Source organism: Adiantum capillus-veneris, chromosome 12 (genome assembly GCF_014529385.1).
Source record: "Adiantum capillus-veneris isolate H3 chromosome 12, ASM1452938v2, whole genome shotgun sequence".
Lineage (NCBI taxonomy): Eukaryota > Viridiplantae > Streptophyta > Polypodiopsida > Polypodiales > Pteridaceae > Adiantum > Adiantum capillus-veneris.
This window is the reverse complement of record NC_140942.1, coordinates 64,119,723-64,191,811: the sequence shown is the minus strand read 5'-3', so window position 1 is coordinate 64,191,811 and position 72,089 is coordinate 64,119,723. Positions and strand designations below refer to the sequence as shown.

Genomic DNA, 72,089 nt, shown 5'->3' with positions numbered 1-72,089 from the left:
TGATCACCTGGCTGCCGATGTTAAATTTCCTTAAAGGAGAACTCCTTTAAGTTAAGGGAAAAAGACATGTATATAGATGCTAAGGAAATGGGTAACACTATCCCCATTGTACATACACCAACTTTCAACAAGCCAATAAAGAGCTCTATTTCCGTGTACATGATTTTTGTTAAAGATTCTCAAAATGAACCTAATGCTTTAGCAAAAGAAAATAAAAGTAACCAAAAGGAATTAGAGTTATCCAATTTTCTCAAGGGGTCTCAAGATGTTTTTATTGACGACATCCCTTGTGAGCTACCTCCTAAGCGAGGTAATGATGACCATGCAATCGAACTTCTTCCAGGAAGTTCACCGCCTAACAAACCTCCTTATAGAGTTTCTCAAGCTCAACAAGAGGAGATTATGCGGCAAGTGCATGAGTTAGTTGAGAAGGGTATGGTTAGGCCAAGCTCATCTCCATTTTGCACTACATAGGATCACTATCAAGAATAGGTTTCCCGTTCCACGGGTAGAAGACCTATTTGATAAGCTACAAGGATCGACCTACTTCAGTAGGATTGATCTAAAAAGTGGCTATCATCAAATAAGGATAGTTGATCAAGATATTGTAAAGACCGCATTTCGCACCACATTTGGTCTTTACGAATACATTGTCATGCCTTTTGGCTTGACCAATGCACCAGCCACATTCAACTGCTTGATGGAGAAGTTGTTCAGGCCTCATTGAACCTTCACTGGAGTGTTCTTTGATGATATTATCATCTACTCTAATTCATTTGAGGAACACAAGCAACACCTCCAGGTAATATTTCAAGTTTTGAGAGAGAATAAACTTTATGTTAATCGAAAGAAAAGTGAATTTTTCTTGCAAGAGATTCAGTATTTAGGTCATATTATCTCTCAAGATGGCATCCAAATGGATCCATCAAAGTTAGAGGTAATAAAAGGATGGCCTAAACCAAGGAATCTTCATGAAGTAAGAAGCTTTATAGGTATGTGTGCATACTATAGACTCTTCATAGAAAAGTTCTCACAAATTGCGGGACCATTACATGACCTAACAAAGAAAAACGTTAGGTATACATGGTCTGAAAAGGAGAACAATGCTTTCGAAAAGCTTAAAGAAAATCTTATCTCTCAACCTGTGCTTACACTACCAGATCTCTCAAAACCATTTGAGGTCCAATGTGATGCTTGTGGTGATTGCCTTGGAGCTGTTTTGCTCCAAGAAGGGCATTCCATAGGCTATGAGAGTCGAAGGCTCGACCCTATTGAGCAAGCTCTAGGCATATACAAAAAGGAACTCCTTGCAGTTCTACATGCCTTAGACTCATGGAAGCACTATTTATTGGGGACTCCTTTCATTCTGCAAACGGATCACCAAAGTCTTAAGTACTTCATGACGCAGACCAAGCTCTTCGACAAACAAATGAGGTGGGCAAATTTCCTTTCGCAATTTTATTTTCATATTGCTCACATTGCTGGCAAGCATAATCAAGTAGCTGATGCACTCTCAAGACGGCCGAGAGTGAATGCGGTTTCCATAGCAACTCACAATGATCTATCTTTAATGATAGATGAGTACGCTATTGATCCTGATTTTAAAGATGTGATTTCAGCCCTTGCATTAGGGAAGAAAGAAGAACCATTTACCTTACAAGATGGTTATCTTCTCTATGGCAATAGACTATGCGTTACTAACTCACTACGTGAGAAAGTAATGTATGAATCTCATGCTCCACCTTATGCGGGGCATAGAGGGATTCAGTCTACCTTAAAGGGAATTGAAACATATTTCTATTGGCCTACCATGAAAGTGAACATACAAGAGTATGTTTCTAAATGTGTGGTATGCCAAAAGACAAAATTTGTTAGAGGCAAGCAACTTGGATTGCTTCAACCCTTGCCAATCCCTAATTCACCATGGGAGAGCATATCCATGGATTTTATCTTTGGATTGCCTAAGTCTATCCATGGGAAAACAGGAATATGGACAACAGTAGACAGGTTCAGTAAACAAGCTCATTTTATACCTGTCAAAAAGACTATCAAAGCCCATCAAATGGCAACCCTCTTCATTTCACAAATTTTCAAGTACCATGGCTTGCCAATGTCCATAGTGTCGGATAGAGATCCTAGAATGACAAGTAACTTCTGGAAGGGTCTCTTTGAGAATTTAGGGGCAAGGCTAAACTTCTCTTCGGCCGATCATCCACAAACGGATGGCCAAAGTGAAATAGCTAACCTAACCATTCTCGATCTACTAAAAGCCTATGTAACGGAAGTAGATCAAAGATCCCAATGGGAGAAGTACTTACCCTTAGCGGAGTATGCTTACAATAACACTGTACATACTTCCACGGGAAAAGCACCTTTCGAGGTAATTGAGGGAAGATCAAAAAGTCCCTTGCTACTTAAGGTACATGGGAAGATCTTTGTTGCAGATGAGTATAGCCGAGACCTACAAGAATCTTTTCAAAAGATTAAGGATGCTATCTCTATCTCACAGCAAAGGCAGAAGGTTGCTGCTCATGACAAGCACAGAAGAGCCCAAGCCTTTAAAGAAAACGATTGGGTCTTGTTAAAGTTTCCCAAGGCTCGATTAAGGCACACGACGGGCAAGAATCCTACGGGCCACCAAAAGTACTATGCTAAATTAGCAAAAAGGTACTATGGTCCCTTCCAGATTCTTAGGCCAATCAATGAGATGGCCTATCAACTCAAGTTGCCCAATCATTGGCTCATACACAATGCTTTCCATGTGAGCCTATTAAAGCCTTACAAAGGAGAGCCACCTCAAGAACTAACTATTGAAGACCCGCCGGAGATTGAGGACCAAGAGGAGGTGCTGTAGCCCGTGTCCATTCTCCGACATGAAGACAAGGTACTAAGAGCCGGTAAGACTATCCGGCGATATCTTATTAAGTTTAAGAATTATCCTTTTGAAGATGCTAGATGGATGCAAGGCATACAATTAAAGGATAACCTAAACCTTGTCAATGCTTACAATGCTTCCCAACAGTAAGCAAATGTACAAAATGCTAAAAATGAACAAAGTTTTTTTGTCTTATAAGACTCTCTTTTTCTTTATTGTGCACAAAAATGAAGTAGTATGCATGCTTAGATCAAGTTTGTGGAGACGACGTCTCCCAAACACCAAGTAGAGCTTGTCACTCTACTATGGAAGACTGATAGGACTAATGTGCAGACATGCTTGCGGCAGCCTCAGGGTCTCAAGCGCCAAATGGACTAGTCATCCATTGTGGAATGATGTCGTAGGGTAACATAGGGATCCTCTACCCGCTAAGAAAAGGACTCATGAATATGCTTTATCTTCTCTACACCATAGTCAAGGACGACTATGATTTCAAGAGAGAGGTAATGTCATAATAATCAATATCTAATTCTCCTAAATGATTTTCTCATAGTAAACTGATCATTTAATGTGGGGAAGTGCCAGGGGAGAAAAAGCTAGAATATTGGTTCAGCTAGCAGACCGGCCACAGTAGGGATCCAAAGGAGGGAAAATAGGGATCCAAAGGGGGGGCCATCTGCAAAAGATCCATGTGCAACAACGGGCTAAAAATACCCTAAGGTTCAGCTCATTAAGACTTCCAAAATGCTAAGGTTCCAAAATTCAAAGGTTGTGTCCAAAGGGTTAAAGCTTAGGGGGAATTGGATGCTTTGTGTGCTCTCCAAAGTCAATGCATATCCATACATGGGAGGGGGCGAGCCCTTCTTCTAGGGGATGAGAGAGAAAGTCACACACACACACAGGCTCCCTTTACACAAAGGGAATGAGGGACACATGTCAGCTCCCTAGGCCAGATGCCCACAAGGTGTGCCCAGTTTCTATTGGATGACCCTTGAAGTGGACCAATGAGAATTAAGCTAGAGTAAATCTAGTTTAATTAATTTAAAAGCATTTAATAAAAGAAACCAATGAGAATTAAGTCTCCTAGAAGACTATTGGGCAGTCTCCCAAGGGGTCCAATGAGCATTCAGGAGCCCAATGGCTTGCCTGATTCCTATTGGCCAGGAGGCAAAGGGGTCCAATGAGAGTTTAGTTTAATTATTTAATTACCTAAAGCTCTCACAAAAGGGGAAAGGGGGACACATGTCAGAAGGCTATCACTTATGCTGCTTAATAGTCATTGGCTTGACTTGGGGAGAGCCAATGAGGGCTCAGCAAGAGCAAATGGCAAGAGGGCTCGCCCAAGAGAGAGAGGGGGCTGATTTTTGCAAGGCATTTTCACACACACACTCACACAATCTCATGTGTGAAGAAAGAGAAGACTATCTCTTCCCAAGCTTTAATGGAGAGCTCATCACCTACTCCAAGCTTGTGAGATAGAAGCCTACATCAACACTCTCTTGGCATGTGGATGCAAATCCAACCAAGAGCCAAGCTTCAATGCATGCTCATCTCCTCTACCAAGCTAATTACTAAGCTAAGCTATGCTAATATGAGTGATTATGTGAGGAGATGTACATCTTTCTCGTAAGATACTCCTTCTTCCTCTCAATCTACTCTCATACCCTGCTAGCTCTCACCATCTTCGAAGGTGTGTGAGGTCTTGGGTCTGAGAACAGGGATAATTAAAGTTGTGCATGAAGCTTTAATCTCTCTCTCTCTCTCTCTCTCTCTCTCTCTCTCTCTCTCTCTCTCTCTCTCTCTCTCTCTCTCTCTCTCTCTCTCTCTCTCTCTCTTTGTTCACACTGTAAACTACCTCACATTCTCTAGTCATGTCCGATCCCCGCACACCTTGGTCTAGAGGTGCACGAAGATCAGAACCACTGGGTTATATTCTCGTCTTTATTAGTCAATGCCTATATTTGTGGGTACGAGAAATCTACACACGCACGTCTACATGACAGTGCATGTAGTGGACAAAACCCCTTTGCCTCTTCTCTAGCTGTAGCAATTCACAGCATCTTAACATCTCTTCACAACAGATCCTTGTTTGAGGGATTACTTAGCACATTACATGTTGGCCTCCAATCTGAGTATCATGCTGTTGAAAGCTTTCCAACTTAAGGTCGCATCCGTAGAGAGGAAGAGACAGATCACCGTTTGGCTATCGTAATCTCGAAGGTAGACTTTAATATAAAAACTAAATCCAAAATCTAATCTTAAATCTAACCTAATTGAATATATGGTGATTCTGAGCTAATTGAACATGGTTAGTGGGAGAGTTAATAGGTGTCAGATTCTAATGGGAATATACACATTATTGTGTATATGGTGATTCTGAGCTAATTGAACATGGTTAGTGGGAGAGTTAATAGGTGTCAGATTCTAATGGAAATATACACATTATTGTGTACCTAGTGTTTGCTCTTTGGGCAAAGCCTTCATTGACATGCCCTAAAATCTAACCTAATCTAATCTGAAATCTAACATAAATCTAAATCTAATCTAATCTTAAACTCAACATAAACCTAGATCTAATTTAATCTTAAATCTAACATAAAGAAAAATGTAATCTAACTTAAATCCAAATCTAATCTAATCTTAAATCTAACTTAGCTAATCTTAAATCTTGTCTTAATCTTAAATCTAACATAAATCTAAATCTAATCTAATCTAATCTTAAACTCAACATAAACCTAAATCTAATCTAATCTTAAATCCTAAACCTAAATGTAATCTAACATAAATCTAACCTAGCTAATCTTAAACCTTGCCCTAATTTTAAAGCTAACGTAAATTTAAATCTAACATAATCTTAAACTTAACATAAACCTAAATCTAACCTAAACCTAAATGTAATCTAACCTAATCTTAAATCTAATTTAAATATTAACCTAATTTTAAATTTAGCATAAATTTTAAATATAAATTAAATGTAATCTAACTTAATCTTAAATCTTAATCTAACTTAATCTTAAATCTTAATCTAACATAATCTTAAATGCAATTTTAAATCTAACCTAACTCTAAATCTTAATATAACATTTCATTTCATATTTCTCTACTTTTTTTATGTCTCTCTCTCTCTCTCTCTCTCTCTCTCTCTCTCTCTCTCTCTCTCTGTTTTCTCCCCTTACCTCTCTCTTTTCGTCCTCTCTCTCTCTCTCTCTCTCTCTCTCTCTCTCTCAAAGACACAATGTGTGTGTGTGTGTGAGGGAGAGAGAGAGAGAGAGAGAGACAGAGGGGAAGGGAAGAGAGAGGAGAGGGAAGGAGCATACCTGGCTCTCCTTCCTCTCCTCGTGTGTGTGTGTGTGTGTGTGTGTGTGTGTGTGTGTGTGTGTGTGTGTGTGTGTGTGTGTGTGTGTGTGTGTGTGTGTGGAAGGAAGAGAGAGAGAGAGGGAGGGAGAGCGCGGGTTTACCTGTTTCGCTAGAGCGCCGAAACTCAAATCTGAGATCTGAGTTTTGGCGCTCTCGGTTTATTTTTTACCCCTGTCGGCGTTGCTATTAGTGATGCCCATGGAGACGCCGTGGATTTTCACTTTTGAGCGTCGCACTGCGAGCGTTGCTAATGTGAAGTACCTCTTGTAGTGGTCCTCAACTATTGTCAAGTTCTCTAATACTCTCTCTCTTGCAAAAGTATTGTTCATGCTTAGTTAATTAAGTACTATGTTTATGTTGCTACCATCAATTAAGTTCACCCTCTATGTTCTCAAAGTAATCTCACAAAAATGCTCACTCTAATTCTCTTAATTCCGCTTTTCTCAAAGTTCATAGGCCATTTCCATTACAGGTTGTATAAGCTCACTTTATATGACAAGTGTGGGCAGAATTTTGCAAATGCAGTTGTGGATTCTAAGGCTATTTTAGATGCAAAACTTTGGGATGCATGTTTTGGGCATCTGAATTTTGCTAATTTGTTGCGTTTGCAGAATCTGATATGATTGATTCTTTGCCGCCTCTTAAAGCACCTATCAAACATGTTTGTAAGGACTATATTTGGGTAAGATGTAGTGTTCAAAGTTTCCAAAGGATGGTTCAATTAGGTCCACATGCAGGTTGCAACTTGTGCATAGTGATTTTTGTGGGACAATGCAAACTCCGTCCTTGGGCAATTACCTTTACTTTGTGACTTTCATTGATGATAACTCCAGGCATGCATGGGTTTATCCGCTTAAAGCAAAGTCCAAAGTATTTATGTGCTCCAAACAATTTTTACCTATGATTGAAAATGTCTCAAAATGTGCTATGGGCACCCTCCGTTCCTATCTCCTTGTACCTAGTTGAGGTCGAGGTCGAGGTCGAGGTCGAGGTTGAGAGAGAGAGAGAGAGAGAGAGAGAGAGAGAGAGAGAGAGAGACGAGATCCTTCTTTGCCTTGGATCCTAAGCTGAGAGAGAGGCTTCACCTTTCAATTCCTCTTCCGAGCTTCGACTCCCCGAGCTCCCTTTCCTCCTCTTCTTCTCCTTCCCTCCGCACCTTATCCCCCCCTCGTTTTTTTTTTTGAAAAGCTCCTCCCCCTAAGAAATGACGGTGTTGTCGTTGCTATGTGGGAAGCAAAGAGATGACATGGCAAGCCAACTGTACAACCACCACCAAACTGCCTAGAAACGGCAGCGGCATGGGCTCCCCAGCCCGTTGGTCATTCATGCTCGATGACGTCCGAGCTTTGTATAGCCCAACGCGAGCTCCTTCTCTTCCCCTCTCTTCGCCGTTCACTGCCTACACCATAGCCTCCCCCTTTTCCTTTCCCTTGGGCCTTCACACTTCAATCTTGTCTTAATAAAGTGGACGGCCAGCCCTCCTTTAACTTAAGTTCGGGCGGCCTTAGTGATCCCACTTGGTTCATATGTCACCCAAGACTTTGACTAGCTAGCACATCATCATACTCGGTCTTTATGTGTTGACATGCCTTGCTTAATGGGCAGCCGCTATAGTTTTTGGGCGGAAAGCTCCACTTAGGAGGCCATTTGATGTTTATGGAGCGGCCATCAGATGCCATCATAATTGGCATATATATGACCAAGGCATTGCCTTGAGTTTTTAGCAACCCATGACTCACAATACCATCATGAATTTCATTGCCCATCTAATGTCTTGGATGGTGCCACTTTCCTTCAAGATACAATCATATGTGCTTGCATTTGGAGAGTTTGCATCTGTTGAAAATAGCCAGCTTCTTGGCCCTACCTCTGCTGAGTATATCCCGCGATCATTGCATTCCAAGAGACGACATTTCGGACACGAAGCTCTTCAAGCATTTATTGCCCTCTAATAGGCATTGCCGAGAATAACTTTTAGGATACATCCTGGCCAAGCATTGTCAAATTACCATTTTTCACATACATACCGTCCATCGTAGTGTTGAGCACAACTCTGGAAGAATACCCCGTTATCAATGCACTACAGGAGATGACATTTTGGGAAAAATGCTACTTTACTACTTATTGCCCTATTACATGCACCGCATTCCATAACCTGGTCGAAAGCCAAAAAATTCCAGTTGACACACTCTCTAAGGCGACCAGACTGGTACGGAACTGGCCCTTGGGGAGACCTAAACAGCCAATATCTTGGCAACCACAGCTCTGATTGCCAATCCAAAAACACTGACATGCTCCACAAGATGAGCACTTTAGGCCCATGCATTCACTTCATCCCTGATCCATCATCTGCAGTTGCCCAATCCGGTACAGATCTGCAATCAAACCCAACTTCCAACTGGCATAACTTCCTCACCGTAGCTCCAATTGACGAGCGTAAAGACAGACCCATAGAGCACTTTGAGTACTACAATTCTAGTCCTTAAACTTCCATTTATAATCACCTCAGACATACCCACTTTTAGCATCAAAACATAGATTATGGCCCTTTAAGCCACATGTGGTATACATTTAGCATCAAACCTTGCATGTTATCAAGCCCTGGCCACTGCTCAATATACATATAGGCTTCAAAGAAGCTCAACTTGCATCCCCTCACTCTTTTTCCCCTCATGAAAGCGGAGCGGCACGACAACGTGACATGTGTCCTTGTTGCTTCTTTAGACTAGGCTTGCCTTGTATGAGGGTGTGCGTGTTCTCTCTCATGCCCCTACAATTAGTGCTTGCCCCCCCCCCCATGAGTAGGGATCTTGGTTGACTTTTGGAACACCTTCAGCCCCTCGAGCACCTTCGTCATGGAGCACCTTAAGCACCTTAGTCATAAAGCACCTTAGTCATAAAGCACCTCAAGCACCTTAGCGAGCAAGCACGACAAGAACCTCAAGCTTGGGCCGGGTTCCCACCTCAAGCACAACCCTAGATTGCCTAAGGTCTAAGGACTTTTAACACTAACCTTTGGAGGTCTTTAATAAAGCTAACCCTAAGATCTTTAAGCTCCATTCTAGTATTGCTCTTTGACAAACCATCTCTCATTTGGACCCTTTGACTTTGGCCCCGTATTGAGATAGATCCATAAGCACGTGTCTATATTCTAACCCTTGTTCCAGTTTATTCTCCCACATTAAATGATCAGTTTAATATGAGAAAAACATTTGGGTTGGTTAGATATTAGATTTTATGACATTACCTCTCTCTTGAAATCATAGTCGATCTCAACTATGAGGTAGAAGAGATAAAGCCTTAGTCATTAGTCAATGTTTCTTAGCGGGTAGAGGATCCCTTTTTACCCTACGACATCATTCCAAGATAGATGACTAATCCATTTGGAGCTTGGGAGACTTAGTTGCCACAAGCATGTCTGCTCTTTAGTCCATATCGTAATTCCCAAGTAGAGCAACAATTTCTACTTGGTGTTTAAGAAACGTCGTCAACACAAACATGATTCTAAGCATGCATACTACTTAAATTTGTGCACAAGATAAAGAGAATTAGTCTTATAAGACAAAAAAATTTGATCATTTAAAAGAAACATTTACATTTGCTTACTCTAATGTGGCATTGTAAGCATTGACAAGGTTCATACTATCCTTAAGCTGTATTCCTTGCATCCATCTTGCATCTTCAAAAAAATAATTTTTGAACTTAATAAGATACCGTCGGATAATCTTACCATGTCGTAGTACCTTGTCCTCATGCCGAAGGATAGCTTCGGGTTGTAGCACCTCTTCTTGATCTTCGATCTCTGGTGGGTCTTCAATAATTGGTTCTCGTGGTGGCTCTCCTTTGTAGGGCTTACGTAGGCTCACATGAAAAGCATTGTGTATGAGCCAATGGTTGGGCAACTTGAGTTGATAAGCCATGTCATTGATTGGCTTCAAGATTTGAAAAGAACCATAGTATCTTTTTGCTAGTTTAGCATAATACTTTTGGTGGCCCATAGGATTTTTGCCCGTCGTTTGCCTTAATCGAGCCTTGGGAAACTTGAGTAAGACCCAATCATTTTCTTTGAATGTTAAGGCCCTTTTGTGCTTATCAGCAGCAGCAGCCTTTTGCCTTTGTTGAGAGATGGATATAGCCTCCTTAATCTTTTGGAAAGATTCTTGTAGGTCATGGCTATACTCATCATCAGCGAAGATCTTCCCATGTACTTTAAGTAGCAAGGTCCTTTTAGGTCTTCCGAGCCTTTCATGTAGTAGTATGGACAATATTATTGTACACATACTCTACAAGGGGTAAGTACTTCTCCCATTGTGAGCGTTGATCTACTTTTGTAACATAAGTCTTTACTGGATCGAGAATCGTAAGATTGGCTATCTCACTTTGGCCATCCATTTGTGGTCCTAGTTGGAAATCCGATTGATTGATCCTACGATGCCTCCTTTTGTTACTAGTCTCTAGTTGCTCCTTGCCTTCATACACCTTCTCTTTGCGTGAGCTCTAGTTTTTCGTTCCATCTCTGTTTTCCTTTCACCTCTCACCCTCTTCTTAGCCAAAACATCCATATCCTGCTTGTCCACACCAATGATATTGACCCAAGTGACTTCATCATTATGCGGCGCCGCCCGGCGATAAAGGATTCTCAATTGGCTGCTCTCTCTGACCATTGAAATGTCATTATCCTCTACCTCTTCCAAACAATGGGTATATACCTCCTCTTTTTCTAGGTGGATGGGGGCAATCTGGATCATAAGGACTCTCTTCTCCACAGTTGTAACACCTGCCAGGTAGCTACCAAGCTCTACCTCTTCCTCCTCTTGGTTGTCCCCTGTCCATCACACTTGACCGCAACTCCTAGATTTGCTCAGACGATTCCTAGGCTGTACATACCCAATGTTGTGGAACAATTTCCACACCTTGATTCACCTTATTCTTGTCTTGGATGACATCACAAGGACTCTACAATTGAGTAGGAACCATCATCTTGTGCCCATCACACCCTGTTCAGACTTCTTTTTAATCTTCCTACTCTCTAACTGTGCAATTTCCACTACCCCATTGTAGTTTTCAGGGCTTTCAAAGTCCACATTTTCTTGCACCTTGGGATGTAAGAACCCATGAATTTATCCAGCTTGAAGTACTCACCATTAGACAAATGCATGGCTGCTGCCAACTTTGCCCAACATGCTTCAAAATGATCAAGGAACAGATTAAAATCCTCACTTTCTCTTGCTTAAGAGCTTTCAGATTTTCACCCATCTCGACTGGAGACGCCTCCTTGCAGGAATCATGCAAAAACTACGCTCGTGGAGCCGACCATGCCAGCTTCGGCTCGCTTTCCAAAGTTTCAAATCACACCTTATCTTTACCGCGCATCACCAATGGAAAAGTTTGCATCTTGCTATCCTTGTTATTTGGTTAGAGAGGGAGATAGATGGAGAAATAGAATAACAAACGAATGTAAAAAGTAACACCTCACACAATACGCTCACAAGTATGTTGCTGATTTGTTGAAGAAGCAAACGATTTGTAGCCTTTGGTACCTTCTTAGGGCAATCAAAATCCTTAAATAATGAATGGCAGATACGTACATTAGATGATCATAGGCTTGTCAAAAACTGTGTGTGCTTGCAAATTTAGCTAGAGCTTCCCCAAGGCATACATAGAAGTTGGTCCTTTCTATTCTCACTCTTTCCCACTAACATCACTTCACTCACTAACTCATGGTTTCTTTACAAGGGAGAAGAGGGTGTTCTTTTGTGGTGTGATCAGCTCCTTGGCCATAGCTCCAAATATTATGAAAAAAATTGAGCATATTATTCAACTCATGAGCTACCACTTTTGTGAAGGACACTTTTTCAAATTTGAATGGGAAGTGGATACCAAAAATTCCACAAAAACATGTTTTCTCTTTGCAAAAGTGACCTTCAGCGGGTCCCTTTGCATTGAACTTTCTTATGGCTCCAAGAATACACACATCATGGTGTATGTAAGCATGACCTTGAACCTTGAATTTCCTTATGGCTCCAAGAATACACACATCATGGTGCATGTAAGCAGGATCATGACCTTTGAAAAGAGTGTTTAAGAGTTTGTATGCATCCCAATAGAAAATCAATATTAATTTAAAATAGAAAATAAAATATAATAAAAATAAAAAATAGAATAAATATAATATAATCATGATAGCTATAGGATCTAGATATGAGATAAAAGTAGATAAATAAAACTCACAACGGTTAAGGCTTTTTATCCTCGTAAATCTCAAAAGTAAACTTTAGAAAGTTACTATGAAGGTTATTTAGGTAAATAACACACATATACCTATCTATATATATTATTAGAAATGTTGTAATGTATCTAAAAACGGACTCATAGCATTTGTTCCCATGATGCTTGTGCCACTACACGACTAGGCTGTCCGCGGTTGCCTCTGAACGCCTATGCAGTTCCTCAGAGCTGCTAGCACGCGCATCCGCGAGAGAGGTGAGGGAGAAGCCATTAAAGCTTCACTCTCACTCCCACTTGTTGCTTATGGAGTGTCTTTGATTCTTTATATATGTGTGAACTTCCTACCCCACACACCTCATGTGGGTTTGATCGAGTGCCATATGGCATCACCACAATGAAGCGCCCCCTTGTGGGTTTGGAAACCCTCTTAACCAAGCCTCCAAAAAAGCCTCTTTTCATTGACTTCAGGGCATTCCCATTATTGCTCACTGATCCAATGCCCATGCTGCAAAGTGCTACCAAAAGCTGGCAACCCACACCTTGAATCCACCAATTTTCTTTTCCATGGCCTCAAATGACATGCCCAAATTTGTCAAAAAATCATTTGCTTCTATCTCCCAGCAACTGCTCCCAATTTCAAATGGGTGTATCTTAGTGCCCACGATCCCGATTGACAAGCCGTCACTTTTGAATAATCCCACATGCCACATACCACCTCCAAGAATCTTGGCAAGCTCAAAAAGACTGTTAGCTGCGTGCCAATTAAGGCGATTAAGACACATTAGAATTGGCCCCCATCATAACTTCATTGACTCATAACTTGGCTGTCTGTATTTTGATTGGCGATCCAAAAAGACTGGCATGCAGCATAATTCAAGCACTTCAATTCCATCCACTTACATAAACTTTGACCATCCATTTGCACTTGCGCAATCCAATAAGGATCTAAAAAGCACTGCACATTCAAACTACAATATCTTGCACTCCATAGCTCCATTTGAAGAGTGGTATGGACCAGCTTGGAGAACACCTCGAGGACTGCACCTTGCTACACAATTCTAGCACTTGGGATATCTTGAGAAACCATCCCGCTTAGCTCCATATAGATCCCACTTGGCCTAAAAATCCACCATAAACACACACTTCCAAATCCCCTTGACTGCTCATAACGCTTACACATGCTTTAGCACTCTAGCTTGCACCTATCCGCATACATACTCATGCATGCCCACTCCTAGCTTTGATCGTCTTTGGCTGCACCAATGTGCTCATTCTACTTAGTCTTGTTTTAATTTTTGTTCTCTATATTGAGTTCTTAAAAATTATTTATGTAAGTGTATGAGACAACCGATATATTTGGAAAATATAATTTGCAATTTTATAGAATTCTTTTTAATGATTCATTCAAGAGGGGCTTTTGAAAAATTGGGTTTATTTTAACACTATTTTTCTTAAAATCTACATGGATTTTTTCCTTTTCCTTTTCTTCTCAATAGGCCTTTTTTATTTTCAAAGTGACACAATTGTAAGCGGAGACACACTTTTACCGAACACTCAAGACAACATTTATTTATTAATTTATGATTGAATCTCTCTTCTTAGCTTAAGATGTGAAGAAGATTAATTTGGCCTGATCATGATAGTTTACCATCGTGCAGGTCCTGGATAAAGGCAAGCCCCGTGGCCCTGCTGCAAATCGAACAAAGAGAGAGAGGGAGTTTCTCCTTGTAGGGATTGCTACCGAGATCGAGCAAGAGAGAGAGGGCACTGGCCCTGTAGAAAATCAAAGAGAGTAATTCTCTGTTGGCTCTGCTATGAAGCAAAACGAAGAGAGAGAGTGAGGCTTGTCCCTAAGGGCGTTGCCCTGTCAAGAATCAATAACAAGAGAGGCAAAAAGCTTGGCTCTCCTGTGAATCGAAACGAGAGAGAGACTCCTTTTGCGTCGTCATGTTGCTCACAGATAATAAGTGCTTACCTAAGTTAATAATCGCTTGTGCTTACCTAAGTTAATAATCGCTTGCGCTTACCTAAGTTAATAATCGTTGGTGCTTACCTAAGTTAATAATCGCTTGTGTTTACTTTTTGACTTTCTACTTGAGCACTTGTGCTTTTTAGTGTTAGTCCTTATTACACCCACTGAAGGTGTGGTTATAAAGGGCTTTAAAGCCTTGTTGCTCCTACGGGCTTGAGGTTAACCAAGTCAATGAGGGTAATGGAACCCGATATCATCAAATTTTCAAAGATGCTAGCGGAGGGTAAAATACCGGAAATGGAGCTAGCCGTGCCGATGGATGAAGGTGACGGCTTGGTCTGGAGACAGTTGGATGATGCAACAATGTCGATCCCTAATTCTCCAAAAGCTTCAACCACGAAAAAAGACAAAACTGTCTCGATTGAAAAAGTACCCTTTGAGGAAATAAGGGAGAAAATGGCCTCAGCGCAAGGGTTCAAATTTGAGGTAAATACCCACAAAGACGGGGTCCCTCAGGGTCTATCTGTACGAACGTTAATAAGGCGTCAAGGCATCTGCATCTCGTTTGCTAGCATTATCAAAGGGCCTAACTCTAAGGATTATGGAAAAGGCTCATCAGAAGGGATCTCGAGTGAAGGAGATATTGAAAAACTGCAGAATACAAGAGCTAGACTTCAGCAAGAGCTCATGGAAGTCAACAAAAGGATTGAGTCCAGCCCTAACAACAATAAAAGAACTTACTCCCATGCAGATCACAATGGGCTGGTTGAAGACGGGTTGGCAGATTGGGCCTATTCTGCTTTAAGAAAGTCTTTGCCACAGTAGGTGGAGGTTGCCGAGGCTATTATTGTAGCAATTCCACCAACACTTATAAAAAAACAGTTAGCCAGGCAAGCTCAGCTAACGCTTGTATTTGGGTTCAATGGAAGAATCCTGAACAGGTTTGAGATGATTCAATGGCTTCAGGGCCCTCAAATTCTTGGTCATGGAGGAGTAGTTGAAAGTACTTTTTACCTAGCTAAAGGGTTTTGTTCAGTGATATTCAAAGAGGCCTCAGATATGGAAAATATCCTTGACAAAGGGCCTCTAGTATTTAATAGGACTACGGTTTGTGTGGTGCCTTGGGAGCCAATGTTCGACTGGGTGGGTGTGGGATAATCTCAGGATGCTCGCTAGTCAACTGGGCACTCCCTTATTTATACCTAGCAAAAGAGGGTTTGACAAAACCTCAAATAAGGTTTGTATAGGCTAGGATGTGTCTAAAATGCCACCTAAGAGCATGGTTATCAATGTCGGAGCTGGGCTTGTTACTATTCTGCTCAACTTTGAAACATACTTTGGAGCATGCTTTGAATGCAACAGCTTTGGACACTTCACCAAGAATTGCCCCTTGAAGTCTAATGGTACTGCAACTCTAGCAGCACAGGCCAGCAGCAAAATGGAAACCCAAATGGAAGGGCTGGAGAAGCAAGAGGTAGTAACGAAGGGGCAAATGCAGGGAAGGATAAAGAAGGTATGATGGATTTAAAAATGTAGGAAAATATTGTGGAGGAATCGATTCCCATACAACAAATCTTCGAAGGTGCATGCAATAATAATAAGATCATTACTCCCGCTGCTACCCCGAAATTTATGACAGTGACAACGATGACGGCTGTTGAAGTCCCTGGTCTAAAAAGAGCCAAAAGGGTGAAGGCAATGGCAAGATACTCCAAAGTACTTCAAGCCGTGAGAACACTTGAGGTGAAAGGAGGGGGGTTCACTATCCCACTGCACAATCCATTTGCAGCACTGCAAGAAAAGAAATCCCTAGACTTCAAACCCCCGGATTCTCGTAAGACCAAGGAGAGGGAGGGGGGAATGATTCGGATGCTAAAGAATTTGTTCCTTTTTCCCAATGAACCCCTCATTAATGATGGAGTCTCTCACTATCCAATCTTGGAACGTAAAGGGGTTGAAAACCCGTAAGAAGAGTACCCTATTCTGGGAGGAAATAAAAAAGGAGAAGGAAGTCAACTGTTGGGCCATCCAAGAACACCACTTAGATGCACATAGCAAGAGAAAGTAGGCGCTAGCAAAGAAACTAGTATTCTATGCAGAAGGAAGTAACGATTTCAATGGCGTCCTCAGCATTGTAGACAGAGAATTGGAGCCAAAGTTGGTTCTAAGCCACCCATCCGACAGAATCCTGGGGATTAGAATAAGATGGAAAGGGCATCCCTTCACCATTGTGAATGTATACGGCCCTTGCAATGCAAAAGATAGAGCTAAACTATGGATGCATTTTAGAGATACTCCTAATGAAGGTGAGTGGTTGTTGGTTGGAGACTTCAATATGGTAGAAAAGAGCAGGGATAGAACAGGATCCTCCAATATGCTGGCTGGCTCGGAAAGGTCTAAATGGCAAAGTTTGTGCGAAAAATGGGCGATGATCGACTTATGGGAAATAGGCCCATGGAAAAGCACGCCTGGGTTCACCTACACAAGCCTCCAATATGCCCGCACTGCCTCCAGGCTGGACAGATGCTATTGCTCACACCAAGCAGACTGGATACCGTTGTTGATGGAGATGAAGGTAGTTTAAAAAAAAAAGTCTATCGGATCACATGCCTCTGAACATATATTTTAAGAAGAATACAGGGGAGGAGCAGACCCCAAGAGGTGGAAAAAAACTGTTATTAACATGGGCACACCTATTCAAAGACCCTCTTTTCAGGAATATAACCAAGAAAGCACTAGGTAAGCTAAAAAAATATGTCGACCTCAACAAACACAATGTGTGGGACCTCTTTGCTCAGAGCATTTAGAAAGCAATCAAAACCTCGGGCCCCCAAATCAAGAAAGCTAGGGAGGTAACCTTCTGTATCTTACAACGGAGGTACAGGTGCTTACCTCCAAAAAAGCCAATGGGCTTACTACTGAGGATCGCGCGCAAGCGATGGCTCGAAGCCAAATCTAGCCTTGCTAATGAGCAGCTAGAAGATATCAGAAAGGCAAGGCTTCTCTCCAGGGAGACTTCCCTACAACCTGAAGCCTCTAATCAAGCTTTTTTTTTTAGGGCTTTAAAAATCAAGAAGAGCCGAGGCCACGTCCGCTCGCTTGATGATGAGAAAGGGACAGTAGTTCATAACCAGGATGAGATGGCTGGTCTGATGCTGAGCTATCTTAATCAAATCATTGGACGGCCAGGGATCCACTCCCAAGAAGTGGAAGAAGCCAGAGGGTCCTTAATTTAGAGTGTCAAGAAGAATATTCCCCACTCAGAAGCTAATTTCTTGGAAAGGGCATTTTCTGAAGACGAATGTTCACTAGCATTGCAAGCCCTTGGAAAGGAAAAGTCCCCTGGTTGGGATGGGATGACGGTGGAATTCTATAGAGAATTTTGGGACGATCTCAAGGTCCCAATCACAAGGCTGGCCAATAAAGCCATTGTCGAAGGGTCGTTGGAGATAAGTGTAAAGAGAGGGCTTATCAAACCCATCCCCAAACAGATCTGTTGCTCTCAACTAAAACGCTGGCGCCCTATAATGATGATGTCGGTGGCCTACAAAATTATTGCTAAAGCTATAGCCCTCAGACTAGCCCCCTTACTAACCAAGATCGTCTCTCCCCATCAACATGGGTTCATCAAAGGAAGGTCCATTTACGATAACATCTTGGCAGCAATGGTGGGCATCGAGTACGCAACTGTCACAAAGCAAGAGCGTATACAGCTACAGTTGGACCTGGATAAGGCTTATGACAGAATAACATGGACATATATAGAAGCCGTCATGGAAGCTCTGGGCTTTGGGCCGCACCTTTGTTGTCTAGTAAGCCAATCATAGCTCCTATTCAACGATAGAGTTGTGGGCTCTTTTGAGGTCAAAAGGTCTATTAAGTAGGGATGCCCTCTAGCCTCCCTACTTTTCACCATATGATCACATCCTTTAATCACGAAGCTTGAAGCTCATGCCAAACGAGGGGAGTTCCAAGGCCTGGCTTTGCCAAGAAATAGCCAACTCCTAGCAACACTTTTTGCAGACGATACTATCCTCTTCTTGAAGGTGTGCCCCCAGGTCATTAGGAACGCTATGGAGATTGTATAAATATTCTCAATAGCTTCAAGGTCCCAGTGTAATATAGAGAAGTCAAGGTTGATCTCCCTATCGAAAAATGACTCATTTGACCCTTCTGACTGGTTGGGGGAGATTGTCACAAAAGGGAATATCTTCAGACATCTGGGAGCCCCCTTGGGGGTGGACGTAACTCACAAGAAAATATTTGAGTGGGTGCTTGGAAAAATCAAAACAAAAATGAGTAGGTGGGAGTATGCTCTTCTCCCATTCCCAAGTCGGATAAAAGTGATAAATGCCTTTTTATGATTCCTTATACTGCCTTCACTAACCCGATTCTCAAAATGGCTAAGTGTCACCCCATCCTAAAGACATTTACCAGACAATGATGCATGAGAAGAATTGGTCTAGCCCCCTTAACAAGATATGGAAAAAACAATGGTCGGAGGAAAGGTGGGAGCAAGTAATGGAGAACATCTGGAAGCCAAAGGTTACGCAGCACATGAAGGTATTTTTGTGGAAGGTAATTTGGGGTGCTCTACCGACGGGGGTGAAGATTCAGGAAAGAGGGATTGTGTCAGATCGATGCTTGGGGTGCAGGTTGGCTAGTGAAGATCTGGCTCACCTCTTCATGGATTGCCCAACTATCAAAGGCCTCGCAGGGAAAATATGTAAGTGGGTCCAAAAAACATGGAAAATTGGTTTTTACAAGACTGATCTTTTCCTCGGAGGGAAGAATTCAGATGGTCCTACCATCCTCATCAGCACTCAAATCGTCAGGTACGTCTTCTTACATAATGTATGGCAGACAAGGAACCACCGTGTGTTTGAAGGAGGTCTTGAGGTGGTAAGCTTTGCAGAAATGATACAAGAAAGAAAAGTGCTGATATGGACGCTCGAACGCAAGCAACACTCAGAGGATTGGTCTAGGACTACTTGTGCCTTGTTGATAGCAGAGGGCATGCCTATGACGGGGGAAAATCTTGGCTATCGGTAATTAAAAGATCTCAGAAGAACATGACAAGGGACCCTATGTATCAAGGATAAGGGGGCGAGTTGGGTGGCATGGATGCCCTGATAGTCGATGTAATTATGGTCCCTGGATGACGTCATGGCTCAACACGAGCATGACAAGACCTTGTAATTATTTGGGTTCATAAATATAATTCACTCACAATTGTGAGTTTTGCTATTAAAAAAAAACCATGGGGAAGCTGACATTTTTTAATCTCATCGAGTAGCACACAAATTTTGAGAATGCAATGTATAAGTTGCAATACTATCTATGCCCAAATTCGTAGGAGAATATACTTAGGCATTGCATGCACAAGCGTAGAGTACTCCTAAACATTACAAATTGTATTTTTGCATTGAGTTGTCTGATATTGCCATTTCTACTCTGTTGTGAGTTGCCACTCTCTTTCTGATGATTTCCAAAATACATGATTGATTTCAAGTTTGATTTTGTATGTATTCTACTCTTTAAGTCTATCAATTGTAGCTAGCAAAGAGTTTTCCCTCTCGACCCATTTCCAATAACCCCTGCAAAACAAAATCAAGCTATTTTTCCACCTCCTAATCATGCATGCTAATAATTGCAGTGTTCCTAGAAAAGTATTTTACAAGCAGAAAGAAAAACTTGTTAGCAAAAAAATCTGGATATTCTCCCAACACAAAATTTCAAAACATGAGCATGCTAGGATTTTAATGTCATGCTCATCATGAGACATGCTAAAAAAAATTCCCCTCACGTAAACATTCAAAAAAGAAGACAAATAGACCTATGGACGGCTCTCAAAAGGACAAGATTATAATCCCTTTGACATTAGCAACAAAATTCCATTTTATTAGACTGCCAGTCCCTCCATCCAAACCCTCAAATTTCAGGATCAATGTACATACAATATGTCACGATATAGCCTCAACTACTTATTGCTAAAGAGCTTATACACAACTTTGACATGAAGTAACCTTGTAAGGACGTGGGTCCTACGAGCAAGGCCATAGGCACGGTCGGACAATGTGTACGCTAGGGGGAGGCTATAAGATAGCACAGTTGGGTGGAGACTAGCACACACCTTACCACCGCTCTTTCACTGGTATCCGAGCTATTTTTGGGAGGAGAGGAAAAGCGGGTTGCATGTGCATGCGACGCGTTGCTTCTCTCACAGGTTCCGCTGATAGCGACGTCTCCGTTGTGCAACAAAAAGAAGACATGCACAATTTCCTGTGCGCAGCACGCGTGGACAAACAGCAACAGCAGACCGCCGACACCCGACTTAGGCAGGTGACCAAGGCAAACTCGACCAGCTACTCAATGACACCGAGGCTCCGAAGGCTTCCGTTGGCTGTGCACGTAGGAAGCCCCGCTTAACCCTTGCATGAAGGAGGGTTGGACCCACCCTGTCTGGGAATGATAAAGAAGTATGGGACACGGTAGTTCAAGGGGTTGAGCTTATTGTTCAAGATCATACAATGACCCTTGACTTCCAAGTTTTGAACATGGACCGTGCTGATGTAGTTTTAGGACGGGAGTGGCTGCATGGTTTAGGAAACACATTGCACACTAGTTATGAACACAGCTCCTTATCCTTCATGGCCAATGGTAAACATGTGCTTTTGCTTGGTGAGAAAAATATACCATCTGCACCTCTTATATGTACAACTGAGCTTTCTATTTTGCACAAAGCAGATTTAATAGATGAAGTCTTTTTGTGTTACTGCTTGTCTCCAAGTCTTGTGAATTCTCAAGAGCAAAGTGCGGTGAATTCTAGTAATGGTATGCAAAGTGCAAAGAATTCTAATGATAAGCAAAGTGTTAACAAATCTAAAGAGAAAAATGATCTCAATTTTAATTCTATAGAGCAACTACCAACGTGTAAACTGTAGTAAAACAAACATTACAAGAATTACAAGATTCTCCATCCCAGCATAACTCTAGTTTACTTTCTCCTTTTTCATGGCAAAATTTGACTCACTTACTCACGGAGTATAGTGATGTGTTCTCAAGTGATTTACCACCGGGTTTACCCCCTACACGTGATGTGCAGCATGGCATAGATGTTTTGCCAGGCACTAAACCGGTGAGTAAACCACCTTATCGTACGAGTGCTAAAGAATCCAAGGAGGTTGAGAGTCAACTAGCTGACTACCTTGCTCGTGGTTTCATTAGACCTAGCACTTTACCTTGGGCATCACCAATTCTATTGGTATAAAAAAAAGATGGCACTATGCGCATGTGCGTAGATTATCACGGATTAAATGCGATAACCATCAAGAACAAGTACCCTCTACCTCAAGTAGATGAGTTGTTTGATCAACTCCATGGGGCAAGATACTATACAAAGATAGATCTTCGTTCAGGATACCACCAGGGGCGTATCCTACTGCAAGATATCTCAAAAACTGCCTTTAGAACACGGTTTGGGCATTTTGAATTTTTGGTTATGCCTTTTGGTCTAACCAATGCTCCAGCTACATTTATGACACTCATGGATAGTGTCTTACGTCCCTATCTTGGAAAATTTGTTGTGGTTTTCCTTGATGACATTCTCATTTACAGTAAGACTGAAGATGAACACATAGAACACTTACAATTAGTGTTCAAACAGCTATGAGCTCACGTGCTGTATGCTAAGGAAAGCAAGTGCGATTTCTTTTAAACAGAGATACATTACCTCGGTCATGTGATCTCTTATTCTCGCATCAAAATGGACACTGACAAGGTCACTGCCATTCTTCGATAGCCACATCCTAACACAATTGAGGAGCTTCAAATATTTTTAGGCATGGCTGGATTTTATCGACAGTATATCCGTGATTATGCCAAAATTGATGTTCCTATGACGGATCAACTTAAAGAAAAAGGTAAGACCTTTTCTTGGGAAGAAGCCCAAAAGCGCAGTTTTGAACAGCTCAAGGTACCTATAGCCACTGCTTCCATCCTCACAATCGTCAATCCACTTAAGCCGTTTGTGGTAGAGACTGATGCTAGTGATAAAGCAATTGGTGCGGTACTTCTTCAGGAGGGAAGACCTATAGCCTTTGAAAGTAAAAAGTTAGATAGAGCTCAACAAAATTATTATGTCTATGAGAGAGAGATCCATGCCATAATTCACGCTTTACAAAAGTGGCGACACTATTTATATGGTGCTGAGTTTGAAGTAGTTTTTGACCATGAGAGTATCAAATGGTTTACTACTTAAACAGACTTGAAGGGCCATAAAGCTAGATGGGCTGAAATTCTTCAAGATTATGATTATAAGCTACGATATCACAAGGGGCGATATAATGTAGTAGCGGATGCACTAAGTCGGATGCCTCAGATTAATTCACTTGCTTTCACAGAAATAAAGAGTGGATTTTTAGAGTCATTACGTGGCAAGTGTGCACAAGATCAATCATATGCTAAAGTGTGGAGTGCAATTTTAAAAAGGGATCCCTCACACTCACATGTCTCTATACAGCCAGATCAACATGTCTCTGCACGCGCAGATAAAAACTCCAACACACAGAGCTCCAGCCCTACTCAGGAAGAGATTAAGTGATGGAATAATTTTTCCATTGATTATGGACTACTTACTCCACAAAGGTAGAGTATGTGTGCCAAAGGACTCAGACAGTAGGCGCGAAATCTTATTTGAGTGTCACGATAGTCCAAGTGCTGGTCATCCAGGTATTCATAAGACGTATGCCTTAGTTCAATGGCAATTTTATTGGCCGAGCTTACATCATGATGTTCAAGAGTACGTACTAAACTGCCAATAGTGCCAAGTTAATAAGGCAGAGCACCTCAAGGTAGGTGGCCTTTTACATCCTTTAGAGATTCCACAAGGTAAGTGGGAGAGTATCTCTATGGATTTTGTAGTAGGACTACCTACTACAAATCGTGGCCATGATGCCATATGGGTAATTGTAGACCGTCTTACCAAGATGGGCCGATTCATTCCCACTAAGACTACGGTTAAGGCATCGAAATTAGCATGGTTATTTGTAGAGCATATATATAATCTGTACGGTCTTCTAGCTAGTATCATTAGTGATAGAGATTGAAAGTTTGATCATCACTTTTGGAGAGATGTGTTCCAAAAGTTGGAAACTAAACTTAATCTAAGTATGGCTGATCATCTAGAAACGGATGGTCAAACAGAAAGAGTCAATCAAGTGCTTAGGATATGCTACGAGCGTACGTTAGCAAGAAGCAAACCAATTGGGAAGACTACTTACCTATATTGGAATTTGCTTATAATAGTTCAAAACATGTGACTACAGGGTTTAGTCCATTTATGCTTTTGTATGGATTTCAACATAGATCACCCGTTACGGTGGGATTGGCTAAGGAGAAGATACAACAAGCGAAGGATTAAGCATCATGCCTCGATGCAGTCATTGAATGCAAGCATGGCCCCAAAATAGCAATAGAAGCTCCATCATGAGGGGTCAACCTGGAATACTGGAGGCAACTCCACAAAAGCTAAAAAATAAGAAAAAGTACTGTGCTAGCCTTAGTTTGAAGGGTGCAACCTGGAGAGAGTCGTCAGCAGAAGAGAAGAGCGACTTTAGCGACCTTGAGACTCACACTTAAGAGGAGTCATGACGTAGCAACAATTTGATGAAGACCCCCAAGAGAGAGAGAGAGAGAGAGAGAGAGAGAGAGAGAGAGAGAGAGAGGATTGGTGTATTTTGACGTGCACACTGCCCTCACTAAGTTTCAATGCAGCAAGCCATCCCTAGAGAGTGAGCATAGCTCATGCACAAAGAGAGCAGGTGCCGGTGCTATACCCTTTAGCCTTGTAGACTCCAGAGGGCATAAATGATCATTCTCGTAAAAAATCCCCAAGCACTTAAAAGTGTAGAGAGAGAGAGAGAGAGAGAGAGAGAGAGAGAGAGAGAGAGAGAGAGAGAGAGAGAGTCACCAAGTCTTAGAAGCTTATGGAATTTGCACATGCCAGTCTACATCTAGAATGGTTATAAATACTAAGATTGGTTCTACTTTGATATCTTAAACTTGGACATCTCTGATTGGTTCTACTTTGATATTTTAGGCCTTCTATAAAAATTGAAATACTAGTTTCTACATGTGGTAAACCTTTGAAACTATTGTTATCGCACACATATACCCTCTAATTTTTTAGTGACAGTGGTGATCTCGTTTCTTCAACAAAATTCACCGTTTTGCAAAACCTTCAAATTTTTTAGTAGCCTGTATAACTCCAAACTTTACAGGTCCATTGTAACTGTTTATAGTTTTCTGTGAACACTAGATAATTGTCACTAATGAACTTAGTAACTGTTTACAGGTTTTCTGTGAACACTAGTCATAATTGTGACAAATGAACTCAAACCATCTCTGGATAACATTTTGAAATTTGAAGACTTGTTGGGTAATGGCTTCATTGCGAGGCATAGCGCTGTCAGCCAAGCTTGCAAGCACCACCACAACCTGCGGGGCGGGCTTCCCGCAGAAATGGGTGGGAGCCAGGGCGAGCGTGAGGCACCGAGACGAGGGCGAGTTCAGAACTTCGCCTACCATCGACCCCGCCTCCCTTGATGTTCCTGTGCACAACGTCACCGTTCACGATACCAAGACAGGCGCTGTCCACCATTTCCAGGTTCCTGAGGTACTCCTCCTCTCTACAGCTTCTCTTCTATTCTGTTTCTTGCTACTAAGCGAAATCTCGGTTGAGAAACTCAACCACTTTATGTGGTGAAGACAAAAATCTATCAGGCTGGAATAGTGTTCCCTTGTGGAGAAAGTTTGTATATGTATAAATATGTAGCTATGACATAAATATGTAACTATGTATAAATAGTGTGCTCTTGTGGAGAAAGTTTGCATATGTATAAATATATAGCTATGACATAAATAAGTGTAAGTAGATCTTAACACTTAGGGCAGGTTCAGACGAACCCGGTGGCAGCCTGCTCACGTCTTGCCTGCCTCCACTCTTCCTATTCACAAGAGACGGGAGCAGCGTGTGATGCAAACATGAAAGTCCTATCATCCAACCGTTGCTAGTGGGGTAGTTGAGCTGCAAAGTCTCTGCCTTGTGATCAATGATCAAGTCGCGTTGCCCTTGGCGCTGAAAAGTGCCTGGTAGCACTACATTTCCGAAGAAGGGGGGTGGGGGTGTGTCGCCCAGCCTTAGACAACACAATTGCACCAACAAGTTCATGCCATGATTGTGTCATGTCTATAATTGCTGTTGATACACCTAGATGTATATAGGAATGGTATATGACATCCCTAACAAGAGCTTAGCAGAATGTGAGGTTCAATGAGGCAAAAGTGGTGTTTCTAAGACTTGTACCATGGAAAATGGGCTACCGTCTTCTAGACCTTGAATTTGGTTTTTTCCTAAAGATTAAAACGCGTTATAAATAATGCCAAGTTATCATTAGTTTGGCCACCCCTGTAAGTACTTACAGAAACATGCAAGTTCTACGCATGCACTTGCTCGCACACATCATGCTCTGTGATTGGGACTGCAACATTCCAATTTATTGGCTTTGCAAAATCTCTTGCTGTTACAGGCTTGGACACTCCAAGCGAGAAATCAATCGCAACACACGAACATAAAGTGCAAATAACTAAACACACACACACACACATATATATATATATATATATATATATATATATATATATATATATATATATATATATATATATATATATATATATATATATGAGAGAGAGAGAGAGAGAGAGAGAGAGAGAGATAGATAGATAGATAGATAGTTCTATTATCGTCCTGGGAGGTCAAATATGACCTATGGGACCAAATGAACATGTCACGTGGTGTGAGTGGAGTTCATAAGTGACTCTCGATGCTCAAAAATGGCTGAAAGAGAGAGAGAGAGAGAGAGAGAGAGAGAGAGTGAGTTCTGTCCCTAGGTGCACTGGCCCCAAAGACTGGTGCCCAAAACCTCCCAAAAGCAACCAACGCTACTTGTAGAAATCCGTACAGCTTGTTACGTCAGCATGTCGGTGCAATTTGCGTAAGTTCAGCCCAGCCTTTATACTTTTGATAAATAGAGTTTAGGTCCCTCGGCCGATGCTCCTTAAGTCGGATAGGGTTAGGTTTTTAGAACCCTAACTCCTTTAGGACCTAGGCCCCATAGCAACATCTTCAGGTTCTTTTGGATTAGAGTTTTTAACTCTTAACCCCTTTTTCTCTTGGCTAATCCTTCAAGTTGGTCATGCCGCATCACAAACTTGTGACATTTCCCCCCTCAAAGAATTGTAATCGCCCTTGATTATGGCTTCAAAATAGCCTAAGGATAGAAACTTTATTAACTCTATGTACCGATGCACTAGACTCCAAAAATCTAGGAGTCCTACAAAGACATCAATCACTGAGCATATCACATTTCCATGGAGGGTCTCAGATACAAATCATGATCATTGTAACATGTTTAGCAATCAAGGTAGGATCAACACGTACGTCCGGATCCTTTCCGTACCGTACGGTTGATCTGTATGGATCCGTACCGTATGGATTGATCTGTACGGTGCTGGTTTTTTTAAAAAAAATTTCTGCCCCCTTTTCAGCGTGAGGGTTTCGCTAGGCCCAGGCGACCAGTTTTTTGGGCTTATTTTTTAGGCGCTTGCATTGGGTTGCAGAAAACCAGTAACCAGTCACTTTTCTCTGCAGAGAAACAATTTGCACTGTGCAGGTAAAGTCTATCTCTGTCTCTCTCTCTCTCTCTCTCTCTCTCTCTCTTCTCCAAGTTCTTGCAGGCTCCGGGGCTCCCTCTCTCTCTTTCTCTCTCTCTTTGTATCACTCGTGTCACGTGTGTCTTATTGTTTGCGACAGATTCATCATGCCTAAGCCATGCAACCCGTATTGGAAGGAGCATACCAATGCCATCTGCATTATCAACACTCCAAGCCAAGCGGGTTCCGGCACTCGACGATGGCAATGCAAGTACTGTAATTTTGAGCTCACGAGTACAATTTCTCGTGTCGTCAAGCATCTAACAGGCATTGGCATGACCAACAATTGTGGAGGGTGCAAAAAGGTTCCACAAGATATTAGGGACAAGCTGATTGCAGAGAATCTTCCCGAAGTACCAACGCCAAATTTTTTTTCCTGAAGTCCTAGAAAATGTAGTATTTTGCGGTTTTTTACCAAGAGTACGTATTTTTACGTACATAGAATTTTTTCCTGTACGGAACAACGTACAGTACGTACATATACGCCACGTAGAGTACGTTTGGTACCACCTTGATCTTTTCACGAATGTCTTGATCTACTAAATCTTGTTACTATTGGATTATATCTTTTCTTTTCATATTTCAAGCAAATTATGCTCATGAACATCTCCACTAGGCAGTACATTTGTAGAGCATGCATGTCATAAGTCACACATTTAGTTCACATTGAACACCGTGTTTCAATCATTCAATATAGCCATCTCATCTAGTCCATAATTATTGATGCACGTGTGTAGCAATCTCATCCTTTTGGAACTCTTGATGCACTCACAACAATATCTAATCATCTCATCCGGTATGGAATGCACTTGTCCCTTGAATCACACCACGCTTAAAACTCACACCCCACCTACCCTCGACTAGCTACAATCTGCACATTTGTAGAGACTAGCATGACCAATTCCCATGCAAATCCAAATAGATACTAAAATTCATAAAACAAACAGCCCAAAAACTATGGAAATCTCGGATTTTTTGAGGCTACCACCCCACCCTTGGGTTACAACCTATTCAACTCACTAACATATACTCTTGCAGGGTGACCACAGGTGCTCATGTACTAGGCCAAATGAAACTCAAACCAAGAGGAATAAAAAATCCATCCAAAATATAAGAAAAAACTTAGAATTTGAAGTGCACTTTCGTATATGCAAAATCAGGTCTTTAGCCTTCTATCCACAAGCCCTAGCCTGGACTACACTTAAGAGACGGTAGAACTCACTAAGGTTGCTCAAATCAAACCCATAATACAAAAGAGGCTCATTTTCAGGGAGAAAACACTATCTTCATGAGCTCCATAAAGAGAGATACACCCTCGACTTGGCTACACAAGCCCCATCGCTAGCAATGATGGGCCTTCGGCATTCGAATGCCTCCATCATACGTAGGAAGCAGGGATAATTTTTGCTTCCCTATTCTTCCCTCAAACCTCCTCAACACTCATGACCGAAAACTCATAAAAACTTCAGTTTTATTCATGTTTTAAAAGCACTTACTCACTCTTTGATGTCTCAACTCATAAAAACTTCAGTTTTATTCATGTTTTAAAAGCACATATTTACTCTTTGAAGTCTCAACATTTCTATGTACAAAGACAACAAAACTATGTACCCTGCATGTCACGTGCGCACTTCACTTGCGCTACGTCGACAAGCTTCTGCTACAATCTAGCGTCAGTCTTAGCTTAGGACCTAGCCTGGCACCCTTGTGAGCCTCTAGCATGACTTGCATGTCCAAGCCGGTCATAGTTTGTAAGGTGCAGCGGAAGTGAATGTTGAACTTTGCTCAAGATGAGTGCTCCGAACTGTGCTCAAGGTCACTTTTTCTTATGCAAGGCCTTCCGTTCCTTTAGTGAGAGAGTGCAATGGACACAAACAAAGTGAATGGACACTGTGCGTGAAGGTGCATGAGTCTGAGAGATAGAGAGAGAAGAATACGACACCAGAATGTTGTCAAACCCTCCTCCGAAGGCCCCACTCTCTATGGCGAGAGCGGTCTACTTATGATTGCACAAATCTCTACAATGCTTGGACTTGCCGACGATGCTGAGGACGACGAGACGGGCTGAAATCTGAAAACGATAAGGGCTGAAATCTGCAAATCTTCTATCTGCTGAATTCTGACTCTATGTCGGTGATGATGTCGATGACGACAATGCGACGACGATGCGTTGAAAACGCAGATGCTGAAATCTGCGTTTTCCGGGCTGAAATTGCAAACTACGCGGGATCTAACTGTGCGGCGAGGATCTGCTGCGGGAAGGTGAGATCTGCTAGGTTTGGGGGTTCTACTGCGGGTACTAAATGCTGAAAACTGAAAACGTTGGTGTTCCTTGATGTTCCGTCGCGGTGAATCTGCAAAACGTTGAAGTGTGATGCTGATGCAAAAACGCTAGGGATCGAGTTCTGCTGCTGGGGAAAATCCACTAACGCTAGGGCTGATCTGTTGTCGTGAAGTGGTTCTGCTGTGTCTACCAATGCCGAAGCTCCTCTGCAATGCAAAATTGCCAAGGTTGATCTGTCCTTGCAAAAACGCTAGCTTGATGCTGAGTTGCAAAAACGCTAGGTCATGCAGTTGGGAGTCCTGTTGAGAAGGTGCCTGTTGAGCGGTGCTCCTGCTGCCTCTTTTGCTAGAAAGTGCTAACTTTGGTTTGCTTATATATTATCTTAGCAAAATTGCCCTACCTAGTTCCGAACAAAAGTCACTCAATAAATAAGTGAAAAATGTCAAAAATAGGGAAAATAAGTCTATGCACTGTAAAAATGCTCCTGATGAGTTCTGATGGAAATCTGATGATCATGCTGTGTGCAACGAGAGGATATGCATCTACTCTAAGTGCTTGGACATGCACGGTCTGCGAACAGACTCACAAAAGTGTCAAATCACTTCCTATTCTAGTCAGACTTGATTGAACTGAACCCTGGTCATGCTGTAGCTTGTCCACGGACACATTGGGTTGGATGTGTCACGTGACATCCCCTCCTTTTCAAAGTGAGGTACTGGTACCGAACTGTATGGCATCGAGGGAGATCGCCAACAACATCCCGAATCCTCGAAAGGACTCTTCGCCGGCCCACTCTGATGTGTGGGTCGTGCGGTACTTGAACTTCATAAAGGTCTGTAACGCTTGCTTCTTTGGGTTGTGCCGAAAGCGACACAAAGTCTTCTGTAGCTCCTTTAAATATCAATGCTTCAACTTTGTCTAGAGTCATGCTTCTTCCTTCTTCAAGAATCTCCATGGCTGAAAATTCCTGAAACCACTTCCAACACAAAAACATGAACATACCCATTCCATGTAAAGTGAGTGGAGAAAATCTTGTCTTCCTCAAAGACTGTGCATGCAATGTAGATGAACAAATAGACGGAGTGCCAAACCATTCATCACACACACGCAAACAATGAGATCGAATCTTGTCTTCTTGATCTAAATCAATCAACTGTGGCAATTCACAACGGAAATGCCGATGCTTAATGCTCATACTTTCTTATGCTATTGCTACAACTGTGTCGTGCCAAGGAAGAGACATGGAATGTGACTTCCTTGAATGCAAACATTTTAGCTTTTCATGAACAATCCGCATACATCTGTGCTCACTCATGAGTGAAACGTGCTCAACGTACAATATGTCATGCCTAGGAAAAGGGATCACATAAAGACGCTGACTAAAATACAGGAAACGATCATGAATAAAACTCTCCAACAATGCGTGCTGACTAATCATTCGAACAAATGTACTTCCTGTAAGGGTTCTTTGGACCTAGGCTCGAGAGCCAAGATCGGTTCGTTGTGTTTGATCAAATCTGCCTGGGGGGATGCTGTGGACCCCGACTCAAAAGCCAAGATCGATTCTTCGTGATTGATCGAAACTGCAACGAGGTTAGCTTCGCTAGAAAAAGCATCAACTCAACCATCATCCTTGTGAACAATCACGTCTTGATTATACAAATCATCATGCTTGTGAGAAATCACATCGTGATCATGCAAATCATCATGCTTGTGAAAAATCACATCTTGATCATGCAAATCATTATGCTTGTCATTGTCATCCAAATCATCATGCTCATCATTATCATTCAAATCATCATGCTTATCATTATCATGCAAATCCTGTGTATCATGCTTTGGAAAAGTAGAGACTGAAAGAGTCTCCTCCTCCTGAATCCTTTCAATCTTCGCCTGCACATTGGAAATGAGAGATGGAGAATGAACAACTTGCTTGCGATCCAATTCTGTTTTTCTTTCTGCGTATTTGCGATCAAATTCTTTGGCCTCCAAGCGTAACTGCTCGTGCTCACGCTCCATGGCTACCATTCTTGCTTCGTGCCACGTTGTCATCATGTCCATCATCGTCTTGCACCAAGCCTCTATAGGATCTGGTGCAATCCTTGGCGTAGATGGGGAAGAGGGAGGGTCGGAAAAACCTCCTGTGGGGGAAAATTCTTCTTCGCCTCTCTCATTGTAACCGGTCCGTGGTGGGGCGGTAGGCTTTGGCTTTCACTCAAAATTCTTTACTTTAGACACACACACAGAGCACTTTGCAAAGGAACCTGCGACGGGAATTAACACTTAATCATACACACAGCTCGGAAGCTAGAATGCCCCGAGCAGACACCGACAACCTGTAGGCCCCAAATTTGGTGCCCCTTCGGTATTTCTTTATTCTTTAGGAGGGTAAAGTACAAAGAAGAGTCCTGGGAATCCTTTGACTGTATCCCACAAGATACCGCCTGTTTTGGCCAAATTTCGGCAGCATAACAACGCCAAAACTTGCGTGAAACCAATTCCCCTGCTGGAACTTGCTTCCACTAGCATAAATCCTCTGATTCCTACCAAAAAACAGTAAATTCAGCACGCTGTGTTTACTGGTTTTTGCCATGTTTTCAGCCCCAAACAGTCCCCTAATTGTCCTCTGCCAGTGGGGCACTATTCCCAATGGTTCTGGCGTCCGTATGGCTGAAAAACAGTCGATTTACAGCGCATACACAACGCTGAAAACGCACCTGTACGGTGAGGTTATGACCCTCACCGGTGCCTGCTTTGGAGTAGCAATTAGCTACCCCTGTTCCTGCTCAAGGAGGCTCTTGCCTCAGCACAAAAGCATGAAACCACACAGCTGTACATCAGTCAAATGAAGAGCCCTCTTGTGGGGCATCACATAACTGTACGTAGGGGGGAGAGAGAGTAGTGTGTAGGGTGCAAGGCATCACTCCTAGCACCACACTGTACCTGAGAGGGAAAGGAAGCACTCCATAGCTCTTAACCTGTGAGACAGGTTCTCAATGAAGCATCCCCCAAGCATAAATCGAGCGCCCCCTCTTCTGCCCTTAACCTGTAATGCATCTGTGAACAAATAGATGCAAAAAGGGGAAGATTTCCATGGCTACCAAAACCTGTGTATCGCTGAAAACGCAGTATCAGCCGTGTAAACACGCATCTGATGCCTTCCAATGCTGAAAATGAGCTCCTTAGTTTTAGATAAAGTCATGGGAAGCTCAAAAATGGAGAGAAATGGTTGAAAATCACAGTTATCAGCCTCCAAAACTGCTCCAGAAAGTCAGTTACGGATTCTCTTCTCCTAAACTTGGTAAATTGACCAAAAACTTGGGATTGTGAAGCATGCAAAATCGGTTGATTTTAGCCTCTAGATCTTCCATCATCTTCTTCTCAACACCGAGATTGCACATGACAATCCCAAATATGCACTCGTCATCTATGGTTCGCCATAGCATGTCTCCGGCTTTATCAAATCCATTTAGCCACTCTTCAATGTAAATTAGGGACTCTGATAACAGTCAACCTTCTGCCATGCCACCCTCCAGAGATGCCTTCTGACGCACATATCCTTTGAGCGTTTTCATGAAATGTTCTAAAAAGAACATCCATCTGGAATGTACGGTGCCAGCTATTTTCACCTCATCAACTATGTGAGCAAGAAGATGCACCTGAATGGTTAGCATGGTAGTAGAAAAGTGTTTCTCAAACATGCACACAACCTCCGCAGCGTTTAGTTTGGCGAATGGTATGGAGTCTACAGTGATCTCCTTTTGTGAGATCCATTGCACCAACTTCGCAAGTTTGTAGATTGTGTTACGGACGTCAGGAGACAAACATCCCGCAATGGCCACCGGTAAAATAAATTGCAAAACACGTCTAGCAATGATATTAAAGTCCATACACGAATTTGTTACACAATTCCCACTATGATATATTCCACTTCAAACATACCTGACACATTTTATGCCAGTCATGTGACTTCAAACCGGTAAGCTTCCCTTCTTTAGTGAAACACGTTCGGAGCGAGTGTATTACGCCAGTGGGGGTCCGCACAGATCGAATGGTCTCTTTTAATATGCGTTCTTGGGCTCCTGTCAAAATCCATGGCGCTTTAGGGAGTTTTATCGATACGGCTAATATTGCTCCATACGATGCACATTTCTAAGGTCAACCCTAGCTCCCAAAGTATCTTTCTTGCCGGTCAGATGGTCCCACAACAAATTACCCACATTTTTGAATATGTGCATTGAATCAAGCAAGTGATTGATCATGAGTCTGGGCCAATATGGTAACTCGTACCATAGAGAGAGTCTCTTCATCCCTGGGGGCATTCCGTCATCACACATCTCCTTCTTCTCTAACCATGCTTGTGTAGACATACTCGATGACTCTCTTCCCAAAAACCCGTCGTGTAACTCATGATTCTCTAGAAGATATGCTTGATGACCTTCGTAGATTTTCTTCTTTAGTGAGGGTGCCCGATGTGCATTTAATCTAGGTCCACATGTGACACATGCTCTGTATCCGCTTGCTTGAAGCCCTGCATGTATACACATGACAATAGATAAGCTTGAGAAAAACCAAGATTTATAGTGTTTGAGTTTGAGTGAAAATCACCTAAGCATTCTATTAGTTCGGGATAGTCATGCATGGTCCACATTAGAATGCCTCTGATCAAAGCATTCTGTCGACTTGTGTGTCGGCTCATATCCACCACTTCTATGCCAATTGTTGTAGTTCTTTCAATAGGACGAAGATACACATCCATATTCTTCACTTTATACTGCCCCGACACAATCAAGCTTAGAAACAGGTGTCCCTTCTTGGTAGTCAACCACGAGGAAATGTTGTAATTGACGATGACAACGGGCCATACACTGTAAGATGTTGATCTCTGACCAAATGAATTTATGCCATCCATAGCCATGCCTATGCGCAAATTTCGAGCTTCCCTGGCAAAATCCGGCCATGTATCGTCTATATGTTTCCAGGCTGCGTAATCTGCAGGAATCCGTAGCACACCATCCGAAGATCTATTCTCCTCGTGCCATGATGCTAGGGTGGCCATGGACTTACATTCGAAGAAATGCTTGATGCAAGGAAGTAGAGGAAAATGTCGCAAAACCTTTTGTGGAATTTTTTGTCCGTGGAGATCTACTCAATATCTCTTGGAATCACATTTTGGACACTTGTCCATGTCTATGTATTCCCCTCTAAAAAGAATGCAATCATTAGGACAAGCGTGGATCGAATCGTAATCCATCCCCAAGTTTCACAAGATCTTTCTTGCTTCCTCTCTGGAATTTGGCATCACATTATCATCAAGCAGTATGTGCTCTTTGAGCAATCTACACAGCGAAAAAAATGCGGTAGACTTATGTAAGTAATCTATCACATTATACATCTAGAGTTTTTTATTGAAGTAAACACATTGTAATAGATCACATGAAAAGCATTGTGACGCTAGTGTCACTCCATCCAAACTTTGCCTGCATGTTGAGAAGAACAAGGAGTGCCTTCAATCTAGACACACGTGCTCCATCATACAATGGCATATCGGCTTCACTTTTCATATCATCATGGATAAGCCTTTCTGAATTCATGATCGTCTCGATCATTTCATCGATCTCGGGCTCAAACATTGCCTCGTTGGGAATGTGGTATGCATGATCATCCTCCAAGCTATCAAAGGCTACATCTTGTGGCCTCACGTATGCTGCTTGACCAAAGCGCCTGTCTATTGGGTTACAAGATTGCTGACTGTTGGCCAGCATCAGAGTCCGACGAGTTATAATTGGCAACAACTCGATCTATAATAGATGGATCAAATCACCAAATTCACGAACGTGCTGCAAAAAAATGCGTCTTGTTCATCGCACAACATGTTTGCATTGATTACGAGGACATAAGATCCTTGTTGAGAGATAGGTGTTTCGGTTGGAAGACCCTACATCCTCGTCACTACTCATAATGAATGTAAAAACCTTATAACCTAGACATAAATTTAATCTTCTATTGGCATCCTTCGTCTTTCCCTGCATTGGGCTTCTCGCTTAAAAATCTCTCAACCAGTTCATCAGTTGACTTTGCAGCAGGGTAATAAAATTTTCCCCTGGTCATACCGAAGGTAATGACGCGAGCACATTTCACGGCCCAAAATAGCAGTTCCCTAATTTTTAGGAGATGTTTCCGTTGGGCTCCCACTGGTCATCTGACCATCTATCCTCATTCGGACCGCATCCAAAAGTGCAATGTGGCCCAACAATCGGATACTTTCTGCTGGTGACTTTATGCCTTTATTGAGTTCACTTCCTAGTATCCACCAACTTGCTAAGTGCGACGAGGGTACATACATGATCTTGAACTGAGCCTAGACATCTTTTTACTCTACGAGTTCCAGTGCTGACCAACTTTCCGTCTGCGGGTGAAACTACCGTTCACATTGGCCATACAATGTCTGACCATTTGCAACTTCAAAAAGAGGGTCTCAAAAATTAAACAAAAATCATTGGAAAGAAACCAACAACTAAGATTAGCAATTGCCACGTCCTCGTGACATACCCCCCTCTTGAAATCGCAAACGTCCTCGATTGCATACCTTAATTACATGCCATAGATGATCTTGTGCGGTAAGCACCCTTTTATCATCGCATGTATCCGCAAGAAAGACTGCCAAAACATGTGTACTAATGATTTAATGAGACCTTCATACTTTTGTCAAACTGTACACTGTTGTTGCATCGAATCCATGAGTACATTTGATGTGCTAGCTCTATAATTACCCCTCCTTTGCAGACATTGGGTTGGGGCATACGTAGGCTGTAACCCAAAGGCCTCAAGGTAAAGCTACAATACATTTGGTGACTCTGACAGTTCATGCTCTTCCATCCACTTTGCATCCATAGGCGGATAGGTCTTGAACTTCACCACATAGCATCTTGCAACTCACCACATAGCATCTTGCAACCTGTCCCTTAACTTTTACGTGTTGCAAAAGGCTCTTGTTTCTGCAAACGAGCATAATTCCACAACACTGACGTACCACTCACAACCAAGCAAGCTCAAATTTCAAGATGATTTACCAATGCGTCATAGAATCCAAGCAATCGCCTCAGAGAATCGGCAAGCAGCGTGTCACCTGGCAGACCCACATCACTCCCGCAGGAGATCTAGTGGCCAATCTACCACCGTGAGACCTCTCCCTATCTCATCTTGGTTCATACTTGCAAACCCAAAAAACGCAGCAAAAAATCAGCCCTAGTTGGACCACTTTTTAGCAAGGTGTACATGCGGAATCTTATGTCTGTCCTGTGAAGAGGAAACCTCTTCCATAATGCCCTTCACTTTGTCGGCCATAGTGTAATCCCGCGTTCCTGTACTCTGTGTCTTTACCCAAAACAACCGAGGCTCACTCTTTGAGGAAAAAGTGATTGATATAGTACAAAGAAGAGTCCTGGGAATCCTTTGACTGTATCCCACAAGATACCGCCTGTTTTGGCCAAATTTCGGCAGCATAACAACCCCAAAACTTGCGCGAAACCAATTCCCCTGCTGGAACTCGCTTCCACTAGCATAAACCCTCTGATTCCTGCCAAAAAACAGTAAATTCAGCACGCTGTATTTACTGGTTTTTGCCATGTTTTCAGCCCCAAACAGTCCCCTAATTGTCCTCTGCCAGTGGGGCACTATTCCCAATGGTTCTGGTGTTCGTATGGCTGAAAAACAGTCAATTTAGAGCGCATACACATCGCTGAAAACGCACCTGTACGGTGAGGTTATGACCCTCACCGGTGCCTGCTTTGGAGTAGCAATTAGCTACCTCTGTTCCTGCTCAAGGAGGCTCTTGCCTTAGCACAAAAGCATGAAACCACACAGCTGTACATCAGTCAAATGAAGAGCCCTCTTGTGGGGCATCACATAACTGTACGTAGGGGGGAGAGAGAGTAGTGTGTAGGGTGCAGGGCATCACTCCTAGCACCACACTGTACCTGAGAGGGAAAGGAAGCACTCCATAGCTCTTAACCTGTGAAACAGGTTCTCAATGAAGCATCCCCCAAGCATAAATCGAGCGCCCCCTCTTCTGCCCTTAACCTGTAATGCATCTGTGAACGAATAGATGCAAAAAGGGGAAGATTTCCATGGTTGCCAAAACCTGCGTATCGCTGAAAACGCAGCAAACAGCCCTGTAAACACGCATCTGATGCCTTCCAATGCTGAAAATGAGCTCCTTAGTCTTAGGTAAAGTCATGGGAAGCTCAAAAATGAAGAGAAATGGCTGAAAATCACAGTTATCAGCCTCCAAAACTGCTCCAGAAAGTCAGTTACGGATTCTCTTCTCCCAAACTTGGTAAATTGACCAAAAAGTGCCACTTGGCACTCATACATGCAATTTCCCCGCATTGGGCTTCTTGCTTAAAAATCTCTCAACCAGTGCATCAGTTGACTTTGCAGCAGGGTAATAAAATTTTCCCCTGGTCATACCGAAGGTAATGACGCGAGCACATTTCACGGCCCAAAATAGCAGTTCCCTAATTTTTAGGAGATGTTTCCGTTGGGCTCCCACTGGTCATCTGACCATCTATCCTCATTCGGACCGCATCCAAAAGTGCAATGTGGCCCAAATGTCAGATACTTTCTGCTGGTGACTTTATGCCTTTATTGAGTTCACTTCCTAGTATCCACCAACTTGCTAAGTGCGACGGGGATACATACATGATCTTGAACTGAGCCTAGACATCCTTTTACTTTACGAGTTCTAGTGCCGACCAACTTTCCGTCTGTGGGTGAAACTACCGTTCACATTGGCCTACAATGTCCGACCATTTGCAACTTCAAAAAGAGGGTCTCAAAAATTAAACAAAAATCATTGGAAAGAAACCAAGTTGCTTTTTCACACCTCACGTCGATTGGCCGGCCGCTAAGTGCACGGTCCGCTCTCAATGAGTGAAAAGAGAATCAAGGGGAGGTTGGACAAGCCCTTCTTTCTTGGGTTTCTTGTCACACTTCAAAAACACGATTAGGAATCGACACGTCCAAGTGAACTTGGGTTCGTGCAACCTCAACAAGCAAAAAACAAATGTAGTTCTTGTGGTTCTTTCCTTGAGTGATACTGAACACTACCAAAGCTCTGATACCAATGTAAGGTGTAGCGGAAGTGAATGTTGAACTTTGCTCAAGATGAGTGCTCCGAACTGTGCTCAAGGTTCCTTTTTCTTATGGAAGGGAGAGCCTTCCGTTCCTTTAGTGAGAGAGTGCAATGGACACAAACAAAGTGAATGGACACTGTGCGTGAAGGTGCATGAGTCTGAGAGATAGAGAGAGAAGAATACGACACCAAAATGTTGTCAAACCCTCCTTGAAGGCCCCACTCTCTATGGCGAGAGCGGTCTACTTATGATTGCACAATCCCTACAATGCTTGGACTTGCCGACGATGTCGACGATGATGAGGACGACGAGACGGGCTGAAATTTGAAAACGCTAAGGGTTGAAATCTGCAAATCTTCTATCTGCTGAATTCTGACTCTATGTCGGTGACGATGTCGATGACGATGACGATGATGCGACGACGACGCGCTGAAAACACAGATGCTGAAATTCAGCATTTGCGTTTTCTGGGCTGAAATTGCAAACTACGCGGGATCTGACCGTGCGGCAAGGATCTGCTGCGGGAAGGTGAGATCTGCTAGGTTCTGGGGTTCTTCTGCGGGTACGGAATGCTGAAAACTGAAAACGCTGGTGTTTCTTGATGTTCAGTCGCGGTGAATTTGCAAAATGCTGAAGTGTGATGCTGATGCAAAAACGCTAGGGGCCGAGTTCTGCTGCTGGGGAAAATTCACTAACGCTAGGGCTGATTTGCTGTCGTGAAGTGGTTTTGCTGTGTCTACCAATGCCGAAGCTCCTTTGCAATGCAAAATCGCCAAGGCTGATCTGTCCTTGCACAAACGCTAGCTTGATGCTGAGTTGCAAAAACGCTAGGTCATGCAGTTGGGGGTCCTGCTGAGAAGGTGCCTGTTGAGTGGTGCTCCTGCTGCCTCTTCTGCCAGAAAGTGCTAACTTTGGTTTGCTTATATATTATCTTAGCAAAATTGCCCTACCTAGTTCCCAACAAAAGTCACTTAATAAATAAGTGAAAAATGTCAAAAATAAGGAAAATAAGTCTATGCACTTTAAAAATGCTCGTGACGGGTTCTGATGGAAATCTGATGATCATGCTGCGTGCAACGAGAGGATATGCATCTACTCTAAGTGTCTGGACATGCACGATCTGCGAATAGACTCACATAAGTGTAAGATCACTTCCTATTCTAGACTGACTTGACTGAACTGAACCCTGGTCATGCTGTAGCTTGTCCACAGACACGTAGGGTTGGATGTGTCACGTGACATAGTTGCATACTCTCACTTGCACAGTTAAGTCACTTAAGCATATAGACAAATGAACAATCACTTAAGTCATTTATTAATAAGTGACTTTGACATGACATTTATCAAAAGTAGGTAGGGCAAATGGCTAAAAGACCAATAAATGAAGCCCCTTGGCACCAAAGTCAGGCAGAGGAGCAATAGAAAAGCCTCTTAGCAGTACCAGTGCTTGGGCAGCCATCAACCACCGTTTTCTCCAGCAGCCATCAATCCTATGATCTCCATCAGATTTCAGCCCTCAGCGTTTTCAGCATAGCCTCGTCACAGCTGTAGTCCTTGCCGCATAACCACCAGCGTTTTCAAATTTCAGCCATCCTCATCTTCAATGTTTTCAGTTTTTAGCCCATTGCCGTCCCCAGTGATAATAGATCAGCCCACATCCTCGTCGTCGCCGTCGTCATCGTTGTCGCAGTACCAAGCATCTCTAGCAGTACCCATTAGTACCTCAGCAATGCTGCAGTACAAGTACCCCTCATCGTTGTCGTCATCGACACAGTACCCCATCATCTAGCACCCCTTGCGTTTTGGCTTGGCTCCTGCCTAGCCTAGCATAAGGATCATCAGGACCTCCGGTGTCCTTAGCACCCAAGTACCTTCAGTACCTTCAAGATCTCGTAGTACCAAGTACCAAGAATCCACATTATCCCTCAACATCCACCGCAATATCCCTCAGCTCTCAATAGTACCCAGTATTAGTAGCATCCGTACCCATTAGCATTTGAGGATCTCAACATTTAGCATCATTGTATCAACACTTGTGCAAGTAATAAAGCAAGTACTTGTTTTGGCAATAGAGCAAGGGGACCCGTGAGGGTGGTTGGGACCCGACATGCGGTGTCGTCTCTCTTCTCTCTCTCTCTCTCTCTCTCTCTCTCTCTCTCTCTCTCTCTCTGCCTTTGTGTCTACAGCCTCTCTCTTTCGTTCAGTTAAGTTCTTTGAAGTGAAGTAAAGTTACCCTTGTGTTTGTGCGGGGTACTAGATCCGAGCTAAACCCTTAAAACACTTCCGTTGCACGTGACATTGGTATCAGAGCTCTGTGTGCGCTGCACTTGACACTGGTATCAGAGCTCTGTGCGTGCTTCGGCTTTCGTGAACTCAAGGGAAGAACCACCTAGAACTGAAGCAGAACCAAGAACCCAAGAACCTCGCTCAGTTTTTTTTCTTTGGCAGAGTTTTCATTGGTCTATGCATCCACAAGCATCAAAAGCATTCAACATGAGAAGTACAAAAAGCATCCAAGAGGTAGAAATTCGACAGTTGTGCCTCACCTTTAACAGGGGGGGATGTCACGTGCACACTTCACTTGCACTACGTCGACAAGCTACTGCTAGAGTCTAGCGTTAGTCTTAGCTTAGGATCTAGCCTGTCACCCTTGTGAGCGTCTAGCATGACTTGCATGTCGAGGCCGGTCATAGTTGCATACCCTCACTTGCATAGTTACGTCACTTAAGCATATAAGCATATGAACATTCACCTAAGTCATTTATTAATAAGTGACTTTGACATGACATTTATTAAAAGTAGGTAGGGCAAATGGCTAAAAGACCTATAAATGAAGTCCCTTGGCACCAGAGTCAGACCGAGGAGCGACCGAGGAGCAGTAGAAGAGCCTCTCAGCAGTACGTGCGCTTGGGCAGCCATTAGCCAGCGTTTTCTCCAGCACCCATCAATGTTTTCAGCCCTATGACCGCCATCAGATTTCAGCCCTCAGCGTCTTCAGCATAGCCTCGTCGCGGCTGCGGTCCTTGCCGCATTACCACTAGCGTTTTCAGATTTCAGCCATCTTCATCTTCAACGTTTTCAGCTTTTAGCCCACTGCGGTCCTTGCCGCATTACCACTAGCGTTTTCAGATTTCAGCCATCTTCATCTTCAGCGTTTTCAGCTTTCAGCCCATCGCTGTCCCTGGCAATAGCAGATCAGTCTACAGCCTTGTAGTCGCGTCATCGTGGTCGTCGTTGTCGTCGGAGTATCAGATGTCATACTACAAAGACCATTTTCTTACCAAACATGAGGACGGGTTCATACAGTGACCACGCTATATGGACACCTGCATGCCACAGCTCACGGGTGGCAATTGTTCAGCTCAGAGTGTCATCACACAGACTAGAGATCGAGGTGGGACGAGCTCATGACATTCCTAAAGAGGAGAGAGTGTGTAGAGTATGCTGTCATGAGGCTGTGGCAATCACTAACCTTAGTTGTTGGTTTCTTTCCCTTGATTTTTAATTTTGGGACCCTCTGTTTGAAGTCGCAAATGGCCGAACATTGTGTGGCCATTGTGCAACGGCCGGCAGTTGAGAGTTTCACAAGGGGCGGCCCAAATTTGTGAGAGAAGGCTGATTTTGATCATTCAAGTGCTATTGTGTGTGACTAGTGGGTGCAGGTGATTGCTAGACTTACACCACTGTGCTGCTTCACATGTCTAGGGCATACTTGTACGGCTAGTATGTCTCCGGGCTGACCACCCATAGCCTAGGTTGCTCGTGGTCCGGTCGCTCGAGTTTGGGGCCGGCCCCCCACTTTTGTCCGGGCGCCCACATATATTTCCATATATCATTCTTCTGTTGGGTCGTGGGGATTTTTATCAGGCCTTGGCCTACCTCCCCTTGGGCACCTATTTATGGAGCCAGGGGGGTACCCACTTCCACATCTCACAGAGATCACACATCTCATTGTACTGTGGGTCTTTTGCTTATGGTAGTCATGGGGGGCTGATCGCTCCCTCTTCACCATCTCTGGCGTTTGTGTCTACTCTCTCTCTCTCTCTCTCTCTCTCTCTCTCTCTCTCTCTCATGCTTCCCCACACGCTGTCACAAGACATGCACCACGTGCCAATAGAAAAGACCAGACTGAACAGACCTTTAGCACTTCAATAACAACTGAACTGAAAAAGAGAGAGAGACGACACGCGACATGGAGTGACGGTTGGCCCCAAACCTTGGCGCCCCTTTCGGTATTTCTTTATATTGCATCAACAAAGTACAAGCCGGTACTCCAGACTCTGCACCTTCTCCAGAAAGCATGCTAGAGAATGAGCCCTAACCTCATATTTGAAGGCCATAGGTCCCAAAAGCAGTTTACAGTAAAAAGCCTTCAAACTTAAAAGCATCTGGTCCAAAAGCAAAGCCAAAAAGTTGCCAGCGTAAATCACGAAAATCCGTACAGCCTGCCACACGTCATCAGCCAGCGCAATTTTCGGAAATCTTCCTGCTGCCCTTAGGGTTAGGGTTAGGGTTTCTGCAGTTTTAGGGTTAGGGTTTTTGCTCTTAGGCAACCATGTCATCACTTTGTGACACTTCTTCTGTTACTTGTTCTTCTTAGGGTTTAGGCCCCTCAGCCACATCTGTAGGTTGGCTCCATTCTTTAGGCTTTGACACGTCAGCAGTTTGTTACACAGGCGCACTCTCACATGGTATCAGAGCCCAGCTTACATGGTATCAGTAGCTTCATGCTCTCGATGATCCAAGGGCGCATCATCGCATTAGGTTCTCCTCCCAAGATCAGCATAACCAGTGTTTTCATGCAAAATCTGCCAGCGTTTTGCAAACAACCAGGCGTGCGATGAGATCTGCGTTTTTCGTCGCGGAGGATCCCCCTCCACCTGCGTTGTTGCAGATCAAGTCAGCTTTTTTGCATCAGGCTGCGAGCGCTTCACTTCTAGGATCATTTCATAGCCGGAAACCTCCTCTGCTCCATCTGCGTTTTTGGGTTTTCAACCCTTTTTCGGTGGTTTTATTGGTCACTTTGTGTCGTTGACACCTCCCACAAGTTGTTGGGCACCTAGGGTACCCAACAAGTCTTTGTTTTTTCAGCAAACATAAGGTTTTTGGTGCCAAAAAAGTGCAGCAAAAGTGGGCTGCAAATTGACCTGCGTTTTTGCAGCAGGAGGGCAGCGCTCAGCTTCTGGACCCCGGATCTCGCCACCACCTACCTACCCGGCTTTGCATCTGGTGCATTTCCGGCGAGTATCCTCTCTGTCTTCATCAGATTTCAGCCGTTACCCCTTGCTGTTTTCTCTGTTTTCAGCCCATCTGGGGCAGTGAGTGTGATTCACCACCCCTTCCTACACCCTCTGCACCGCTCCGGACCCTACCGGGAGTGTACGAGCACGCTGAAAATCGCTGGACAGCAGCGTTTTCATCACCTCGCAGTTGCGTTTGTGGGTGGACAGCAGCCACATGGCTTTTGTTTTTCATAGAGGATGAAGTTACCTCCTGCCAGGACACCATCCGATGGTGGTCCTTGCGGTCTCTCGGTGACTGCCGCAGTACACGGTATTTTCGACATCGGCTTGATCATCTACGGGCGTATGATCCTTGGGAGACCCATTCATTCCAGCCATGATTCGGCGGTTGAGGGGGTGGTGACTTGTGGTTTGCTATGGACACACCTATGCACTCATCCTAGGAGTTCACACGAGATATGGCCATGCTCATGGCATATGGGATTCCGACATTCCCAGAGAAGACACCACCATCTTTGGTGGACAGACACTTACCACTTGACCTCGACACGTCAGATCACTTGCTTACACAAGAGCATCTACATGAAGGTAACCTTACAACACACTTATTCCCTGACCTGGGCAGTAGGCTACTCCCAGCTCATTCACACTGACAGCCACACCGAGTTGCGGTTTGGTGGCGTTGTTGGCGCGGATTCTGTTTTGGTTGACACCGGCGGATTGGAGGCAGGAGATATAGGCAAGACGGTGCAGACATCTTGGTCTTGCCTTTTCCTCTTCTCAGAGGATCTTCACAGCGCAGACTTCTTAGTCTGGCTTCCCTACTTCTACAAGATGATCATGGTGCAGACAGCTTGGTCTGACCACACCTCTTCTCAGAGGCACTTCACAGTGCAGACTGTTGAGTCTCGCTTTCCCCTCATCTTGGATTACCCTACCTATTGAGAGGACACCATCCGGTGGTGGTCCGTGTGGTCCCTCGGTGACTACTGCAGCTTACGGTAGCTTCTACAGTGCAGACTGTTTAGTATGGCTTTCCTTGATTCGGAGGAGTTTACGGCGCAGATTTCTAAATCTGGCCTTCCTGGACACCTTAGCCACCTGGCCACATTGGGTTGCAGGTTCATGCATTGACATGCTTCCGTGCATTCTCATGACAGTTTCTGGGCTTCTCCATTTTCTCGAGACAGTTTGACTATAGACACCACAGATCCTACTGGGCAGGACACTTGTAGGTCTATTGGCACTTCTTTTACGACAAGGACTTGTAGACTTACACCACTCTGTTGCTTCACATGTCTAGGGTTTACTTGTACGGCTAGTATGTCTCCAGTCTGGCCACCCATAGCCTAGGTTGCTCTTGGTTTGCTCTTGGTCCGTCCGGCCGCCCGAGTTTGGGGCCGGCCGCCCACTTTTGTCCAGGCGTCCACATATATTTCCATATATCATTCTTCTGTTGGGTCGTCGGGATTTTTATCAGGCCTTGCCCTACCTCCCCTTGGGCACCTATTTATAGAGCCAGGGGGGTACCCACTTCCACATCTCACAGAGATCACACATCTGATTGTGCTGAGGATCTTCTGCTTATGGTAGTCATGGGGGGTTGATCGCTCCCTTTTCACCATCTCTGGCGTCTCTCTCTCTCTCTCTCTCTCTCTCTCTCTCTCTCTCTCTCTCTCTCTCACGCTTCCGCACATGCGCACTCTCACAGTGATCACATTTTTAATGGAAAGCTTGCCTTCTCCCTTGCTCTATGTAGCACGATGATTCCGCTCTCGTGCATCTCTCTCCCCCTTTGAATACAGGAACGTGGTGCCCCGCTCGAGGGATTTTCATTAGTATGTACAATTGTGTGGGTTCATGTGTGATTGTCGAGGCAAGAGCCTCTTTCACATGTACTGGATTAGCTAGTTGTTAATTCTCTGCAGATATAGGTGAATTCGGAGAGATTTCACGTGAGAAATCTCGTCCGATTCAAAGGGCAAGTAGCCCTACAGGTGCGGGAGCTGGAGGGCTTGCTACGGATGCAATCGGCATGCGAAACGGAGCCCGAAACAGTGAATTACAGCCTGCTATTTATTATTGCGGGTTTAGGGTTTCGACCCTAATTGCTCCCTAATAACCCGAGGAGCTTCGAGAAAGTGATGGGATCATTGTACAGGTGATCTGGTGCATTTTCAGGGGAGAAAACAGAGAATTCAGCGTGCTGTAGATTCTTGCCAGGTTTGGGAAAGTGTCTGTATGCGCCAGGAAAGTCACCCTTGGCATGGGATTTTGTTTGTGAAGCCTCCTACTGCGGCGCGCCAGGTTTGGGAAAGTATCTGTATGCGCCAGGAAAGTCACCTTTGGCATGGGATTTTGTTTGTGAAGCCTCCTATTGCGGTTATCTGCTGAAATCGGGCTAGAGTAGGCCATTTTCAGCCCGGTAAAAGTGGGACAGCTCGTAGGAACTCCCAGATTTTATCTCAAGTTTAGAAAGAATAAAGAAATACCGAAAGGGGTGCGAGTCTTTGGGGCCTACAAGGTGTCATTGTCTGCTTGGTAGCGCTCTAGCTGCCAGACCGTGGTTTGTTTGAAGTGTTAATTCTAATCACAGGTTTATTCGTGAACTTTTCCTCTGTGTCGTAAAGTCAAGTAAAGATTCGGGTGATAGCTAAAGTCTACCGCCCTACGGGCCGGTTTCAATGCAGAGAGGAAGTGGAGAGTGAGGAGCATTTTGTTTGCAGATGCAGAGCTCATGCGGATATGAGAGGCTGATACGAGCCCCTATTCAAAGGGAAGCCTACATTCCGAGATATCACTCTCTCGAGATTAGAGATAGCTGGGGTGCTACTTGCTAGAGATAAAGAGGCACAAGGACACTTCTGCAGCCCCGGGGGGGGGTGTCACAACTTACAGATTTCTTTCAGAGAGCTACACCTCTTCCACTCCCAGACCCACCCAGGGGAGTGACCCTTCAGTAGGCTGAGGCGAGTCGGGGGCCAGACGACACCAAGCGGGCTACCAGAGGCCAGACCCCCAGACTCCAGTGCGAACAGATCAAGGAGATACGGACTCGAGCACATTGAATTGCTGAGGAGAGACGAGCCCAAATAATGGCTCACCCAGAGGCGTTCATTAGGGCAGCCCTTTCTCCCGACCCTCCCATGTACTACATTTTACACCCCTCATTAGTACAGGATGGAGCTAGCTAGATTGATGCATTTGCATGGTTGTACTATCCTCAGCATATAGACATGCACATATCCCTAGTACTAGTGCTCCACCTATCCTCATAGATCTCATCACCCACCAGACGTCCTTCTCTCTTTAATTTATTCTGTTCCAGTCTGAACTATTGTCTTTTCCAATAGACAAAGGACATACACATATATATACTTGATTTGTCTCATACACATAGACATTAAAACTCTCTCTCTCTCTCTCTCTCTCTCACACACACACACACACACACACACACACACACACACACACACACACACACACACGGTCTCCATGAAACGCGTTTCGGTAGGGGTGAAACCTTGAAACTTCTTAAACATTTTAGGAGATGTTGAAACACCCCACATGTAACTTGGCATAAAACACCCCTTAACTTTTCAATACGGTTCACGAAGTTGGGTCGTTTTGAGCAATGAATTTCTCTATATATTACGTTTTAGTACAACGTTTCATCTCTTCTTTTCTATGAGGTGAAACATTTTGTACCGAAACTCGGCGTTTTAGAATGAAACATCTCGGTGCTTAAACATTTTGCAGTGACCCTGCTCTCTCTTACTCACACACTCACAACTTCCAGCCTTACCTTCTCATCCCTAGCCTAATGTCACATGCATGCAGCTCCGTGTAGTTCTCTTGCTGCTCTCTAAAAAAGACCTCGTAAATCATGGTTCAGGGGTCATTATAAGCTGTTTGATCCTGGAAAATTATGTAAGGCTTCTTAAAATCTACCCTATTTTGAAATAAAGGTTTGTATGCATTTGGTAGTGTCACGTGCACATGGCTCTATGTGCCACGTGGACATGCTTGATTGACTTCCAGAGCCAGTTTTCCCCTTCTTCCGGAGTGTCTAGAATCCTAGGAGGATTAGTGCATGTCCAAACGAGTCTATTAGATTAAGTTTTCCAGTTTTGAACCCTCTTGCGTAAATGGTTTGTACACGAATGTTATTACACTACGGTGGGCATCTGGCATGACGTGCGTGTAGTTCTAGGTTAGAGGAATCCAACGAGCCATTCCCCACGTCGGTTGGTTCTCGGGTGGGCAGATGTGCGACAGTTTCACCCGAAACTTAGCCTCGGTCAAAAACTTATGACTAAATCATTTAATGATTAATTTGTTGGGTTTGTGGACAATTTGCACTACCTCAACCTAAAGGAGTTTATAACTAGCAGATTGGGCCTAAAAAAGGGGTAAGAGAGCACATCGTTTTGACATCAGATGCAAGTAGCTCTAGCCAAGGAGCAAATCAGCCTCAGTGTTTTTGTACAGCATCAGACCAGCTAGCATTTTGCAGATTTCAGTCCCTGGCGTTTTTGCAATTGCAAATCAGCCCTAGCGGTTGCAGATTTCAGCAGCCAGCCAGTGTTTTCAGATTTCAGCCCTTTCCGTCGCCGGAAAATGGCCCAGATCTGCTCTTGCGAGATTCTCGTTGTGGTCCAATACTTCGGTAGCCCATCGAGCCTCACCTCAAGCCTCACCTCGGCTATTCCCTTGCCGTCTTTGAGTGTTCCTATTGCTGTCCATCATCGGCATCATCGAGATCTGCGTTTTCAGCCCTTCATTCCTCTCACATTCGGGAGTGTAAATTAGCCCCAGATCTACCCCTTGGTGGCCATCCGCAATTCCACATTGAGAAGGATCCAAAGGTGCATCAAATCAGCCCTGGAGGTGCCTCATCTTGAGGAGTTATTGCAATGACATTCCCCATTCGAGTCAGTAGAGTTTGCACTTGAGGTATTGCATGTGTGTACATTCCATTTACGCAATCTAAAGCAAATACCACATTGGCGACGGTGTGGGGGGGCCTTGAGAGGGTTAGTTTGACCACATTAGGTCCTCTTTTCCCCATATATTCAGCCATGAGCTCTCCCTACATACCTTCCTCTCCCAACCACGATGTGGACTCTCTATTGCGACGCTCATTTCAGCCATTTTTGAGCATCGAGAGTCACTTATGAACTCCACTCACACCACGTGACATGTTCATTTGGTCCCATAGGTCATATTTGACCTCCCAGGACGATAATAGAACTATCTATCTATCTATCTATCTCTCCACATCTCTACCGCTCTCTCTCATTCGCTCTCTTCAGGGAAAGGTAAAAGGAACCATCATTCAAGCTAAAAGCAATCACTAACGCAAGGAAAGGAAGTAAAGATTTGTGGAATTGTAAAACCTAGATCTTCACCATTTCAATTCTTCTGCACCTGACAGGCAGTTTCTCACCCATGCCTCCTTGTTGTAGTGGCTTTTTGAGTGAAAACTGCCATTTTGATGTCATTTTCAATTGAAGGCAAATTCTAACATTCAAAGCTCATTAGACATCTTTAGCTTTGGCATTGCCATTCCCACTAATTCCATGTGCCATTTCAGGTTGCACGTAGCACATCGATTTTGGATTTGGTGTTTTGTGAATCCTTTATACTTTCTTTTGTGGTTACATGCACTTGCTTATCAGTTGTAACTTGCCTTGAAAATGATGAGGCGATGTAGAATTCAGGATTTTGCTCTATTTTTTATAGTTTGAAGGCAGAAATGATGATTATTTCCAAGTTTTTAGTCTTGGTAAATCTTATTGGATGCTGGTGCTTGTTTTGGTTGTGCATGATATCGATTATAGAGGGGACTCTGTAACTTTTGAAACATTTGGAGTTGTTCTGTAAGGGTTTAAAAAAGGGAAAAAAAAGGAAAACATTTGGAGTTGTTCTATAAGAGTTTTAAAAACATTTGGAGTTTGTTTTGTAAGGGTTTAAAAAAGAAAAAAAAAAAAGTACTGCAACCATTCTTGAATGGGAAAAGGAGAGACATGATTACCTGTCTGTAATGTATCGCAAATTTCAAGAGAAATGCGGACTTGTAGGATACATCTTAGGAAGAGATGAGCAGGCTTGTTTGTTGAGGTGCCGTTGATTTTGTGTTGGCTTATGCAGGACCAATACATTCTCCACACAGCTGAATATCAGAATATAAACTTGCCATTCTCTTGTCGGCATGGTTAGTTCATTAATCTTCTATGAGAAGTCAAGTTGATTCTTTATGCAGTGTTGACCTAAGGATGATCCTATTTGACAAGTGCCCAAGTTTTATGTCTGTCAGGTTGCTGTACTGCGTGTGCTGTGCGTGTCAAATCGGGGGAACTTTATCAACCTCGAGCTCTTGGCATCTCCCCTGAATTAAAGGACAAGGTGCTCACTTTATTTTTAGCGTTTGCACACATTTAGGAGCTTGTACTAACCTTTCTTGAGCCCCATAAAGGGGCAGCTGAGCTCTCTCTCATATTCTTATCCCCTGCTCTTTTCTTCTCTCATACGAGAAGCAGTTTTTGTCACAGGGCTCTAGGTTCTTGTTACTCTTTAGAATGCTTGTATCCTTCTTGCCATTTTAAGGGTCGAACATGATGTACTGATGGACAGGGCTTCCCTTTTTGGCATAAGAGGCTGATAATCAAGGAAGGATAGTTTTAAAAGGCTTTTGGTGATTAAAAGAAGCTCTTGATAAATTAGATCATGCCATGATGGCTAAGTAACACTAACATGAGTAGAACATCAATTGAATGTAGGCATTTTTTGGAAGACATTGCACTCATCATGTGACACATCCAAGGTTTTTGTTTACTTCATACTCTCTCACAAATGTTTATGGTGAAAGATTTAGGAGGGGGAGAAGGTCTTTTTTTAATAAGCTGAAGGCTTTCTAATGTACAGTACAATAATTTAGAGATTCTGCTCATTTGCATACATGGTGAAATCCTCTTCTGAGAGCCATGAGAGGAACTCATTATGCAGACTTTGTATGCTTACATTGGGTGCCTATGGGGATATTATGTCGAATCCTAGTTTTATATTGCCACTGTGCCCCGATTATGTGAGTGGAGATGTTGTAGTATTCAGCCAAAAGTAAGCATGATGGAGCTGTTGGTTTTTACTGTCTTGTGGATGACTTCCATAAGCCTCAAACCCTTTTTCATTGATGAATTTGGCCTTTTGTATATTTATGTAGGCAAATACTCTTCTTTTTATAAAGTATGCATTCATAAGTTTATTGTGCAGGGATATGCTCTTCTCTGTGTTGGATATCCTCTCTCAGATCTCGAAGTGGAGACTCAGGATGAAGATGAGGCAAGAACACCGTTTCCTTTTTCACAATTGATTGAATGCATCATTGACCCTTCTGCCATTGTTTCAGGTTTATTGGCTACAGTTTGGGCAATACTTTGCTGGGGGTCCAGTGGTGAGTTTTTTTGTTCAAGAAACTTGTTGCTACATTGTTAGATTGGGTTCTCCTTGAACCAACTTCAGTAGTTTCATCAAAGAACATTTATTTTGCCTTTTTTTTTTCTATCTCCCATCTCTTTTGTGTGATCGAAGCCATTGTAGTTTTAACATTAAATGCCATTAATTATGTGTCGCAGCTTCTTTCTTTTGTGGGTATGCGTGTCTCTTAAATATGTGTTTTGTGCTAGTGTTTTACCCATTAAGAATAGTTTGTGAGTTCAGACCTTCATGACTTTCTGAAGGTATCTAACTGTTGCTCTGCAAATTTCAGGAGAGAGATGATTATGCTCTGGAGCTGGCAGTTGCAGATGAATAATTGTCGAGCAAGATTGAAGCGGTTTGTAAATTGATCCAGAGTTTGGCCTTAACTCAGTTGCCCCTTGATTACCCTTATAAAAGAGAGTGATATACAGAGGGTGTAATGGTAAAAGCCCTCTGAGGAATCTCTTTTGCTATAAGCCCTTTGAGACATTGTTTATTCACTGCTCCTTCTCAAGCAACATCAAGACACCCCTTTGTGGAGCGGATGATTTGAGAGATCAAATGTGAGTGAGAGATAGATGTGTAGATTGCTGAGCCTTGACGATATTTTTTCGGCATTATACAGTGTAATTTTTTTGTATGCGTATCTTCAGCGAACAGAACTTGCAGAAACTTGCTAGCTTCTTAAGCTCTTCATTTGCTTCTTTTTGAAGTCGCTGCTTTTGTGGTCGAGCCTCATGTCTTTTAGGTTTATTGCCCGGAAACGATACAGAAGATTGAAGATTCTGCAAGGTTTTTTCCTTCTAGCTTCTAGTGCTTCTAGTGTAGATGCTTGTGCACAAGATTTTCTCTTTTAGTAGTTTTTGCCTACATAAAGTTATAACCAATTGTGCAGCTCAATGCAAGGGTCATAAGTCCAACTGGAGGATGATAAGTGAGAGAAACAAAGGTATACAACTACATGGCACAACTTGAAATTATCTCAACTAGAATTTGGAAGAGACCTGAAACTTTTGTCACTATCTTCACACATCAAATACATAGGGAAAACTGCCAAAATACCCCTCAAATTTGTGGAAATTCCCAAAATATCCTTGTGCTCTTTTTACAAAGGATTGCTCCAATTTCCCCAAAGATAATATACAAAAGTGGAACCACAAATTTCCGAAGTTTGTAGTCAAAGAGAAACACCCACATACCCCAAAAATGGTAGCATTTGACTGTGCTAGTAGTGAGCTGTTTTAGGCCAATTTGTAGAATGTACAGAAACCTATTTAAAAATTCTTGCTTTGACCAAGTTTGCTATCATTGCAAAAGGTAGAATGGGAATTTTGGTAAATTTTAAGGGCATATTGGGAATTTTAGTCCAAACTTGAGGGGCATGGGAACTCCACAATTTTGAGGGGTACTTCGGTAAATTTTCATAAATGCAATATTTGCTAGAGAAACATGACACAAGTGTCCAAATTATAAACGAGTCTCACCCTCAATTAGAGCATACTAAGACCATTCTGGGTTTACCTTGTCTTGATTTGTATTGTGAAAGGCTGAAATCCAGTTCTTGGTTGACAAAGTTACACCATAACTACTTTTCCATAAATAGATCTAAACTTAGAAAAAGGAAATTGCATTTAGTACAATTGACTTTATGTGCATAATTTTCTATGGAGGGGTGTGTCTTATCAATCTAATTACAGTAAAAGTCACACACATTTAGGTCGATAGTACTTGTGTTATGAACTTAACAATGTCAAAGTTGACAGTGTGGAAGCGTAAAGACCAAGGAGAGAGAGAGAGAGAGAGAGAGAGAGAGAGAGAGAGGCTCTTGAACCAATCAACCTTGGCAATGAATAATTTAATGTGTATACAACGGAGGCAAGGGGTTGCTTATATAGCAACCTCAGTAAATTACCGTATCTAGACTTTGACAAATAAGTGAAAAAATAACTAAAAGCCAAACTAAATAATGGGATCACATTGGGCAGTTCACTTCACTTGAGATGCCAAAACTCTAACACCCTCTCTGCAACTCATAGTGGACATCAATAGTGAGACCAAGTCAATGAAGAAGCTACCATGGACACCCCAGTAGAAGGCCTTGGACTAATGGTGGATACATCTCGGTTTTGCTACCCTCAACTTTGTACTTGAAAATAATGCCATCTTGAGCATCGGTTGCCTTTGTAGAAATTTTGAATTGTAGATCACACTACGTCCAATAATCCCCATTCGTGAATTGTGGGCACCTCACGTCCAAAATATAAAACTCCAAGATAATGAAATGTGGAATACATCCTATCCATGATCCAACCAACAACAATGAATTTGTGCGCCCATCCATAATGTTTAGACGTTTGATTGGTTCCTTGCTGCCAGATGCATGTGCTCCATTTGCATTGAACTCCGATCTACGGGTCCAAACATCATAACTTGAACTCCAATACACGGGTCCAAATAAATTATACGGAGCACTTCTCTCTGCCACTCACAAGACTCACTTTGGCTGAAGCTAGTAGTGACACTTGCACTTTGACTAGAAATCTGACATCGGGGCCACTGTGTGGCTACCGCCGCATGTGCCATGTCAATCTCCTCTATCAAATCTTTATTACCATAATCTCTGTCCAGCTTTCCTTTGTCTTTATCTACCTGTGAGTTCCTGTTTTATCCTTTGGCTTCAAACTCTCGAGCCAAACAAAGCGTCTTGTCACATGTATAACGATGGTTGTCGGACCTTGTGGGTACCGAGGGAGCTAACTGAGTACTGGTACCGCCATGCCATCCTTGTCCAGCTTGCATTTTTCGCTATCCTCTAGCAAACTTGTCCATTTGCTTTCGACTTCACAATCTTGGGCCAAATAATTTGCCGGGTTTCTTGAGAACTGTGTCGATGCATAGGCGGCTAACTGCATGGTGGATCCGCTATCCATAGCCACTTGTTGGTTTTGGTTGTTGTCCTCGTGGGCGCTCGAGCAAGGAGGGGGCCATATTGAAGTTGCAAAATCTAGTAATCTAGTACCTTCTCACACTCCAAAAAAATGACCGCATGAACCAAGCCGAAAATAGAACCAAGTCGATCCTGAACTCCTCTTCGTCTCCCACGCAGCTCTGCCCAAAATTTTGAGCTTCGAAATGCTCCCAAGCCGCTCTTGCTGTCCCTCTCTAGAGCTCCAAGTTTTGCCTTTTTCGGGCAGCCACAAAACACTTTAAAGGTGGCTGAAGGGCTTGCACCAAGTCGGCTCCTAGACACACTAGGGCTTCAAAATTCGACCTTCCAAAGTGCACCTTCAGGGAATCTCCTCCAATGATTCAGAACCTCGGTCCCCAATAGGCCTATCGTTTGAAAACGTGTGGTGCAGGGCTAGAAAAATACATTTTTCCTAACCAATCAAAATAAGGGGAAACTAGAAATTCTCTCGGTTTTCAGGTCAAAATTTGAAGCTTTTTCCGGTAATTACACTAAAACTTTTGTAAATTTGCCGGTTTTCTTAAAGGCAAGCTCAAAATATAACCGGGATGTTATAATTTCAACCGGTTAAAATACACTAGACCCCGGTTTTTTCCTAACACTGGTGTGGTGTGTAAGTCGTTGCCTATAGACGTTTCAGCACACTATCGGGCAGTGGGTGGGGGTTCTGCGGTGTGGTTGGACCCATCGTTCTACAACGCTTGCATGAGGGAGAATTTGTGGTGCCGTCGAGAGTCAGCGTAGCAGTGTTTTAAAACGCTAATGCTAGGTCTTGCTTCCACATCATGCAAAGGGTGGCCGCAGAGGGGGAGCATTTCTTCTCTTCATGGGTCTTCTCCTCCAAATGGTAGCGGCCTTCAACGACGACAAGACTCTAATACCATGCCAAAGTCAACGATGTGGAAGCGTAGAGACGAAGGGGAGTGAGCACGAGAGAAGAAGAAGAAGAAGAAGAAGGAGAAGAAGAGAATTTTAACTTCTCTTGAACCAATCAACCTTGGCAATGAATAATTGAATGTGTATACAATGGAGTTAAGGGGTTGCTTATATAGCAACCTTAGTAAATTTTCCTACCCAAACTTTGACAAATAAGTAAAATAAATACCTAACGGCCAAACTAAATAATGGGCAGTTCACTTGAGATGCCAAAACTCTAACAAACAAGCATAAAAAATCCCTATAAAAAATTATGATTAAAGAGAAAGTTCAAATTTAAGCATAGCTGAACTAGTAGGATAGTACCCTCAAGGTTGAGGTTCAAGTGCCCTTGTGAATATGTTGATGTTGATTGATGCTTAGTGGGGAGGAGGTGTGCTGTGTGAGAGTGCGTATGCATGACCTCTTCAAGTTAATAGAGATCTCAACGCACTTAAACAAATCAATAATAAGAAAAATTTTCCTATTTCTCACCTATGTGTAGCTTGAGAGTACAATTTGCCCTTGATGGGATCACTACAAGGAAGCATTTGAAAATGTGGTTCCATTCACCTTGTTACCATATATATGTGGTCGTGATGTGTCTGAACACACTTAAGAATGTTAGAGCATTTTTTCCCTAACTAGGAGGTTTTTTCTCCCGTGCATTGTATATACGTCCATCATTCTAGGGCTAACGCATCCTTCATCATGAAGTAAGCAATACATACTCTCTATTGTGTGCCTTGAGCTTCTTCATTTTCACCAAGCTGTGTGTGTTTTCTTGCAACCCTATTTCCAACAATTGGTATCAGAGCATGTTGCGTCCTCTTAGGCATAGTCGGCAGCATCGTTAGCACCTACCTGCTCACTTTCTTCGATTTGGGTGAGCTTTGGTAAGCGTCAACTGGTCATTACATACTTCGGGTAAGCTCATAGAGCTTGGTCTGCTCAGAATTTTGATTCGGGTTCATTTCGACCTTCGTTTCCACTACAGGCAGCACTGCACATGCAATTTCGTCCTTTTGTACAAAATTTTTGTTAGTGCAATTTTTTGCAGAACAAGTCCCTTACAATCTTCTTTGGGTTGTGCTATATAGCACGTGCTGGTCCTACTTCATTTTTCCTCTTTCCGGACAGTTTTGACATCAGGTGCAGTCACTTGTCATGGCTGACTAACAGCACAAATGTATTCAAGATGTTCATTGATGAGGATAAACTGGATCGGAACAATTACCCAATGTGGGCTTACACACGATGCAACATGTTTTTGTGTCAAAGGGCCTTGAGAATGTTGTGCAAGGCATTGATATACGTCTAGATTATGTGAATATAGGCTCTGCTGAGGATGTTGCAGGTTTTGGTGGCAAGACCATTACTGCTACAGGCGTATTGCCTATGGTTGAGCAGTCTCATTGGGATGTTAGAGATGTGCATGCTCATGCATTAATTGCGTTATCTATGAAGCACATTGTTCTCCTCACATTCGTCCAGTTAAATTTGCAAAACAAGCTTGGGATATTTTGGCTGGTCTTTAAGCAAGTCTCAATGAGGCTAAAATTGCATTGTTGCGTAAAGAGTTGGAGTCAAAGATTATGCATGAGGAAGATGACATGGGTATCAAGGATATTAATGAGCAACTCATTTTTGTAGGAGAATTCATTTCTCACTATTCAATTTTGTAGATTGTTCTTGATGCATTGCCAGATTCTTACCAGACTTTTGCTAGTACTTGGAGACTTAAACCCAAGGAAATCCTGATGTTGTCAAGTTTGATGCATTATGAACATCGCTGTTGCAATAGTCACTTTCAAGAAAGAACATGGCTAAATAGCGTGCAGTTGAAGAGGCTTTTGTTACTACTCAAAGAAAAGGTGATAACAACAATGTAGCCACTTCTCATGGTTCTTCGATGAGTAGCAAATCACATGTTCCTAATGGTTCTGTTGGCAGCACCTCATCTAGGAATTCTGCTGAAAAGGGCAAAAATAAGATGCGTTGCCATTATTGCAAGGCTAATGATTACTTGATTAAGCAGTGTCCTAAATTGAAAGCAAAAGAGGCCAAGAAGAAAGAGGTTGGTTCCACTACAAGTGCAACTATTGTAGAATCTTTTGTGAAAGGAGATTGTGCTGTTGATGTAGATGTAGAGTGGGCATTTAGTGCAGAGTGCACTTATGATCCTTCTGTCCATGATGCATGTATGTCAGTTGCTGCAGATTCACATGTGTGGTACTTTGATAGTGGTTCTACGAAGCACATTACATTACATCGTGACTTGTTTACTTCTCTCAAGGCTCTTTCTCATGGGAATACATCCACTTGTGCCAACAATGCCTCTTATCTGGTCTAGGGAGTTAGAAAGATTGTGCTGATTGCTGCGAATGGGAGTTCTTTCACACTTGTTGATGCACTTTACGTACTTGAGATAAAAAATAACCTTTTGTTTGTATCTGCACTTGCTAGACCTGGTATTCTTGTCAAATTTGTGGATGAAAAATGTATAGTTCATAATCTCAACTAGTTTGTTGCGTTTGCAAAAATCTGATAAGGTTGCTTCTTTGCTGCCTCTTGAAGCACCTTCGAAGCATGTGTGTGGAGGATGTATTTTGAGTAAGATGCAACATTCAAAGTTTACAAAGGATGGTTCATTAACGGCTACTACATGTAGGTTGCAACTTGTGCATAGTGATGTTTCTGGGCCTATGCAAACTCCATCCTTAGGTAATTACCTATACTTCTGACTTTCATTATATGATTACTCCAGACATGCATGGGTATATCCACTTGAAGCTAAGTCCAAAGAAGTGTTCATGTGCTTCAAGCAATTTTTGGCTATGGCTGAAAATGTCTCTAAATGTACTATGGGCACCTACCGTTAAGATAAAGGGGGGGAGTATATGTCTGATGAGTTTAATTCATTTCTCGCTAGTTGTGGGATAAGACACCAATGTACAGTGCCGTATACACCTCAACAAAATGGTATTTCTGAAAGGGAAAATAGATCGCTTACAGAGATGGCACAATGTATGGTCACGAGTCAAGCTTTGGCACATTTGTTTTGGCTTGAGGCCATCATGTGTGCTACTTATGTACTTAACATGTGTCCTAGAGAAGCTTTGTAGTCTATGACTTCTTATGAAGCATGGCATGATAAGAAGTCGTCTATTGATCACATGCGCGTTTTTGATTGTTTAGCTTATACTTTGGTGCCACAAATACAACGCAAAAAATTGGATGATAAGGTTGTTAAATGTATTTTTGTTGGTTACAGTAAAGCAAAGGTTATAGGTTATACCATCCGCAAACAAAGCGTATCTTGGTTTTACGGTATGGTAACAAAACCCCCCTGGGAGTGATGCGATGAACAAGAGCTGGCACCTAGTGAAAAGGCAAGTGCCATGCCCAAAGGACATGATCATTTCACGAAGGGGAGTAAGACCAAAGCGATCTTTGCGGAAGATTTGAACTTCTGCGAGGCAATGCCTTTGTGAATAGATCTGCAAGGTTGTCCTGTGTTGGAACATAAGCCAAGCTGATCTCTCTTGCTGAGAGTATCTCTCTGACATAGTGGTAATGCACCTCAATGTGCTTTGTGCGAGCATGGAAAATTGGGTTCCTCGCTATTGCCAATGCGCTGTGGCTCTTAGTGTAGATGATGTTGGCAATGTCCTGTCCAACACCCAAATCAACCATAAGGCATCTAAACCACTCAACCGTAGCTGTGAAGAGTGCCATGTACTTAGCCTCACAATTGGAAGTGGCCACAATAGGTTGCTTCTTGCTCAACATGATATTCACAAACTGTCGAGCATGAAACAAAAACCACTTGTGGACGCTCGCGTGTCATAACAACCAACCCAATCTGAGTCCAAGAAAGCATGTAAATCTAGTGGTAATGATCCCCCCTTGGGATAAAACAATCCAAGATGTTAAGTGCCACTCAAGTAGCAAAAAATCCTCTTGACAACCTGCCATTTCTTAGACCTTGGGCTATGCATAAATTTGCTGACCTGTGTGACTGCAAAATAAATATATGGCCTTGTATTGCATACATAAATAAGAAATCCAACAACAATCTGGTAAAGAGTGACATCAGCATGATCACCAAAATCATGAAGCCTTAGTTTCAAACCTATTTCCATGGGAGTGGTAATAGGTTTGTAGTCTTCAAGTCCAAACTTACGTATCAATGTCTCTATGTAGCTTGTTTGACACTATCACAATGCTTAAACTGTATACCCAAGTAATGATGCAATAGCCCCAAATCTTTTATCTTGAAAGTAGCATTCAAATAAGCCTTAAATTCAACAATATATGTCTCATTTGGTATAGTGATCAACAAATCATCAACATAAAGAACGACAATGAGAAGTACATCACCCTCATACTTTACATACAAAGTGCTTTCTATAAGACTGCTACAAAAGCCTCGTTTAACCAAATGAGTGTCATCTTTTTATACCAAGTACGAGGAGATTTTTCAACCCATACAAAGCTTTCTTACATTTTCACACTTTATCTTCTTGTCCTTTCGTGAAAAAACCGCGAGGCTTCCCCAAATATATCACCATTCAAGAAAGCAGTCACAATGTCTGATTGATGTACATCCCATCCAAAAAGAGCTACCAACACACATAGAAAATGAATAGTAGTCATATGACAAGTGGGAGAAAAAGTCTCGTCATAATCTATGCCTTTATGCTATGCATAACCTTTTGCAACAACTCGAGTCTTATAGCAATCAATCTCACCATCTGGCTTACATTTCAACTTGTAAACCCACTTCGTACCAATGGCCTTTTTTCCAAGAGGCAAGTCACATAAAGTCCATGTGTCATTTTCGGTAAGTGCATTACATTTTGATTGCATCGTAGCCATCCAATTTTTTGAATTCTATGCTACATCAAAAGGCAGAGGTTCTTACACATCATATAAACTAAAAACAAAAAAATCATAACAATCTAATGCAAAAAATGCATGGGAAGAACCTGAGCAAGTACGACTAAACAAAGGTGTATCCAATTTACTGTCACACAAAGTATGAACCAGCCATTTTGGCATACCTTTAGCTTGCTCATTCTTAGCCCTTTCCACATCAAGTATATAATGTACATTTGCATCAATATTAGGTTCTTCTATAGCATTTTCATAAACCCCCATAGGATGTACATTTTCCTCATTGAAATTTACATTTAAATTTCCACTAGTAAAAAGAGGCAACCAATTGTCATAAATGTCTTATAAGCTTACATTACTATCTCTAGTATGTGACAACAAAGGCTGATGAACAAAGTCTTCCAAAAACAAACTAAGATACGCTTTGTTTGCGAATGGTGTGACCTGTAATCTTTGCTTCCAATACTGTAACCAACAAAAATGCATTTACCACATCTAATTTTTTGCACTGCATTTGTGGCACCAAAGCATAGGCTAAACAACAAAAAACGTGCAGATGACCTTCTATCATGCCATGCTTCATAAGAAGTCATAGATTGCAAAGCTTTTGTAGGACACCTAGTAAGTACATAAGTAGCACACATGGTGACCTCAACCCAAAACCAATGGTAAATCTTGACCCATGACAATACACCGTGCCATATTTCTAAGCAACATGTTTTTCCTTTCAATAACACCATTTTACTGAGGTGTATATGGAATAGTACATTGCTGTTTTATCCCATGACTAGCCAGAAATGCATTAAACTCATGAGACATATACTCCCCCCCCCGATCTGAATGGAGGTTGCCCATAGTACATTTTGAGACATTTTCAGCCATAGCCAAAATTTCTTGAAGCACATAAACACTTTGGACTTAGCTTGAAGGGGATACAACCATGCACGCCTAGAGTAATCATCAATGAAGTCACAAAGTATAGGTAATTGCCTATGGACATAGTTTGCATAGGCCCACGAACATCACTATGCACAAGTTTCAATCTGCATGTAGCTCTAACTGAACCATCCTTTAGAAACTTTAAAAGCTATATCTTACCCAAATATAAAGACTTCACAAACATGAGTATACCCCCCAAGAAACTGAAGGAGTACGAGCGGAAGTGTGACGCGAGAGAGAGTGCGAGAAGAAGAGCACGACGATATGGTGAACTCGCTCTACTGTAATGTGTAGAACATAGTGAGTTCTTATTAGGTTTTTACAAAAGAATATGTGTACATACCTGGCGGCCCGCCCACTTACCTGGGCGACCACATTGGGCTTTATACCCCAACAACCTCCCACTTAAAGTCCAATGTGGTACTTTAAGTGTGAGAGAAGCTACTATACAAGCTAATATACAAGAGATGTAGAGAAGTGATGTACTACCCTACACCTAACTGCTTGCGAAAATGCGCAAAGCTCTTTGAGGGAAGTCCTTTTGTAAGTAGATCAGCAGGATTTTCTGTGGTGTGAACTTTGACAAGCTGAAGTTGCTTATCCTCGAGCATTTCCCTGATGAAATGATACTTCACATCCACATGCTTTGTCTTTGAGTGATAAACTGGATTGCGAGCCAATTGTATAGAACTTTGACTATCACAATATAACACAGGCATCTCTTCTTTGATTCCCAAATCTGTTACTAGTCGATTAAGCCAAATTGATTCTTTGCATGCCTCTGATGCTGCAACATATTCAGCCTCTGTAGTAGACTGAGTAGCACAATCTTGTAATCTAGAACGCCATGATACTGCTCCACCAGCCAATGTAAAGACATACCCTGACGTAGACCTTCGGTTGTCTAAGTCACCTGCATAATTTGAGTCTGTAAAACCCTCTACACTTAGCTCCTGACTCCCATAGCATATACGCATACTCTTTGTAGCTTTCAGGTATCTCAATATTCCTTTCACTGCCTCCCAATGTTTCTTGCCTGGGTTTGACATGTATCGACTTACTACTCCCACTGCAAATGCAATGTCTGGGCGAGTAGCAATCATTGCATACATCAAACTACCCATTGCAGACGCATATGGAATCTTATCCATTTCAGCCTGTTCTTCCTCAGACACAGGACAATCTTGTTTGCTAAGTTTCACATATGGTGGCAATGGAACACTCGGTGCCTTTCCCTTCTCCATATTGAAACGTTGCAAAACCTTGTCAATATACTCTGTTTGAGATAACCAAATCAACTTCTTTGATCTGTCTCTCTCAATGCGCATACCAAGTATATGACTTGCCTCACCCATGTCTTTCATGTCAAACGATTTTTCCATCTTTGACTTCAAAGCTGAAATTTCTTCCAAGTGCTTGCCAGCAATCAACATGTCATCCACATACAAAATAAGGATCAGCCAACTGCCATCCTTAGCCTTCTTTGTATATAGACAGTGATCGAACTCACTACGTTTGTAGCCTTGAGAAAGCATAAACTTGTGGAATTTATGGTATCATGTCCTCGGTGATTGTTTTAAGCCATAAAGACTCTTTAACAACTGGCATACCCAATCTTCCTTGCCTTTCTCAACAAACCCTTCTGGCTGCTGCATGTAAATTTCCACATCTAAATCACCATGCAAGAACGTTGTCTTGATATCCATTTGGTGCAACACCAAATCTAATATGGCAACCAATGCAAGAAAGCATCTCAATGTAGTCATCTTGACCACCGGAGAGAAGACTTCATCAAAGTCAATGCCTTGTTCTTGCTTAAAGCCCTTGGCAACAAGCCTTGCTTTGTACTTTGGCTGACTATCATGAGCGGTGATCTTATACCTGTAAACCCATTTACAAGGTAGAGCCTTTTTGCCCCGTGGTAATTTAACTAGCTTCCATGTCTGGTTTTTATGCAGAGCTGTCATCTATGACTGCATGGCCAATTGCCAATTCCTGGAGTCCTTCATTTGCACTGCTTCCTTGTAACATGAAGGCTCATTGCAATCAGTCAACATGACATAGTTCATAGATGGAACAAACCTATCAGGAGGTCGCGTGACACGTCCAGATCTACGCACAATAGGTGGCTCAGGCTCAGCCACAACCTGTGGTTCCACTCTATCCTGTCCTTGCTCCTCTTGAGCCCTGACATTTTGTCTTGCACGTGCACGTCCATATTCTTGGAAGACAACTCTTCTAATCTCCTCAACCCTCTCTGGTTTAGAATGATATTTGGATTCATTAAAGTGAACATCATTGCTGCGGACAACCTTTCTGGATTTGGGATCCCAAAGTCTGTACCCCATCTCACCAGAATTACCATAGCCTAGAAAGATGCACTTTCTACTCTTTGGCTCAAGTTTGTTCCTAAATTCCTTTGGAACGTGAGTATATGCCTCAGCCAAAGACTCTGAGATGCTTGTATGAGGGCATTTTTCCTGACCATACCATCTCTGGCACTGAATCCTTCTGCAAAACCTTGCTAGGAGATCTATTTACAAGATGAACAACTGTTGATACAGCTTCAGCCCAAAACCCATTTGGAAGCTGTGCGTTAGACAACATACTTCTGACCTTCTCTTGTATGGTCCTATTCATCCTCTCAGCAACACCATTTTGAGGAGGATTGTAAGGAGCAATAAGTTCACGTTTTATACCTTTTGACTCACAAAAGTCCTGAAAGGCCTTTGAAACATACTCTCCACCATTGTCAGTGCGTAAGCATTTATGCTTCTTGCCACTCTGATTCTCCACAAGTGTCACAAACGTTTTGAAAACACTAAACACTTCATCCTTGTGCTTGAGAAAGTAAACCCATACTTTCCTTGAGTAATCATCTATAAATGTCATAAAGTAAGAAGCTCCCCCTAGAGATAGGTTAGGCATAGGTCCACACAAATCACTATGAACAAGTGCCAACTGTGTATCTCTTCTATTGCTTCTATGCTTATGTGGCTGCTGTGTTTGCTTACCATACAGACAATGTTCACATAATTCAAAATCATTAAATGAAAATCCAGGCAAATAACCAGAACGAGACAAGATTTCCATTCCCTTCTTGGACATATGTCCTAACCGGCTATGCCACAAAGAAACGTTCGGCTGCTCGGTTACATTGATTACATTTTTAGAGACATTTGATACATAAATCATGTAAAGTCCTCCAGACTTTACTCCATGTGCTACTGTCATAGAACCCTTGAATATCTTCCACATGTTCTGTCCAAAAGTGGTGACGTAGCCAGCATCATCAAGTAAACCTGTGCTGATCAAGCTCTTTGTAATTGCGGGAACATGTCTCACATTCTTCAGCGTGAAAGAAGAACCATTCTGAAACTTCAATCGAACATCTCCAACACCTAAGATCTCACATGTCTGCCCATTGCCTAGCCGAACATGATCTTTAGTGGTCACATAAGAGGTAAACCACTCCTTGTTTGGAGACACATGAAGTGATGCCCCTGAGTCTATAATCCAGTCACTCAGTGCATTTCCATCAGATGCTGTAAGAAGAGCTGAGTCCATTGTATTCTTCAAGAAGTAGATGTCTCCTGACACTAGACTGCCATCCTTTGCAACAGTGTTTGTCACATTTATTTCTTGAATCTTCACTAAGGACTTGTTCTTCTCACCATGGTCTTCAGCTTTCTCTTTGCCTTTTTCTGCTTTCCATTCTCTGCAATCTCTTTTCATGTGACCCTTCTTGCCACAATGGTAGCATTCTATGTCACTCTTGCCTTTAGCACTGCGGGACTTGCTACGAGACTGATTCCTCTTTTCACCTTTGTACTTTTCTTTGGTCCTTCCCCTGACAACTAAGGCTGTTCCTTTGCCTTTGTCCATTGTCTTTCTATTGGTTTCTTCAGTAAGCAGACTTCCTTCTACACCTGCTATGTTCAAACCATCTGGAGGTGCAGAATTACTCAAAGCTGTACGAAAAGTGTCCCAACTTTCCGGCAATGTGATCAACAGGAACATAGCTCTAACAGGTTCATCAAACTTGACACCTTGAGCTGACAACTGACTATAGATTGTGTTGAATTCATTCAGATAATTGGACATAGGTGTCCCTTCTTTCATCTTCAAGTCAACAAGCTTTTTAAGCAAGTATACCTGTGAAGCTGCACTCTGCTTCTCATAAAGATCACTCAGCTTTAACCATGCTTGATAAGCCGACATCTCGTCTGCTACATTGAAGTAAACGCTTTCTGTCAAAGTCAGCATAATGGTAGAAAGTGCCAATTCATCCATTTCGCTCCATTCATCTTCGTCCATATCTTCTGGTTTTATCCCCTTGAGCTTTATAGGTTTTATCTGCTTCTTTTGTACCAACACGTGCCAAATCTGCTTCTTCCACAATGGGAAATTGGTTCCATCCAGCTTCTTGATATTGTAAAGAGCAGTGTCCTGTGATCCACAGCCATAGCTACGCTTCACAGTGGTTTACTTTCCTGGGAAAAATTCGGCAGAGTTTCCCCTGTAAACTGACCTCTGAACCAATATCAACCTGTCAAATGAACCAAGAAAGCTTCAGATTCTGCATAAATTTTGGCAGAGTCTCCTTTGTAAAATGGCTCTGGTGTACTCAAAAAACAGACTAAAAACAGCTCAAAAAACACTGTCTCTCTGACACTGTAAGCTGCGGGTAAACCTGTCCTGCACCTGTACTGTCTCTCACTGTCCTATAAGCATAGACTGCGACAATGCCTCAACGGCAGTAAAGCAAAGATGCAATCCCAACTGTCTAACTCACAGTCAATACATCCTAGCTGCCTATCTAAGGGTGCTCGATGGATCGCTCCAAGACCTGTATCACCGAAAGGATCTCAACATTCGAGAATCCCCCAGCTCAATAAAACCTCACTCGACCCTCAACAAAGGCTGCAGTAAATCTGACAGTACATAGACTTCCCACAAAGTCATACATCCACAAATTTCCCACTGTATGCTGTAACCGCTGCGGCGGTTGTTTGCTGCGTGACTCACAGCCAACAAACCCTCAACAGACATACATCATCTCTGACAATACATCCCATGTGGAAGTACCTGCAATGTCAGGATGAAATCTGGAATATCAAGTAGCAAACACAAGCTACCTGATGAACTAGTGGATGTCGCCTACAGTCTGTGTGTAGATGCACCCGTGTCGTATGTGACACGCCTCCAAGAACTATGAGCCATCCTTCGATGTGTAGACAGCCACAAATCAACACTCTAGGAGTGTCGATATCCTCAGCACCTGCAGTCGTAGGCCGAAAACCCCAAATTTGTAGAGTCGGATATGCACCCGCCGAGACCACGTAGTCAAAAATGGCCTGCGCAGACCTTTGTCGAAGCCGAACGGTGGCCGAGATGACCTCAGAATGAAATTCTGAGAACACCTAAACCTTCGGGCTCTCCCACAGGATTTGGGGCCGTGTCTTCGCCTATCGAATTTCACTCCAATCTGAGCTGGTGACTCTAGCCTCCTGCAGTGCTGCCCCGAGCCTCGATCTGAGCTCTGATACCAGTTGAAGGAGTACGAGCGGAAGTGCGATGCGAGAGAGAGTGCGAGAAGAAGAGCACGACGATATGGTGAACTCGCTCTACTGTAATGTGTAGAGCATAGTGAGTTCTTATTAGGTTTTTACAAAAGAATATGTGTACATACCTGGCGGCCCGCCCACTTACCTGGGCGACCACATTGGGCTCTATACCCCAACAGAAACACCCCTTTTTGCTTTGGTCGACCCCCTCTTCTAGCTCAAATTGTGTCCATATTCCCGTATTTTGGTGGATAGACTTGTGTAATCCAAAGGTAAAATCCATGGATATACTCTCCCATGGGGATTAGGGATTGGCAATGGCTGAAGTAATTTAGGTTTCTTCCCTCTATCATACTTAGTCTTTTGGAATACCACACATATTGAAACATACTCTTGTATGTCCACTTTCATGGTAGGCCAACATAAGTACGTCTCTACTCCTCAAAGAGTAGGTTGAAGGCCTCTATGCCCCACATAGGGAGGAGCATGGGATACATACATAACTTTCTCACGAAGGGAGTGGGTAACACATAGCCTATTGCTGTGGAGAAGATAACCATCCTGCAAGGTGAATGGTTCCTCTTTCTTCCCCAAAGCAAGGGTTGATATTATTTTTTTAAAGTTAGGGTCAGTAGCATACTCATCTACCGTAGAAGATAGATCATTGTTGTGAGTTGCTATAGACACCGCATTAACTTTTTGTCGTCGTGAAAGTGCATCGGCCACTTGATTGTGCTTACCAGCAATGTGAGAAATATGAAAATAAAATTGCGAAAGAAAATTTTCCCACTTCATTTGTTTGTCGGAAAGCTTGGTTTGCGTCATAAAGTATTTGAGACTTTGATGGTTTGTTCATAAAATAAATAGAATCCCCAATAGACAGTGCTTCCATGTGTCTAGGGCATGTAGAACAACTAAAAGCTCTTTCTCATAAATGCCTAAGACCCGTTCATCCGTATTGAGCCTTCGGCTCTCATATGCTATGGCATGTCATTCTTGAAGCAAGACTGCTCCAAGGCAATCACCACAAGCATCGCATTGGATCTCAAATGGATTTAAGAGATCCTGAAGTACAAGGACTGGTTGCGAGGTAAGCTTCTCGTTGAGCTTGTTCAAAGCAATTTGCTCCTTAGCAGTTTATGAATACTTAACGTTCTTCTTTGGTAAGTCATGTAATGGTCCTTCTATTACCTCTAACTTTGATGGATCCATACGGATACCATATTGAGAGATAATATGAACTAAGTATTCAATCTCTTAAAGGAAAATTTTGGCTTTCTTTTGGTTGAGAAAAAGCTTTTTCTCCCTCAATGCTTGAAAAATAATTTGGAGATGCTGCTTGTGATCCTCCAAGGACTTGGAGTAGATGATAATATCATCAAAGAACACTCTAGTGAATTTGCGGTAGGGTCTAAATATTTTCTCCATTAGACAACTGAACGTGGTTGGTGCATTGGTCAAGCCAAAAGGCATGACTAGATATTCATAAAGACCAAACATTGTACGAAACACGGTCTTTAGGATATCTTCATCCACTATCCTTATTTGATGATAGCCACTTTTAAGGTCAATCCTACTAAAGGTAGAGCCTTGTAGCTTATCAAACAAATCTTCTACCCGAGGCACGGGAATTTTTTTTTTGATAGTGATATGGTTTAGTGCTCAATAGTCCACACACATACGATATGTACCATCTTTGTTTTGCACTAAAAGGACTAGAGAACAAAAGGGAGAGAAGCTGGACCTCACCATACCTTTGTATACCAATTCTTGTACTTGCCTCATGATCTCCTCTTGTTGAGCTTGGGAAACTCGATAAGGAGGCTTGTTAGGTGGTGAGTTTCTTGGTAGAAGCTCAATTCGATGGTCATCATCCCTTCATTTTGGAGGTAAGTCCATAGGGATATCATCGATGAACACATCTTGCAGTATTTTTAGAAAATTAGACAAGTCTAACTCTTCTTGATTCCTACCACTCACATTTGATAAAACATTAGGATCTTTTAGGGACTCTTTGAAAAAACTCATGTACGCAGAAAGTGAGCTCTTGATTGATTTATCAAAAGCAAGAGGATTTACAAGTGGTATAGTATGACCAGACTCACTAGCATCTATATACATGTTCTTTCCCTTGTAGGTGAAGTAGATTCTCCTTTCAGGGAACTTCCTATTGGCAGCCATGCGGTTGAACCATGGTGCCCCTAGGATAGCATACTCATGTTGGAGAGGAGAGATGAAAAAGTCTTCTATGTCGACATAGCTTTGGACATGAAGCCTCAACTTCCCAATCAAGGGAGTAATGGAGGCTTGCTGTCCCTTGAGAGCTGTGTCAGCCATTATAGTATCTCCCATTTCAAAACCTTGAATGCCCAACTTGGTGGCCAACTCCGTTGATATGAAGTTGCGAGTAGAGCCAGGGTCAAACAAGATGAAGGAATCATGATCCCTTACCTTTCCCCAAGCATAGGATAGAGGTGATCCTTTGCAATGAGCATCCTCTTTTCTTCGATGGTGGAAGCTCTAGGAGTCTCATTGCGGGCATTTCTCTTGGTGCAAGAACGATAGCCATGTCCTTGCTCCCCACACTTAAAACATTTATGGTACTTGTGAAAAGCTTCAAGCTCTTCATGAGAGAGTTTGTTTTTACCTTTGTAAACTCCCTTCTCCTTGGACCGATTGTTGTTGTTGGAATTACCTTGGGAGGGCATTGGTTTTCCCCTTTGCATCACTCTTGTCTTTGTTTTCCATGGGCTTGACATTCTGTCTAGCCCCTTGTTGGAAATTGATGCATGAAGCAACCATGGTGTGGTGGATTACTTAGATGATAGAACCACGTCGTTGAGAGTTGACGTACTCGTCCATCTCTTCTGGTAATCCCGCACAAAATTGTTGCTTTTTCTTGGCAAAGTCTATCTTTTGAAAGACAGTAGCCTTGAAGATGTAAATCCCAAAACTTGTCCCATATATTTGTGAATAGACTCATGGGAGAGAAGTTTCAAACTTCGCCATTTTGTAAGCACTTTGTCCTTTGCATCGCTTGCAAGGAATTGCTTCATGATGGAAACTCGTAGAGTTTTCCATGTGTTTGGGGCTTCACTATTGCCATGAAGGCTAGCCCACCATTGACGAGCCAATTTTTGGAAGTGCATAGCTACATGGTGTAGCTTGGAGGACTCCACGAAGCCCTCGTCTCCAAAGGCCGCATCAAATTGCTGAATGAAGGCCAATACTTTGTCGGTAGCACCAAAGGTGCCATCCTAGGTGAGAAAAGAGATACTCTTTCCTCCCTCTTTGAACTTCTTGAGCTTTTGGGACCTTCTCCATGCACGGTAAGATTTGTGATGTCCTCCCCTCTTGTATTTTCTAGGAGAATAGCCATAGCTTTCATTGGAAGAGGAAGAAGGTGAAGAAGAAGGAGAAGAGGGTGACCTCTTTTTTGCCCTTTTCTTCCTTTGTTTCTTCTCTTCCCTTTTGGAGCGATGACCATGGGTTGACCGTTTCCTCTTGGGAGGAGTTGGCGATCGTCTAGACCATCGTCTTTGTGGAGCCACATCTTTAGACGAACTTAGGGATTCATTACTTTCCCGGTCTTTGGATTCCTCCTCTTGTATGGGAGTGAGTCTTGGTCTCATCAAGAGGCCTCTTAAGCTCTCTCTCCTCTTATAGAGGAAAGGAAATCCCATAAGCAAGAAGGTGTTGAGTAACTTCAGCTTGCAAAGCATGGTTGGCCATAGCTTGTTGCAACCTAGTAACAAGATAATTGATAAACATGGGGGCCTCATCATTAGCACCTTCATGTGCAAAATCAAAGTTATCAATGTTTATTCTACTCTCTTGGTTATTGTCAGCCATTCTAATTATACTTATGTATAGAATACTTTGTGTGTTTACTTAGTGTATTCTTTGGCAATTCAAAACCTTAGTTGATACTCCTCTTAGCCTTTGAAAATCAGCACTTAAGCATCTATACCCATGGATCGAATTGGTTAATTATAGAGAGTAGTGGAGTGGGTCTAATATTGCAGAATTTTTGAGGGATAGCTCCTTTCAGACTTCTTATGGCTCAATAATGGTAAAGCCGTAGGCAAGTCTAAAAAGACATTATTAAGACCAAAGCTCCCGAGGTGTGCACCATTCTCACATAGGGGCTCAACAAAACCGATAATAGATCCCAATCCCACTTACCCTAATATAATTAACAAAATCAACCATTAATAGGATACTTAAGGACCTCTCTTCTTAAGCAAGAAAAGAGAAACCAAATGCTCTGATATCAATGTAATGGAAATGGCCTATGAACTTTGAGATAGCGGAATTAGGAGAATTAAAGAGAGCATTTTTGTAAGACTACTTTGAGAACATAGAGCGTGAACTTAATTGACAGTAGCAACATAATCATAGTACTTAATTAACTTGGCATGAACAATATTTTTGTAAGACAGAGTTTAGAGAACTTGATAACAATTGAGGACCAAATTTATGTGGAGCCGGTCCCTCCTCCAATAGGCATTTGTATTATAGATTCTCCCATCAAGAGAGGCTTGGTACAATACAATCTTTGTATTCCTAGTGTGACCTAGGTAATGCAATGAAGATGGAAACATTCATGCATCATGAGCATAACATAGACTTTGTAAAAACTATTAACTATCCCAAGACTCAGTTCTAAGGTCTCATACACCTTTGCAGGTGGAGAGAGCTAGCGGGGAATGAGGGTAGGGAAGAGAAATAAGAAACATTCATAGGAGAAAGAAATAGTTCCTCACTTATCATCACTCTTCTTGCTAGCATACATAATAGCATAGTAATGAAGATGGAGAAGATGGCAAGCTTAAGCATTGAAGCATGGGTTTTGGTTGGATTTGCATTCCATAGCCAAGAGTGTTGGTGTAGGCTCTCAACTTCTCTACTAGCTTGGAGAAGGAGATGGAGCTCTTGCACTTTGCACTTCACACAATGAGAGTATGTGTGAGTGTGTGTGGGAGAGTATACCCCCCAAGCAAGCCCCCCTCTTGCTTTGGTCGACCCCCTCTTTTAGCTCAACTTGGAAGCTCATTGGACCCCTGTAAGCCTGGCCAATCACATGTAGAATGCATATCAAGCAACAAGGGTAGTCTTGGGACAAGTGTTTCCCTTTACCTTTGAGAGAGAGGACTTGATAAATGCAAAAACAATTAATAAAATCAACTAGATTATCATTGGACCCCTTGGGAGGATAACCAATAGGCTTTAGGCACACCATGAGGGCAACATGGGTAGGGGCTTGACATGTGTCCTTGCTGCCTCTTGAGGCTTGGGCTTAACTTGTGTGTATGTGTGTGTGTGTGTGTGTGTGTGGGTGTTCTCTCTCATCATTAAGGTCTTGCATGGCGTTGAGTATGGAGCTTGTGGCCTCGTTGAATGTAGGGAGAGTGTCCGTGTAATTGTGTGCACTCTGTGTTGTGCATACAAC

At 42.7% G+C, this 72,089-nt stretch overlaps 1 protein-coding gene across 1 annotated transcript; it reads left to right on the top strand.

Moving 5' to 3' along the window:
* Nucleotides 1–24,837: 24,837 nt before the first annotated feature.
* Nucleotides 24,838–51,890, top strand: FDC2 (2Fe-2S ferredoxin-like superfamily protein). Its single transcript, XM_086525212.1, has 6 exons — nucleotides 24,838–25,107; nucleotides 50,024–50,087; nucleotides 50,190–50,278; nucleotides 51,143–51,211; nucleotides 51,279–51,323; nucleotides 51,639–51,890. Exons 1-6 carry the CDS (start codon nucleotides 24,874–24,876, stop codon nucleotides 51,681–51,683), a joined length of 546 nt encoding a protein of 181 aa, XP_086381338.1. The 5' UTR covers nucleotides 24,838–24,873; the 3' UTR covers nucleotides 51,684–51,890.
* Nucleotides 51,891–72,089: the final 20,199 nt, after the last annotated feature.

Coding starts and splice junctions, on each gene's coding strand:
- FDC2 (XM_086525212.1), top strand. CDS start 24,874: ATGGCTTCATTGCGAGGCATAGCGCTGTCAGCCAAGCTTGCAAGCACC. Junction 25,108..50,023: donor ACCATTTCCAGGTTCCTGAG/GTACTCCTCCTC, acceptor TGGCTTATGCAG/GACCAATACATTCTCCACAC. Junction 50,279..51,142: donor CCCCTGAATTAAAGGACAAG/GTGCTCACTTTA, acceptor TTTATTGTGCAG/GGATATGCTCTTCTCTGTGT.